The sequence below is a fragment of the Canis lupus genome, chromosome 11, assembly GCF_011100685.1.
Source record: "Canis lupus familiaris isolate Mischka breed German Shepherd chromosome 11, alternate assembly UU_Cfam_GSD_1.0, whole genome shotgun sequence".
Taxonomy (NCBI): domain Eukaryota; kingdom Metazoa; phylum Chordata; class Mammalia; order Carnivora; family Canidae; genus Canis; species Canis lupus.
Window position 1 is genome coordinate 34,996,544 of NC_049232.1, and position 72,089 is coordinate 35,068,632.

At 41.1% G+C, this 72,089-nt stretch overlaps 1 long non-coding RNA gene across 1 annotated transcript; it reads left to right on the forward strand.

Annotated features, from left to right (window-relative positions):
* The first annotated feature begins 7,761 nt into the window (after positions 1–7,761).
* On the forward strand, positions 7,762–29,314 carry LOC119873912. Its single transcript, XR_005366773.1, has 4 exons — positions 7,762–7,884; positions 25,555–25,661; positions 25,887–26,001; positions 28,143–29,314. It is a non-coding gene; the product is annotated as an uncharacterized LOC119873912 (long non-coding RNA).
* The last annotated feature ends 42,775 nt before the right edge of the window (positions 29,315–72,089 follow it).

The following is a 72,089-nucleotide window of genomic DNA, read 5'->3' on the forward strand; positions in this document are numbered from 1 at the left end:
ACGATGTGGTATGTGTAAACACACACACACACACACACACACACACACACAGTGGAATATTACTTAGCCATAAAAAGGAATGAAACCTTGCCATTTGCAATAATGTGGTTGGAGCTAGAGAGTATTATGCTAAGTGAAATAAGTCAGAAAAGACAAATGCCATTTGATCTCACTCATGTGGAATTTAAGAAACAAAACAAACATAGGGTAAAAAAGAGGGTGAGAGGCATTCCAAGGAACAGATTATTAACTCTAAAGAACAAACTTGTGGTTCACAGAGGAAAGGTAGGTGGGGGTGGGTGAGTGAAATAGGGCATGGGAATTAAGGAAGGAACTTGTCATGATGAGCACCAGGTGATGTATGGAAGTGTTGAATGATTAAATTCTATACCTGAAACAAATATCACACTGGATATTTAACTATATCTGGAATTTAAATAAAAACTAACTGGAATTTAAATAAAAACTTTAAAGAAATGAGTGGGAAAAGATGGCTTTAGTTGAGGTGATATCTGCAAAAACATTAAGTTGGACTTGACCTCATATCTTGTACCAGAATACAAGTGAATCAGAGAATTAAATGTATGAGATTGAACCATATGGCCATTTCTGTAAAGGTCAAAATTGTTAAATATTGGTAATTTCATATGGGTTGTTAATAAAAACTGAAGTCATGGAAGGACTCAAAGAAATCATAGTTTTTGTGTAGTCTTGAGATGGGAAATACTTTTAAACTGTTACACAGAATTCAAAGGCCTATAAAATAATAGATGACTAAATTCAACTACTTAACAATAAACTTTTTCTGCATTGCAAAAATCACCATAAACACTGTCAAAGACAAATGACAAACATGGAAAAATATTTCCAACTCATATCACAGGTATAGGACTAATGTCTCTTTATCTTTATAAAGAACTTCTATAAATAAATATGCAAAAGATCAACAAGCCATTAGCAAAACAAGATGAGGATATGGATAGATACTTCAAAGGACAACAAAATCAATTGGCTCTTATTCATAGGAAAGGAGGCTCAGTCTCATTATATGCAAATGCAAATTAAAATTAAAGAAAGATGGGGCACCTGGGTAGCTCAGTCGGTAAATTTCAGGGTCAGTTGATCTTAGGGTCATGAGTTCAAGCCCTATGTTGGGCTCCACACTGAGTGTGGGGCCTACTTAAAAAGAAAATGAAAATAAGGTAGTATTTTTTTTCATGTATCAGATTCCAGAGACCTAGGAATTTGATAACATACCTGATTGGCAAACTCAAGCCTTTCTGGTGGGAATCTAAACTGGTACTACTTCTATGGAGGGAAATTTGGTCCTAGCAAAGAATGAAGCACATACTTTGATCCAGCCATCCCATTTTTAGGAATTCATACCACAGATGCACCTTCACATGTGTGAAATGAAAACAACAGCATCACTAATTGCAGCATTGCCTGCAAAATCAGAAGACTGGAAACGATCTCTACGTTCATGACTAAAGATGGCTAACTAAGCTATAGGACAGGCTCACAACCACCCACTAAGCAGCTATAATGATGAGAAAGTAAATACTGACATAAGATGTCCAAATCAGATTGTGTGAGGAATGAAGACAAAGGGTAATGTGTATTTAAACTACCATGGTATTAAAAGGTAAATAAAGAAGATACAAGCAAATATATCTTATGAAGAATATATAAACATATATAGTTTTTATAAGTACAAAGTTTCTATAGAAGAACATACAAGAGCTAATAACATTTGTTGCTGTAGGAAGGGGAGCTGGATAGTGACAGATCAGGATGGTGTTATACTTTTCACATCCTTTGAGCTTTCTGAATTTTGAATCATTTTCATAGATAATCTATTCACAAAATTAAATTAAAATGCTATTTAAGGTAAAACTAATTGACATCAACATCCTTTGCAAGAGCTATTTCTACTGCAGATAAAGTTATATCTGATTTGTGAAAAGCAAAACCCAAACCCCATGTAAAATGATCATAATAGTCTATGTGTGGATCTGTATGCAATTATAGTAGTTAAATTTTAAGCAAATGATTACATAGAAATTTTAAGCAAATGATTACACAAAAAATCTATTTCCCACACTACAGTTAGAGTGAACTTTTTAAAACACAAATTTGATAATGTCTAAAGTCCTCCTATGGTTCCCCATTGACTGAGGGATATAAAATCCGAATTTCTTAATATGACATACAGGTTTTCTATTGATCTGGCCTCTATATCATTATTCCAGCTTTACTTCTCACTCCTGCCCCTACTTTGTTCCATTAATCCTGAATTTGCTGTTGTCTTTAGGAACAAACCTTCACACTAGATCTTTACATATATCTACTCATCTGCTCATCTGCCACTTTCCCTTTTCCATTTTTTTTTTTTTTGGCTTTATTAGATTCCCACCTCCCTTTTCCATACTTACCCCATCTCCTTGTTTTTTGGTAATTAGACATCAAATCTCCTTGATCCCCAAAACTGGATAAGCCCAATCTTTTCCATGGTGCCATCACATCCTGCATTGGTCTCTCTGGTTGTCCTTACCCCACTATTTGGTGATCAGTACATTTGACTCCTTCAGTAGATTGTGAGTTCCTTGAGGGAACCCTATGCTTGGCCCCACAATTAGCACAGAGTTGACTCACAGTAAATGTTTATTGAATGAGAATACGATGAACCATCTGTTGAAGAAATCCAACTACGAAGTGGCAATGAGGATTGAGGGACACAGGTGATAGCAAGAAATAATCCGAAAGGGAGGCAAACAGGACTTGGTGACGGACATGCCATAGCCAACTGATTGAGTGTCTCAAGTTTGCCAGAGTTGATACTCTCTGCCAGGCTTAATCTTTTTTTTTTTTTAATTTTTATTTATTTATGATAGTCACACAGAGAGAGAGAGAGAGGCAGAGACATAGGCAGAGGGAGAAGCAGGCTCCATGCACCGGGAGCCCGATGTGGGATTCCATCCCGGGTCTCCAGGATTGCGCCCTGGGCCAAAGGCAGGCGCTAAACCTGCTGCGCCACCCAGGGATCCCTGCCAGGCTTAATCTTACAGATCAGCAGCAAGAAGTTTTTTTTTTTTTTTTTCCTAGCTCAACTGTCTCTCTTCTACCATAGAAGTACCTGCAAAAATGTATTTCTTTTTCTCCACATGTCCTCAGACAGTGTACCCTGACCTGTATATGGTACTAATGCATCACACAGAAGTCCAAACATCACACTGTGCAATCCACTGTCTGACCTTCACTCCCCATCAGTCATGGAAACTTGGCTGTGGCAGGTACTCTTTTGGGTCTTAAGTGAGTGCTCTGGGGTCACTGGATCAAATGGTACAAAATGTACTAAAAGCATCACAGAATCTTTCAGGAGAGCGCAATAAGCAACCATTACATAGCAAAAGTGAAGAGAGGACTGTATTCAAGTGTCATGTGTATGCATCCTCCCTGACACTTCACTCCAGGGGCATGTCAGTCTTTCCTCCTGAAGAATGCCAAAGGCAGAGAGGACTACCTGGGAACCTGGTAGAGAACCCTGCTGAGAAACCTGGGCAGTGAGCCTGGTACTTTAAAAAATATATAGGCATACCTCACTTTCTCATGCTTCACTTTATTTGTACTTTGCAGATACTGGATTTTCTACAAATTGAAGCTGTGTAGCAACCCTGTGTCTAGCAAGCCCATCGGTGTCATTTTTTCCTATATCATTTGCTTACATTATGTAAGCAACGTAATGTCACATTTTGGTATTTCTTACAATATTTCACATTTTGGTATTTCTTGCAATATTTCAACTTTTAAATAATATTTGTTATGGTGGTCTCTGATCTTTGATGTCACTATTAACAATTGTCTTGGGGCACCACATAAATATTGTATGTCTTTTAACTATGCCACTGACCAGCTGTTCCCTTGTCTCTCTCCTCCCTCTCCTCAGGCCTCCCTACTACCTGAGACACAACAATATTAAAATTAGGCCAATTAAATACCCTAAAGTGGCCTTTAAGTGGTCAAGTAAATAGAGGAGTCACATATCTCTCACTTCATTTTTATTTTTATTTATTTGTTTATTTTAAAGATTTTATTATTTATTCATGAGAATACACAGAGAGGAGAGAGAGAGAGGGGGGCAGGGACATAGTCAGAGGGAGAAGCAGACTCCATGCAGGGAGCCCGACGTGGGACTCCATCCCAGGTCTCCAGATCACGCCCTGGGCTGAAGGCAGCATTAAACCACTGAGCCACCCGGGCTGCCCTCTCACTTCATTTTTTTTTTAAAGATTTATTTATTTATTTTTTAATTATTTCAGAAGAAGAGAGAGAGAGAGAGAACACCAGTGGGAAGGGCAGAGGGAGGAGAGGGAATCTTAAGCAGGCTCCATACCTAGTGGGGAGCCCAACACAGGGCTCAATCTCACGACCCTGAGATCAAGACCTAAGCCAAAACCAAGAGTCAAGAGTCAAATGCTTAATCAGAAATGATTATGCTTAGTGAGGAAGGCATGTTAAAAGCTGAGACAGACCAAGAGCTAGGCCTCTTGCACTAAACATCTAGCCATATTGTGAATGCAAAGAAAATGTTATTGAAGGAAATTAAAAGTACTATTTCAGTGAACACACAAATGATAAGAAAATGAAACATCCTTATTGCTGAGATGGAGAGAGTCACAACATTTCCTCATGCTAAAACCTAATTTAGAGGAAAGCCCTCACTCCCTGCAGCTCTGTGAAGATGAAGAGAGGTGAGAGAACTGCAGGAGAAAAGTTGGAGGCTGGCAGAGGCTGGTTCATGAGGCTTAAGGAAAGAATTCCTCTCCATGACCTACAGGTGCAAGGTGAAGCAGCAAGTGCTGTAGAAGCTGCAGCAGGTTATCCAGAAGATCTGGCTAAGATTATTAAGGAAGGTGGCTCCACTACACAATATGTTTCCAATGTAGACAAAACAGCCTTCTACTGGAAGAAGATGCCATCTAGGACTGAAGAGAAGTCACTGACTGGCTTCAAAGTTTCAAAAGAGAGGCTGACTCTCTTATTAGGGTTAATGCAGCTGATGACTTTAAGTTGAAGCCAATGCTCATTTACCCTTCTGGAAATCCCTTAAGAATTATGCTAAATCTGTTCTGTGCTCTGTAAATGGAATAATTATCCTTTGAATCCAATAATCCAATAATAATCCTTGAGAAAAACATTTTGGGAAGCTATAGGTGCCATAGATAATGATTCCTCAGATGCATCTGGGCAAAGTAAGTTGAAAAGCTTCTGGAAAGGAGTCATCATTCTAGATGCCATTAAGAACAGTCGTAATTCACAGAAAGGGGTCCAAGTACCAACATTACCAGGAGCTTGGAAGACGGTGATTCTAGCCCTCATGGATGACTTTGAGGGGCTCAAGTCCACAGTGGAGAAAGTCACTGTGGATGCAGTAGAAATAGCAAGAGGACTAAAATTAGAAGTTATGTCTGGAGATGGAATTGAACTGTTGCAGTCTCATAATAAAATGTTAATGGCTGAAGCGTGGTTTCTTATGGATTAGCAAAGAAAGCAGTTTATTGAATTGGAATCTACTCCTGGTGGAGATGCTTTAAAAATTGTTGAAAAGACAGCAAAGGATTAAGAATATTGCATAAAGTTAGTTTATAAAGCAGCAACAGGTGTTGAGAGGACTGACTCCACTTTGAAAGAAGTTCTATTCTGGGTAAAATATTACCAAACAGCATCACATGCTACAGAGAAATAGCTCATGAAAGGAAGAGTCAATCTATGGGGCCAACTCCACTATTGTCTTATTTGAAGAAATTGCAACAGTAAACTCAGCCTTTAGCAGCCACCACCTTGATCAGCATCAAGCCATCAACATCAAGGCAAGACCCTCCACTAGAAAAAGATTACAACTTGCTGAAAGCTCAGTTGATGGTTAGCATTTTTAGCAACCAAGTATTTTTATTTAAGGCATATGCATTGTGTTTTAGACATAATGCTATTGCACCCTTAATAGACCACAGTATAGTATAAACATAACTTTGATATATAGTGTGAAACCAAAAATTTCATTTGACTTGCTTTAGTGCCATATTTACTTTATTGTGGTTGTCTGGAACCAAACCCACAATATTGCTGGAGTTTGCCCATGTACCTGCAAATTTTACATTATAGCTCAGAATTTATATGTGGTTATCTTAATATAAATAGGTTTTAAATTACTCACAAGTTAAATTACTCCAAAAACTTCAAGTGCATTCAGAGCATTAGGTTGATACACAAAACATAATCTTCAGTTTCTGCTTACCAGTCCAGTATACTGTGTGGCATGTCATTGAATTTTCCCAGAGTGGGGGGAACCACTAAGAAGAGTGAAGCACATGCTTAATGGATTCTTATCTTAGGCTTTTAGATATCTTTTTTTTTTATTTTTGAGGGGGAGAAGGGGCAGAGGGAAGTGAGAGAATCTTAAGCAGGTTCCAATGTCCAGCGCTGAGCCTGATGCGGGGCTGTCTCACAACCCTGAGATCATGACCTTAGCCAAAACCAAGAATCAGACACTTAACTGACTGAGCCATCTAAGTAGCCCCCTGGCTTTTAGACTTCTTAAAGTGACTCTCAATTGGGAGAATTTTCCCTTCCTGAAAGTGAGACTTTCATGACTAACAAGGACTCATATAATAGAACAATGTTCCCAGATATTATTATGTCCTGGAGACCTGAGCACAGAGTCACAGCCCATCAGCTTATTGTATTAATTTTTCATTTAGCTATAATCATTAAAAGTCTGCCCAAAGGCAGAGAGCACATTGCATTCATTTGTTGCCAAAGCTGACCGCAAGTGGTTTCTGTGCTGGCATATGTGTTCAACAAGTGTTACAATGGTAACATTCATACAATGGTACCATTTTTACCAGACACAAGAATATGAAACCTCTGATACCTTAAATAAAATATATCCTATGAAAAACTGATACTACCTAGGAATAAACTTAACAAAAAAAAGCAAAGTCTTTATGGGCATAAGCACCAAAGGACTTGAATATATAGAGACCTACCCCATATACTTGGATGGAGAGATTCGATATGTACAGATACTGATTCTTCTGAATTAATCCATGCAATTCCAAAGTAAATCCCAACAGGAATTTTTCCTTATGTATTTAATACATAGCCTGGAAAAAGCAGTCACTTTCCTTACCTATCAATGTCAGGATGGTGATGCTATTAATGGCAAAGAAATCTATAATCCACCTCTACATGGGGAGTAGTATAATTAAGTGGACTTTCCTCTTATTTAATTTAATTTACATTTATTAAAATCTTCATTTTCTGAGACATAAGAGACTATTCAGATATTTTACATGACTGATGTCATTCGGTTTTCTCCCTTCTTTCTAAAAATACAACCTGCAGTGGGGTCTGGGCCGCTGGCCACGTGTTGCATTTCTGTAGCTGAAAATCCTGGAAAGGCAGGAAAAAAAGCCCACTTTCTCTCCAACTCATTACTAGTGACCTACTTTCTGTATGATCGAACCAAATTGCTGGAAATAAGTGGACAAGAAAAGAAAAAAAGAAAAGTAATCAAAATTGAAAAAGGAAGCCCGGGCAGATAATCTAACAGTGCCTTATATTTACAAAGAGTTTTCACTTTCAAGATCTCCTTTATTTATTACAGCAATCCCAGGAAGCGGGTTAGGCATTTTAATTCAGTCTATTCAGTTTAGTTTGTGGATAAGGAAAGAGGCACAGAAACTTTGCTTTGGAAACCCAGTGAAGGGCAGAGATAGGTTATTTTCTCTCTTAGGCAACGCGTTCTGTGGAAAGAGCCAGAGCTTCAGATTCGGGCGGGCTTGCATCCAAACCGAGATAGTGAGTGTTCTCAAAATGGAAAAGGTAAGAGAAAGCTTTGTGGTGGTGGTGGTGGGAATGGGGTTTTGAAGCAAAACCGGTTTGAAGTGTTGGGAGGACAAGGAAAGGCCCTCCTGATGAGGACAAGGAACATACAGAGCTGGAGTTGAGAAAGACTGAGGGCTTTCCAGGGAATGGTCTCAGAAGGGAGGCCTCACGAAGAAAGCATCGCAAGAATAAAGGATATGTAGGAGAGGTTGAATGCCTGTCGGAGACCTTGAGAGTGGCTTGGAGAGCCGTTCTTATTGGACAGAGCCCTGAAAATTTCAGTGGGGTGGTCAGTATGCTTTGGGATCTGATTCTTGCCCCAATTGCTTACTTGCTGGCCCTGTGACCTTGGGAAGTTACTTATCCTTTTATGTCTCCAGTTCTTTAACTGTAACTTGCAGTAAGAGAACCTCATTGTTTGGAGGATTGTTGAGTCAATGAATGGGCCACAGTACATGTCATGTAGAATTTATTCAATAAATATGATAATGATCATGATAAAGAACATGGAAGTCACATGATGAGAGGCTACTAGATAAAAGAGAAATATCAGGTAACCTTTCAATAATCCATTGATTGGGAAACCAATCTGTCATAGACAAGAAATGTGCAAATTTTTCACTGTAAATGCATTGAGTGGACGGTGTAAGATTTGCACTAATATTTAGGGTTAATATGATTAGGATCGGAATCTTAAAATTGCCTTCCACCCTCTATCCTCACCCCTTCCAAAATGCACATGGAAGTATTCTCTACAAGCTATCAATTCTGACTGCTTCTAACATTCTCTTTCCAACGACGAGACTAGGAAATGTGTCGAAAACTTGGAGTTTTCAGAGGCACTGCTGTTCTGTTTTGAAGGTTCCGCTTAGGAAGGAAACAAAAAGAAAGCACATGATTTCACACTCAAGTGCTCCTCAAAATGAGAAGAACACTCCAAAAAATAAATACTCTGTCTGACTAATCAGAAGGAAATCTGCTCTGGGGTGGGGGAAGGTGCTTGGATAGCTCAGTTGGGTAAGCATCTGACTCTTGATTTCGGCTGGGGTCCTGATCTCACAGTCCTGAGATTGAGCCCCTCATTGGGCCTCCATGCTCAGCATGGAGTCTGCTGGAGATTCTTGCTCTCCCTCTGCCCCTCCTCTCCTCAAATAAATAAATAAATAAGTAAAATCTTAAAAAAAAAAAAAAAAAAGGAAATCTGCTCTCATCACAAAGACCTCTGCATAGATATTAACAACATGGAGAGAAGAAGAGGGCTCATTAATGATTCATGAGAATGGCTGTCACCATCAACCGAAGCATGTTTTGTGATGGGTAAAGTGTCTTATTTCACACACACACACACACACACACACACACACACACACACACACACTCTACTGCTATCGGAACCTCCTGCAGCTGTGGGCCTTTCTTGGCTGTCATAGTGTGAGTCACCACTCGAGGGAGCCCAAGTTTCTTTGGTCCTGGGCTCACTGGGGCACAGGACACACTGCGACCCGATGGCTCTGTGACCCTACTGCAGGGTGGACACCGTGGATGAGCGAGCGCCCTGGGCTGCGGGGTGCGGGGGGCTGTTCTGCACCTTGCAGGATGTACGGCAGCATCCCTGCCTTCCGCTGCCTGGATGCCAGGAGCAACAACCAGCCCTCTCCCCTGGTGACAATCGAAACAGGCAACACCAAGTGTCCCGTGGGGTGGGGGCTGCCGGCCAGTTGTCCTCCCACCCACAGCTGAGCCATTGCTTTAGTGGAGCTCACGGAGCTCAGGCGTCCCCCCAAACTTTGGTCTCTGATGGGAAAGCGTGGCCCAACTGAGAGGGGGAGATGCCGGCCTTGGTAGCCTCCCTTTCTGCCAGCAGCCCGGGGAGAAGCAGGTTGGGGTCCCCTCCCGGCCTCAAGGGTGCTCGCAGAGCCCGGCGTCCTGGCCAGCCTGTGCTAACAGAGGGGAGGCTGGCAAGGGTGTGTGGGGTGGCGGGAGCCCAGGCACTGCTGTTCTCCTCGGGCTTCTGGGAGCCGCTCAGATGATTTGTTAATTATTCATTACTATTTGTCATAAAATCCTGAAGGGCTGCCAAGTGGTAGCATGCGGGCGATAGGAAAGCAGGGGACGTGTCTTCTCTTATTTTCCAGTGAACAGCAGACGTGGGGGGACCAGGCTGCTTTGAAGCCCCCCCGCCCCCTCCCCCGGGACCCAGGCGCCCACCCTGCGAGGTGCAGCTGGAAGCGCTGGGAGCGAGCTCTGGGGGCGCCGTCAGGCTGCTCTGCATCCTCCCTCCGACGCCCCGCCCCGTGTGGTGTGCGGCAGAGATCCCCCAGATCCCAAGGCCACAGGAGAGGCCCCGGAGGCGGCGGCTTCCAGAATGAAAACCCAAGCCGAGGCACCATCAGCGCTGAGGTTCTCCCGCGTTGAGCCTTGCGTCCTCCGGCCCGCGGGGGTGACCACAGTCGGGCCGGCGAGGGGCCTTCCTTGGCCTCTTCCCTCCACTCCCCTCCCCTCCCCTGCCCCGCAAAGGCCCCTTTTGTGATATCGCCCCCCTCTTTATCCCCCTGAATGGTGCCTTGATGTTCTTTTTTTCTTCTTCTTCTTTTTTTTTTTTTTTTTTTTTTTTAAGATTTTGTTTATTTATTCATGAGAGAGAGAGAGAGGCAGAGACTCAGGCAGAGGGAGAAGCAGGCTCCATGCAGGGAGCCCGACGCGGGACTCGATCCCTGGTCTCCAGGATCACGCCCTGGGCTGAAGGCGGCGCTAAACCGCTGGGCCATCCAGGGATCCCCTTGATGATCATTTTAACCAGATAAAGATACGTGGGTTAGGGCCCTGTTGCTGGGGCCCAAGGGCCGGGAAACGCAGCGTAATTTGCCCCAGATCATGAAAAAACCCGGGGTGGGGGATGGGAGTGGGGAAGACGGCTTTGCTTTCGCCCCGTGGACAGAAGCCCCCCGAGGCTTCACTCCACCCCGCCGGAAAAGGAGCCAAGGCCCTGCAGTGCAGTGAATTTCCGCGGGGCTCCAGAGTTAAATTCGAGTCCCGTAGCGTCCCCACGCCGGGAGCTGGAACCGAGGCCTTGCTGCTCTGAGGCGCTGGAGGGAAGGGAAGGTGGGATCCCCGTGCCCCAGGGCCCCGGGGCAGGAGAAACTGCGAAAGTCCTTCCTAGCTCTTCCTAGCTCTCTAGGGATCCCCCTGAAGGAGTGATGGGGAGGGAGTGGCTGTTTTCTTGACAAGCGTTTAGTATCCAGAGCTCATCACTTGGCAAGTTCCCCCCACCTCCTCCCAGCACAGCAAGGGTGGGCTACGAGGCCACAGGCTGTCCTGCCGGGAGCCAAGGGCTGTTCTGTACCAGAGGGAGCAGCCTCGCTGTTCTGTGACCTTGCACCCCACCTGGCGCCATGGGACGCGTCCTCGTTGCCAGCACAGCCAGCTCACCGTAGCCCACAGTTCACAGATGGTTCCACACACATCATCAAGGTATAAAGAAGCCTATAAAATTCAGGGATGCATGAGGAGAAACACCACACAGAGAATCCAGGGAGGCTGGAAATAGCCTCAGGGCTGTCATATGAGCAAGTGACAACTGGTTCACCTTAACAGCACTTATTGAGTGGCCAGGGGAGGTGTCTCAGTTCTGGTGCAGTAATTTTTATAAGCTATTTATTCATTCAGTATTTATCATTGATTTATGCATTCAATAACCATTCATTAAACACATACTTATTCAATAATATTTATTCATTCAATGGCATTTATTCATTCAATACGTATTTATTGATTCGATATCCATTCAATAAATGCTTATTGAGCACCTACTTTGGGCCAGTCACTATTTGGGGCTCTGGGGATCTATCAGTGAAGAAAACAGAGACCCAAGTCTGGAGGGTGCCAGGCACCTCACATTTGAATCAATCCTTACAATAAACATACATGAGACGCATTCTTGTCTCCGTTTTACAAATGGAGAAACCAAAGTTTAGTGAGATCCAGTAACAATGTAGATATTAAATTGTAGCCCAGGTTTGTGGGACTACTAGTCGGTGTTCTTTTCAACATGATGGTCATCCTGTGGAGATGTCACCTTACCCAAAGAATCTATGCACAAAATTTGTTCTTGGAGAGGAACAGACCAACTTACACACAAAGTGCCAAATGCAGAAAAACAACCACTTCAGCCAACCCACTCAAACTGAGTGTCCAAGGATGCATGTTCACTGTGAAGCATGATATTATCAGATCTTAGTTGCATGACACAGTAACTAGAAGACTCTCTGAATGAATAAGGAGCTTTCGAGAAGGACTTGAAAGAAATTTAATATAAAGGTAACCAATGCAGATAAAATGCTCATACTTGTACTTCCTTGGGGGACGGAGAGGGAAAAATAGATCTAATAAAAAGAACCCCTTTGCCAGTAAGAAGATACGGTCTAGGGCTCTCAGGTCCTGGGAAGGCAACTATTTTCAAACATGTGGTGTAACATAGACACAAGAAATACGTACTTATATGTGAGAGATGCCTTGTGGACAAGGACCCTGACAGAGTAGAGTGGTGGAAGTGGGTATTCCTTTTTTTTTTTTTTTAATTTATTTATGCATGAGAGGCACAGGCAGAGACAGAAGCAGGCTCCCTGCGGGAAGTCCAATGTGGGACGCGATCCTGGGACTCCAGGATCACACCCTGAGCTGAAGGCAGACGCTTAATCACTGAGCCACCCAGGTGTCCCAGAAGTGGGTATTCCATTTGGTTGGGAAGCTTTAAGTGTGTTGTACTGTTTCTAAGTGTGTGAAAATCACTGCCCATAGCAACTCTTACGTTGTTCCTTTCTTTGCACTTCTCTCAGGAAGGACTTGGAACATGAGATACAATCCACCTTGGTAAGATGTGGCAGGGATTATTGGGAGTTGAGATAGAGATGGAGAGGGTATATATGAGGAAGGAGCTAACATTTGTGAGGGCTTTTTGTATGCTAGGTTTTTATATGCATATTTCATTAAATTTTAAGACAACTTCAAGAGGTAGATATGATCACACTCATTGACAGACGAGAGAATTTAGACTTTAACAAGCAAATTGCCCAAGATCTCCCAGCTAGAAAGATACAGAGCCAAACCTTCCACCTTTATTGTTTCCCCAAAGAGATCACAGCCCTTTTCCTTTTAAGGATTGTATTGCTAATCATAGTGCTGGACTAGCCAGGAAGTAACACCTAAAATCTCTCTTTGAAACCAGAGGTGAGGGAAAAGTTACTATTTGGAATGAAATTAATTCCAGAGATACTGGTAGCTTCTCGCCAACCTCCCTCCCCCACCAGCCTCTGCCCCTCAGCCTCTGCCCCTTATGCCTCTGCCCCCTGTGGCTCCTTCGTCCCTCACCATAACTGTGACCACACCCCATGCCTATATCTTCCACACTCAGCCACCAGGTAGTATAAGTGGGACAAGGACAGACAAACAGACACAACAATGCCCAATGATTGCATCTTGCACACTTCACGTTGAATGCTTGCTGGCCTGTATCTACTTTCTTTGGGCTACCTCTTTCCCCTTCCAGGGAACTATTTTCTTGATGTCCATCTTTTTTCAATGTTAGCAAGAATGTGAAGGGATAAAATGAACGTGGCTGGGACCTGAATTCCTTGAGCAATCGTTTGACAACAGAATCCTCCTCTCAGAGGGCCCCAGTTTGAGTTTTCCTACTGGCCAGGCAATACACAGGTTTGGCAAAACCCAGTTTCAGCCACAGAGTACAGTGGTCAATTAAAATCGAGGCCTAGAGAGTCATCTGAACTCCATCCCCTCCCAACCTGTGTAGTCTAAGGTGAACTTGCAGGACCCAGTGTCATCATCTGGCAAGGGTTTAGAACATACTCTCAACCTGAAAGAGTTGGTGGGAAGATGACAGGAGATTAGAGACCGACTGGTCTGGTGCTTCACAAACTTCTGTGATGATGAGAATCATGCAGATGCTTGTTGATGTACAGACTTCTGGAGCTCTTCCCTGGGAGTGTAGATTCAGTGGGATTAGGTTGGGGCCTATGGGTTAGTTTTCTTAATTTATTGATTAATTAATCAATTAATTAACTAATATATTTAAAGATTTATTTATTTAAGAGAGAGAGAGAACATGAGTGAGAGGAGTGGGAGAGAATCCTTAAGCAGACTCTGCACTGAGCATGAGGCCCCATATGAGGCTTGATCCAAGGACACTGAGATCATGACCTGAGCTGAAGCCAAGAGTCTGACACTCAACCAACTGAGCCACTCATGCACCCCTACTTATTTATGATATTAAGCTCCAAAGCATATTCTAATATATGGTGCAATGAAGGTTTGGGAAACTTTGTTTTCAGTGACTGATAAATATTAGTTTATTGCTGTTGTCATTCTCTCCCCTGTTGACCTCTTCACCAACTGTCGAAATCTCAGTTATTTAAAATTCGGTAGCCCCTTCAGTTTGTTATATTTGATGACTCTTTGAAAGAATCAGGATCACATCTTTGGTTTTGGCCCCTTTGAGATTCCTCTATTCCTCTCATTGATACGATTCAGGCATTGAATCAGCGAGTTTGCCTTTGCCCACAGTCATGTCCTAAAATGACTTTTGGATTCCAAGTTTGGGTGTGACTTAATCTTGTGCATTTCACAAGATGGTTTCTTGCCATGGAGCACAGGCTCCTAAATATTCAGGAGGTGCCTAAAACTCATTGGTTGGAAGCTGAGCATGCGGACTCTTTTGTGTTTAATGAGCTATGTTTCTAGTTAACCTCTTGTTTCTACCCCTGACTTATATTCCCTTTCAGACGTTAGGTTGCAAGAACCCCATTTGCAGCCTACACTCCTTAGGAAGGCCTCCCCCATAGCTTGGTTGCCATCTTGGTTCTGCCTGGAGAGATTTCAAATTGGAACTCAAATGATTGAGAGATGAAGACTTTTAGCACTGAAATGTATAAATGATTATGCTTTTTCTGGGTGAGTTTGTATCATATGCTTGAATTTTTCAAATCAAAATTTTCCCAAACATCACATTTTTGTTGTGGCCAAATAATGACATTTTTTGATTGTTAAAAAAAAGTTATATTGGGGATTACCACAATATAGGTGATAATATAGGCAGATCAGCAAGGGCTATAGTATGAAGGTGAGCTGTATGACCTTCAGCAAATTCATTCTCTCTCCATACCTTAGTTTACCTGAAAATAAAAATAATATGAATATCCAGCTTATGGGTTGCTGTTAGGGTTAAAATGAGTTCATACAGGCAAGATGTTGAGAAGAGTGCCAGGCACAGTTAGTAGTGGCTGCTTCTGCCATTGCGGCAGGCCACATGGTGCAGTCTGTGCATAACTCTGTGTGTCTGTCCCATTTTCTTCTCTCTCTACTCACTGTATTCCCCTGCTTGCCCTTGGTTTCTGCTCTCTCAAAACTCTGAATTACATATGGTTTTGTTTGCCGTAGTTGTTACCTTTCAACTTATTTCTGTTTTCACTTCATGATCCCACTTCCAAAAGATGACTTTCTTTCTTCCTTGGTTTACCCTCCTAGAAGAGAGAATCTTATTTACTCCTTCTATGGATAAACTTCCCAGGGCCAGATGATCATTTCCAGACTAATTAACAATAGCAGAATTAGAGGAATTGCATGGTTCAAAATCTGGCTGCTTAGACAGTGGGGTTTGGGGTGGAGCAATTTCCATTAGAGAGGGTATGGGCAGGCAGGCAACGATTAGCATCTTGTAGTATAAATTCAAGGCTGCATGTCCACAGCAATTATATTTAGAGTTTCTTTCATGAACTCTGATTCCTGCAAAAACCAGGAGGTAATGCCTAAAAGAAGAATGGACAAGGAGCCAGGGGAATAGAACCTAGATTCTACCCATAATTGGTTGTAAGACCTTTGGTAATTCATTTCATCCCTCCATGGGCCTCAGCTTCCTTCTCTGTAAAGAGAATGGAATGGGGTTGATGAACTCTTAATTTCTTTTCACCTCCAAGATGAAAAAAAGAATGGAAACGGAGGGGCATGGTGCCTGTAATCTGACCTTGGACCAGGAATGGTTAGATAATTGAGCTTGATGCATAGTTTAAAGCATTAATGATCTGAAAAATTCCATATGTATTGATATTCTTGGGGACAATTATCTATACAGTAAGCATATGCTGAATTAGCATAAGGTTGCTATTAAAAATACTGTGGAAATGAAATATAAATTTCTATAATCAGAGGAAGCAACAAACTCAAAACCAGTGATCCAGTATTTCGCTTAAATAGGTTTGATGACTAAAGCTCCAACTTCCTTCCTCACAGCACTGACATCGCACATTTAGGATGAGAAGTCTAGATGAAAGTTGAATGCTTCTAAGTAGATTTGCCTCCTCCCTGAGGTCAGGTGTCAGCTAGTCTTTAATCACTGTTGTCCTGTGGCTGGGCTTATTTATAAACAAGTTGGATAGTAAAATGTAAACCACATGTGGAATGCAACCCAGAAGTGTTCCCAAGGCTTGGGCCAAATATTGATTTTTTAGGAATAGAAATGTGCATTAAGTGACATGGGGAAAATGAAACATTTTCCCCCCAGTAATCCACAAGACTGCAAAGCTACTAAATGATAGCCATTATTTAGGAAGGACACTAAATTTATCCATCTTTGGACGTTGGATACTTTAGCCAGACTTTATCTATATAGTTCTTTTTCCCAGTTGGGAGTAGAATTTAAAGTTTGTCTGGTTTCACTTTTGCTGCTCTAAAGGTAGCAAATACTAACTCTTTTCCCTGTTTTGTCTGCCAGAGGGTCCTGGAACTTACCCAGGTAATTTAGCCTGCCACTTTACCAAACCAATTAGTGATGTTCAGTGTCAGAGTGGCCAGACAGATACCATGGTTATGTCCAGTTTGAGCTGCCTCCCAGCTGGGAATATAGGCTTCTTGCCCAAGGCTCCTGAAGAGATTGGTCCACCCACATTGCTCAGACCCAGAGTTCTCAGGTCTTATTTTCCTTATTCTCTGCTTCATCCCAGACCCAGAAATTTCATTTTTTTCCTTCAGTGAGTTCCCCTGCTCTTTGGATGACCCTCACAACTCCTATAATGGGCATTTTCACATGATAAAAATAGTAATGATGGATGTCATGAACAAGAATTTGTCTTGATCAGTAGAATACTTATGGATCATTGAATTGACTGAAATTTTGAGGTAGATTTTGTGTCCCTTGCCGCAGAATACTTTCCAACATGGTACTTTCTAATGATATACTCAGTTAGGTGAGCACTATCAATGTACGTGTCGCTGTGTGTTCCAAAACGAGGCCAGGCTCGGTCCAAGTGACCGATACAAATCTATTGTTCTCAACACTCTCTAGCCTGGTGCAACTCAAAGTAGTGACCCATGGACTTGTGCTCATCTGCAAAACTTGTTCGAAGTCAACAGTGAGATAAGTACAGAAATGGAAAGCAAGGGTTTACGAATGTTACAGGAATTTTACAGAGTAACTTTTATATCCACTGAACCCATTAATTAAAATTTGGACCTTGCATTTGTATGACTTTTAAAGTTTAATTTGTCTAGCTGTTCATTTGATCATAATTTATAGAAGTGTTCATCTGCAACAGATTGAAAACAGCAACAGCAAACCCAAACTAGTTCTTCCCCACAGATAGTTTGACAAGCACTGCTCTAAAATTATTTCAGCCTTTTTTCTCCCCTAGCTTTTATGAACCATAAGAAGTGAAATATCTTAATATCCAAGCTTTAAAGAGAGAACTCAGTGAGGTGTAGATTTTCCCTGCACCCTCCACACCACCCAAGAAGAAGGGATTTTCACAGTTCTGGAGGTATTGGAGTGAATACCTCTTAGGTCTCAGAGGCCTAGGGTACTTCAGAATCCTCCTCAATACTGCAGGGGAAACACTGAAGGACAGATTATGTCTTGGTAGGAATCCCTGGGAAAGTCAAGCTATATAATAAGCATTATAAGTACATTCTGTCACCAAGGGATTTAATTTTTGACCTAGTGGTAGTAGAAAATCACTGGTCATCTGACACATGTCCAAGATTCTAAGACTAGAATTAAAGGTCATTTCATAACTTTTAGAGAAGAAAGTTTTGAAGAGGTTTCTAGTTGAGTAGAAGTCATCCAATCTTATTGAAAATGGGCTACTTGCAAATCTTGGTATGATTCATTAACAAGCTCATCAGGCCAAAAGGAGTTTTTCATGAATAGACTCCCCTCACCTCCCTTTTTTTTTTTTTTTAAGAGAGAGAGAGAGAGTGTGTGGGGGGGGGTTTGGAGGCAGAGGGAGAGAGATGATCTTAAGCAGGCACCACACCCAGTGCAGAGCCTGATGCAAGGCTTGATCTCACAACCCTGTGATCATGACCTGAGCTGAAGTCAGGAGTCAGACTATTAATGACTGAGCCACCTAGGCGCCCAATGAATGGATCTGTCAAGCCTCATTTCCATGCTAGGTTTTCATAGTTTTCTCTGCCAGTGTCTCAGTCCTGCAATAGTGGCTCCATATTTGGCTCCCATTTCCCCTGTGCTGTACAGCCTGCCGTCCAATCCCTGAATCAGGCACTGGGTGCCATATATACTGCATGACACTTGCCACATCTGCTCTCAAAGAGTATTCCATAAAAAAGAATCCATGTACTTTTCACTCTTTTTTCATTTTATCTAGGCCCATACTGACTTTTTTCTTGTCTCCACTTTTACTGAAAAATTAGTATAGTATTAGTTTCCAGTTAGGAGAAGGAAAGAGTTCCAACATGCAATTAATTCATAGCTTTTCTTTAGTAATTGTCACCTCATAAACCCTGGCCCTGGTGTTGGCCCCACTCTACACAGGGGTCACTGAATAGTCTTCAGGAGGCTGCTGGACTCAGTGTGAAGAGGGAATGAGGCTACACAACCCTGATGTAAAAGCTACAGTACAGGATTAGAAGATGAACACTAGGTACATGTGTTATGCTTTCAGAGAGAATTTTTTTCCCCTAACATTTACTGGTACTTAATATGTGCTCAATAACTAATTTAATCTTCCTAAAAGCTCATGAAGGAGGTACTATTATTATTATTCAGATTTTGTAAGTCAGGAAACAAAGCATGGAATGGTTGAGTGATTCACCCAAGGTCATGCAGTAGGAAATTGTAGAGCTGAATCTTGAACCAGGGAGCCTGATTCCAGAGCCTAGCCTCTCAGGTTCCCCAGAAAACACAAACTCAAAACAAAGAGAATGGCTTTTTGGCCATTAAAGTGACAAAACAGAGATCGTGGAGCCTGTATTCTTAGCCTCAAAAAGTGAGGAGAAAAACCTTCTATCCTAAGTGGTTCAGTCCAGAAGCCGAAACAGAAAAAAGGCCCATAAGCCTTGGCTGCCCACTCTTTCCTTTCCTTCATTGCTCTCCACCCCGGAGCTCTGAAGCTGCTTACTGGAAGCCCCTAATTCCCCACCCCACATAAGTTTCCGCTTTTCTCCACTCTTCCACTCAATGACAAGTCCCATCTCCCTGACTCCACTCAACTTCTCACAAGGGCATATGTTTCAGTGTCTACCAACCCACCTACCAAACTGCCACAAAGGAGTGTGAATCTGAGACTTCCAAAGCCCCCCTCCTGTGCTGTTTTGGAAAAGGATAAAATTTCTCAGAAAATTTTGTGATTTTTTTTTTTTTTTTACCTCACTCTCAGTTCTACCATCTTCTTGTCTAGATAATGGAATTAGCCTGTCCCTTTGCTTCAACTACAGTGCCTCTGGAGAAAGGAATTCAAATCAATAGATCTGTCACACATTACTCAAATTAACTCCCTTGGTTCCAAATGATCTGGGTCAACATTCCACACTGCTATTGGGATTATCAATAATGAAAAATGACTTAATGAATCCAAAAGCAGAAAACACATTCTTGACTTCTCAGCACAATCCAGGGTCAGAGCTAAGTGTCAATAGAAAGCAAATTTGAAACAAAATGAAATCATTCTGACCCTCATCCCTAAACCAAATATAAAGAGTTCAGAAAGAAGGTGATGGTTAATTTGCAAGTGACAAGAATAAGGTCAATTGCCTGGAGTTTTTCTAAGAGTTTTTCCTTTTTCACCACGGAAGATCAATTGGGCAAAACCCCTTAATGTTAGTTTGTAAAGAAAAATAATACATACATTTAATCAAGAAGGTAAAAGACCCATATATTGAAAACTACAAGACATTAATGAAAGAAACTGAAGAAGATACAAATAAACGGAAAGATATTCCAGGCTCATGGATTTGAATTAATTTTGTTAGAATGTCCATACTACCTAAAGCAGTTTACAGATTCAGTGCAATTCCTACCAAAATTCCAATGGCATTTTTCACAGGAATAGAACAAATTATTCTAAAAATTGTATGGAACTACAAAGAAAAATGCAAATAGACACAACAATCCTGAGAAAGAAGAACCAAGCTGGAGGTATCATACTTCCTGATTTCAAATTATATTACAAAATCCGAGTAATTAAAACAATATGGTATTGGGGAAAAAACAGACACTTAGATCATGGAACAGAATAAAGAGCCCAGAAATAAGCCCATACATATATGATCAGCTAATTTGCAACAAAGAATCCAAGCAAAGACAACAGAGAGAGGACAGTCTCTTTAATAAATGGTGTTTGGAAAATTAGACAGCCACATGCAGAAAAATAAAACTTGATCACTGTTTTATACCACACACAAAAATTAACTCAAAATGTTAATTAAAGACTTGAATGTAAGACTTGAAACCACAAAACTCATAGAAGAAAACATGGGCAGTAAATTCCTTGACACAGGTCTTGGCGACACCAACAGCAAAAGCAACAAAGACAAAATCAGCAAGTGGGACTACATCAAATGAAAAACTTCTGCATAGCAACAAAAACTATCAACAAATAAAAAGACAAGCTGAGTGGGAGAATATATTTGCAAATCATATATCTGGTAAGCATCCAATGTCCAAAATACATAAAAAACTCATACAACTCGGGGCACTTGGGTGGCTCAGTGGTTGAGCATCTGCCTTTGGCTCAGATTGTGATCCCGGGGTCCTAGGATTGAGTCCCACATCAGACTCCCCCTGGGGAACCTGCTTCTCCTTCTGCCTATGTCTTTGCCTCTCTTTTTGTGTCTCTCATGAATAAGTAAATAAAATCTTTAAAAAATAAAATAAATAATTTAAAAAACTCATACAATTCAATAGCAAAACAAACAACCAAAGCCAAATAATTTGATTAAAAATAGGCAGAAGATCTGAATAGACATTTTTCCAAAGAAAAATACAAATATATACAAATATATTTTCCAAAGAAAAATATATACAGATGGCCAACAAGTACATAAAAAGATGCTCAATAGCATTAATCATCAGGAAAATGCAAATCAAAACCTCAATGAGACATCACCTCACACCTGTTAGAATGGTTGTTATCAAAGGACAAGAAATAACAAGTGTCGGGGAGGATAGGGAGAAAAAGGAAGCTTGTGCACTGTTGGTAGGAATGTAAATTGGTGCACCTACTATGGAAAACAGTATAGAAGTTCCTCAAAAAATTAAAAATGGAAGTACCATATGATCCAGCAATTCCATTTCTGGATTTTATCCAAAGAAAATGAAAACACTAACTCAAAAAGATACATGCTCCACTGTTCATTTTGGCATTATTTACAACAGCCAGGTATGAAAAAACCTAAGTAACCTAAGTGTCTATTGATGGATGAATGGATAAAGGAATTGTGGTGTGTATGTATATACACAGATCTATAAAAGAATGAAATCTTGTCAGTTGCAACAACATGGATGGACATTGAGGGCGTTATGCTAAGTGAAGTACTTCAGACAGAGAAAGACAAATACCATATAATCTCACTCATATGTGAAATCTAAAAAAAACCCAGCTCATAGATACAGACAACAGATTGGTGGTTGTTAGAGGCGGGGTGTGGGGAGTGGGAGAAGTGGCTGGACTGGTTGGTTGCTTGTTTTAATTTAGTTTTTTAGTTTAAATAAATTATAGGAAAGGAAAAGAGAAAATAAAGTAGGAGAAAAGGGTAAAGATGGTCAAAGGGTACAAACTTCCAGTTATAAGATGAATAAGTTCTGAGGATATACAGGGTGTACAGCAGGGTGACTATAGTTAACAGTATTATATTGTATACTTGAAAGTTGCTAAGAATAGGTCTTAAAAGTTCTCACTACACACAAAAAAAAGTGTTAAGTATGTGAAATGATGGATATGTTAATTAACCTTATTGTGGTAATCATTTCACAGTATATATGTATATAAAATCATCATTTTGTATGCCCTAAACTTACACAACATTACATGCCAATTACATCTCAGTAAAGCTGGGGAAAAAAGAAAAAAGAAAAATGAAAAAAATAGAAAATGGAAAAATACTAACAGTTTAATATTTTATTTTTTTTTGTATCCATGAGCTAACAGGGAACATTGATGGCACCCACCCCAGGCATCTTGACTCATCCCCTCAGATGTGCATAGATGTAAGCCAGACCCATTTTCATGGTCAGATACTGGCTTGTTGGCCTCTCATGATTTCCATGAATAAGCTGAATTTCTGGGTTATGTGATAGAATTCAAAATTCCCATATGCTATTATGTATAGTCTTCTGGCTAATTTCTGGAGGCTTTTCATTGCTTCAGGATTTTTTGTCCTTCTAAACACATCATATAAACCTCTAGATTATTTTCTTAATGTTAACATCACAATGAATTTAGATACCAGTACAAACACTGGGAACTCAAGCTTTTGAATAAAAACCCAAGAACCAACCAAAAGACAACAGAAAAACTCAACGATCCCCAAGAACAGAACATGGAGGTGACATGCCACCCTTGATCATTTCAATTGTTAAAGACTGTAGCCATTTTTCAGGTTAAAACTCTGGGAATAAATGACAATGTTTCAGATGCAAAATGATAGGAAAAATTGTCATGATAAAAACAATCCAATTTGTAGATTCTGGCTCATAATATTTCAGTTAATAAAGATTAAGTTAGGAATTGGAGTTTCTCAGTGCTTTAAATAAATATCAGAATATGTACATTTCTCTTTCTTTGCTTTTAGGGATATTTGCCATTGTTAGGAGGAATGCTCATTCTAACAGTCCGTTGAAAATTTGGACCAAGTTAAAAAATTCCTAAAACAAGTAGCATGTAGCTGTAGTAGATTCCCCACATGGCATTCCATTCTTTCTTGAGATAGTGTGGACAGGACAGCATTCCATAAGGATGTGACATCAGGAGGAGTGACTGCCTACCAAGTATGGAATACATTAGCTGAGCTGGAGAGCAAAAGGCACATTTTTTTCTTTAACTATTTTAATTATAAAATAAAATATGCTTAAAAAGTTGTATATAAGGTAAAATTAAAAATCCCCCTCTAAAGTGGTGGTAGGTATTATTTCAATTTTTATTTTTATTTTTATTTTTATTTTTTTTTATTTTTTTTATTTATTTATGATAGTCACACAGAGAGAGAGAGAGAGAGAGAGAGAGGCAGAGACATAGGCAGAAGGAGAAGCAGGCTCCATGCACCGGGAGCCCGACGTGGGATTCGATCCCGGGTCTCCAGGATCGCGCCCTGGGCCAAAGGCAGGCGCCAAACCGCTGCGCCACCCAGGGATCCCAATTTTTATTTTTCTAGACATATATATGTGAATGTATATCTAAATAATAGAATATTAGCTATTCAGCACCATCCACATAATGAAATTGGTCTAAAAGAATTTTTTTTAAAGATTTTATTTATTTATTCATGAGAGACACACAGAGAGAGGCAAAGACATAGGCAGAGGGAGAAGCAGGCTCCCATGGATCAATGTGGGACTCAATCCCAGGACCCCAGGATTACACCCTGCACCTGAGGCAGATGCTCAACCACTGAGCCACCCGGCATCATTGGTTGGTTGCATTGGTTGGTTGGCACGGAGATTCACTAGATCGAATATAGTGCAGAGATGTTGGTGGTCATGTCGTGATTCATGAGTTGCGCTGCTTTAGAGTTATCTATCTGCTATAGCAATAATAATATTTAAGACATGGATTTGGAATTATGCAAATATATTCCACATCCCACTCTTAATCCATAATCCATATAATAGGGAAACTAAGAAGACACATTAGGTTCTTTTGTACTTAGATTAGTAGATCTAGATTAATTAATCTGGTCATACTGCTGATATTCTGATGTTGACTGATGTCTTCCTGCCCCATGATATCTAGATCAAAGGCTTATAACCCCTGATTTCATGCTGTGAAGAAGTCTAACGTCTTCTTCAGGATTTCTGCAGGTTTTCACAATGGAGTGGTGGGGTGGAACGTGACCAAAGCCAAGCAGGGTCTCTGCTTTAGTACTTGCTGTTTCAGTCTCTGTTCTTCATATTTGACCATATTTGGTAGGCAACTGGCCTCTTCTTGGATTTATACCTACGTCTGCACACCTCCTCACACACTCAACACACACCATCATTCTCTACTCAGCCACAGACATGTCCACACAAGGAAATAATGACTATATTAGTAGTTTGAACATTATGAGGCAGTTCCTAACATGATGCACACAGCAAACAATCTAAAATCACTCGCTAACCATTTCTCTTCTTAAAAATACTTTCCCTCATCTTGCCCCAACTAGCTGCTCACTCCCTTTTGCTTTAGAAGCTGCCAGCCTCCCCCCACTTCTATCCTTCTTTCTCTTCCCTATGCTAATCTTTTCTGGTCTCCCCTCCCTTCTTCAAATACACAGAACAAGTTAGACTTTCTCACCTCTTTCTGTAAAATCTGCATCTCCAAACCCAGTAATGTACTGAGTAGAATTATCTAACAGGGCCCATCCTAAAGAGACTTTATGACTGTAAAAAGGGAAAAAGGTCATAAATATAAATAGGTCATTTTGGCATTATTACATTTTACAAGATGGGATCATATGATACATATTGTGATTGGCTTTTTTATCTCTCATCACAAAAAAACATTACGAATAATATTCTATGTCATTTACAGCAAGTTCATGGGTAGTATTTCATAATACATTATATTTAGAAATCCCCTCTATCAATATATATATTTAGCTTTTTCCCTCCAATTTTTCACAATTATAATGATATTTTCACATACGTATGAGTGAATGGCTGTAGGAAAAACCCTAGAAGTAGAATTTCAGGTTAAGAGATAAGCACACTTAAAAATCTGATAGACTCTTTCAAATTGTTCATAAAATAGCATGTGTATTCATTCCCATCAACAGGGTACACATTCACAAGGGATATTTTTAAAGCCTCTTATAACAATTTTAAACAGCCACGTGCACATTACATCATCCTTGCAGATGCTAAATGGTTAGGATTAGACCAAAAAGTGATTTCTAAATATTGCCACCTTAAACCCTCTGCAATCCTACCTAACAGGAAATAATGATAGGAAATAAAACTGAATAAGGATCCAAATCTTTGGCCTAATGAATGAAATGAGAATCTAGGTTTGGTTAGAGTTTGAGTAGATTGCTAATTTTAAAGACATTGACCTTGAATCGTGGAGGAAAGGTGAAAGCCAGAGCCCCATGCCAAGATGACAGGAGACCCAAGACTGAGTGGGTCGTGCTCCAGCAAGTATGAGTGGACTCACTCTCTTCTCCTTTTTATAGGCAATGCCCTCATGGAACTAAGACCCGTGCTAGCAGATTTCAGACATGAAGCCCCTACTGAGAAAGAGCTGTGGGAGTAACAGAGGGCTGCCCATAAATCTGCAGGTGTGAGTAGGCTGGGCCTTTGGCCACATTCCTTCTGACAACCTGTCTATACTGCTGAGACTTAACCCTGGGATTTACAACCTGCTTCATCCACAGGACAGTGCTTTGCACGTGTTGGCAAAGTTTCTGGGGTAAAATGTTACCACTGAGTACTATTTTGGGACGAGAAACAGGAGATGGGATAATCTGGCTCAGACATGGCTATTCACTGCCTGTTTTGTCCTTAGGTCACCTCTTTGTTCATCTGGGAAACGGCCCTGTAATGCCTCCTGTATCTTCCAGGCAAAGACCACAGGAGATCCTACCATGAATGCAGTCTGTAGCACAAATTGCATTTCAAATGTAAGTTTTTGTTAGTAGTGTTCTCCTACAGTTCTTTGTAAACACCAACACAAACAAACACAAAACAAAGCCCATTGTCAACAAGTCAAAAGAAATAGAAATGTGGAATTAGATAGTGGTGATGGTTACACAATCTTGTGAATATACTGGAAACCACTGACTGTAAAGAAAATGTGAAAGAGGAAAGAAGAAAGAAAGAAAGAAAGAAAGAAAGAAAGAAAGAAAGAAAGAAAGAAAGAAAGAAAGAAAGAAAAAGAAAGAAGAAAAGAGAAAAAGAGAGACATCTTTCTAAGCTGGAAAGACAACAAAAGATGAAGGGAAATCACTTTTGTTTTAAAGACCTTATTTATTTATTCATGAAAGACAAGGAGAAGCAGAGACATAAGCAAAAAGAGAAGCAGGCTCCCTACAGAGAGCTTGTTGTGGGACTGGATCCCGGGACTCCAGGATCAAGGCCCTGAACCAAAGGCAGACAGACGCTCAACCACTGAGCCACCCAGGCATCCCGGGAAATCACTTTGAATTCATTTTGCACATCAGTCCCTCTTCAGTTCTTTAGAAACGGTGCCTTAATTTTGCCCTCCTTCTGACCTGAGATACAGAAATTATTAACCAGATTTTCTTTAGGAAAATGAGAGAGTTTGAATGCCTTGCCCAAAGTCACAAGGCAATTAATTACCTTGTCCCGGATTTGAATTTAACTCTCCTTGACTCCTCAGCCTGAGCCCTTGCAACTGTACTAGGCCAATTCTAGACCTACTCTGAAGTTCAAAGCAAGTATAAGAATCATCAATGACACCAGACCCTTGTATTCAGTCTCCACTCAAGAGATCCTACATGGAGGAACTTGAGGGTTCTCCCAGATGTTGACCCTCAAAAGTTCAATGAAGTGTCCCTGTCTGAGAAGGACAGTCCATTACATGTATAGTGTTTACATACTCATTGAGACCTTCCTGGGTCTATTTGCATTTTCAGTCCAGAACACTGTTTTGGGTTAATGAGCCCCAAGAGCTCCCCAGCCAAACGTTTATTGGCTTCTAGCTTAACATAAGCTTGTATCTAATCAGTGTAGACGTTGAAACAAGTTCCATGCTGGCAAATTCCCAAAGCAAAAGGAGGTAAATGAGAACAACATGAATGAGACAAACAAGGGACCCACCATGGGGAAACAGTTTAATCAACACTTACAGAAACATGGCTGTCTCCTGCTGAGATGGAAATACATCTGTTCCATAGATGTCTTGGTGCCTTAACCATACTCTCTTCCTCAAGTACAAAGCCTTTCTGCCTTTCACACCACTCCTGCTGAAGATCAGTTTGTAACAAGAAGAGTTGAGAAATCTCAGATCCACGTTTTTAAGTTAATTTTTGAAATACAGGATAGTAGTAGACACTGTTGGTGCCTTATCCATGACCCCTTGAAAGCTCACTATGAGTCCTGTGTCAGCAAAATCCCTGAGAATTTTGTCAGACTGGGGAGTATGCTAGGCCTAGGTGCAAGGGAAGTAGAAAGTGCTAGAGAGCTAATTCCATGACTGCTTTTATCTGGAAGCTGCTCTCACCTAATGGGCCAGTTGATGGATAGCTAACTTGATGGACAAATAGCCAAAGACTGGGCTGGTATATATCAATAAGTAGCTCAGCCTCCTAACCCCAAGGCTGGGATAACTCAGAGGCATGCTCTACGCTGTCCCTTAGTTCTCCAACTCTAGGCAACTGGCATGATAAGTCTTTATCGGCATCCTGTTCTTCTCTTTCTCATTTCCCCATTCCCCTCTTGCTTGTTCCTGGGATTATCTCCCAAAAGTCTACTTACATTAGAGTCTTTGTCTCAGAGCCTCCTTCAGGAAAAAGAAATGGGACAAGAATGACTCACATGCTCTGGATGAAAAAGGGAATGGTCATTAAGAAAATAAGCTTTCAATCCTTGTTGTTATTCCCCCTGTTGACTTTGGATTCCTTTCATCCCTTCAGAAACTTTCTTCCCTCAATTAATCTAAAGTCCCAAGGTTTTCCCAGCCATCTGTAAAGAAAGTGTTCCCTTCCTCCATGGCCACTCTTACAGATAGATAGATGGTCGTAGCCATTAAGTCTCTCTTTCCTTGAAAACTTAAACATTTTCACCTGTGGTTCTCTTCCAGGTACCAGTCCTTCTAGATTACTCCGAAACCCCTTCACACCTTTCTATCCTCTATGACCTACCCCCATCTTCTGACTAAGAGTTGGAATACTGGGACAACCCCAAAAGGAAATGACCATGAGACTCTTCCTGAAATGCCATGTTCTGGGAGATCACTCCTTTCTCCTACAAACAAGACTTTTCATCACTGAGCTGAATAAATTCTTCTTAATTTATGTATCTCACTTCTGTTACATTTCTTTGCCTGTATCAGAAACAGCTCCTCTGTTTCTCTTCTTTCAAACAAATCCCTGCCAAATAGAATACCATAACCAAGGGCATAGTTAGCCATGAAATCACCATACTTCTGCCCCAACCACATTCTGATGGCACTGGGGCAGGAGGAGATATAATGCTCCTCCCCAACTCTGTGTCCTCCCTCTGGGGTACTGCCAGCTTCCTTTACTAATTCACTGTTGAAGGAACTGACTTACAGGGAATTCACCATCCTTAGGAAGATGGATCGGGAGTAGAAAATTTGGATGTTCGTTAGGTTCTCCTTTGATTATATAGAAGAACACAAAGCAAAGAATGTTGGGAAGAGTGACACAATGCATTACTCAAGCATGTCAATCTGGGCAAGGCCTGTAAGGGGCTGCATTGTTTACCTAAACTGCTAGGGCCCCCTCCTAGTTATTATAGGGAATGCTGTTTATATCAATATTTAAATATGCTATTTCCCCCAAATGAACCACAACAGCTTCATTTAAAGTTATTTTATTATGCTGAACAGATATTTGGACAATTTAAAATTCCACTTGCTATACAAACAACTCCAATAATGCCTCAGTTTAGCATGTAAATACATATTTAAACAATTTAAAAACACATTGACTGCATAATTTGTATTTGTTACTGCTCAAAAGAAAGGACTTTTTATTTAGTGTGCCAAATAATGTGAATTTGGATGCCTTCTGAAAGGATGCATTATTCATGTGCAAGAGAAACAAAATCAATAAATGAAAATTCGAATAAAAAGAAAACCCATTATGATACTGCACTCAGACAATGATCATCTTGTGCATTATTTGCTCAAGGAAAAGACACAGGAAAATGGCCCTTTTGGAACCAAGTTATGGACTGAATCATAAACTCCTGCTTAGGCTGTTTGAAAATAAACAGAATTATACGTCTCTAAAATTCGATTCAGTTTCCTTCTGTGCGTGACTATAAAAATATATAAAAGTTCAACAGCAGAATACGTTTGGAAAATTAAGATATTATTATTATTATTAATTATTTTATTTTATATTGTTATTATATCACTTGTTTCATGGCAACAAGGTATCTAGAGTACAGTAATGCCCTAAACAGGCTTCTGAGGAAAATCGTATCTCTGTTTATAGAGAGTACTAGGCAAGCGTGTTGTGGGAGAAGAGAGGGGTGTTGATCCTGGTACATCTTGGGAAGCTCCCTTCATTTTCAGATAAGCATTGATAGTGGTCAGAAGGTCATAAGAACTGTCTCACATGTTGCGTCTAACGCTGCTACTAGTTCTGCAGTTTCAATAATTAGCCTCTCTAAGTCTTGGTTTGTTACCTGTAAAATAGAGGGTTGATGATAGTACCTGCCTCAAGATCTGGGAGAGGATTAAAGGAAACTGCTAGCCAGCATCTGGTCCAGGGAGATTACCCAACCAATGTTAGCAGTAAGAAAATCCAAGAGTCACCCTGTCTTTCCTTATAGGCAGCTGACTGGCAAAGCATATGGCGATCCTTCATCAGCAACCATGAGTGTGTGTGTTTTGGTTTCTTGCTGAAGAATATGATTCCAGACACTGTGCTGCTCATTTCTTACCAAATGTTATGAGAAATATCCTTCATGGAACATTGCCTGAAAATAGTCTGCATTTTATCCTTAGGTCAAGACAGATCATCAAAGAGTGATAACTGATAGAACTTCCAAGAACAGATATTACCGAATTCATGTGGGTCACGTTTTATGCCACCAGTTTATACTGAGGTGTGAAAAATAAACAGCTCTGGGGAATCAAAGATTTCTTTATCACGGGGATGTCTTGAGGATTATGTACTTTATTACAGGATTTCTTCTTTTTTGAAGATCCTTTTGTGCCTCAGACTAGGAAAATACTTAATAATTCAATCAAAAATTGTATCTTGCTCACTCAGTTTTTGGTGGGCACTGTTATGGGTACTAAAAATATAATACTGAACAAAAGAGACAAAAATCCCTGCCCTGAGTACAGAGTTTACATTCTAACTCCTTAGCAACTGGTTTATTTTTATCCTATGGATACTGCAAATCATATAACCGACTTGGTCCAATTCTTTGTTTTGGCTTCTGATGAGTTTAGAGCCAAACGATGTGAGTCCTTATAGCATGCAACCTTGAATGCTAACTTTCCTTCAATTTCTCATCCACTTATTATTCTGCAAAATTCATGTTTTCATAAGCAACCTCAACATCTTTTTGGGAGAAACAAAGTTACAAATTTATAAATTCATCAAAAAATGAATAAATGAACAAACATAACAATGCAAATATAAGTCTACGTTGATTCAAATAACTGCAAATTAAATGTACCTAAATCTTCAATGGCCATCTAGCTTTACTTCCCATTACCTCTCACCACCAGCCTCAAGGAGGAATGCAGTGAACTTCATTCATTAATTTAACAAGTAATCATTGACCATCTGCAATATGCCAGACTCCATTCAAAGGGGAGGGATTCATAGTTAACAATGAATCATGCCAATGCTCTCTGGGAACCTATCTATATGGAGGCCTCACAAACACTTGCCCAATGTCAGAGACCTCCAGGGAAGGGATGTTACAAGTTCATTCCATGGCTGCTTCCTGGGTTATAAATGTCTTACTATTTAGTACGTATATTTGCTATAAACCCTCAGGTTGCCAGTAAATGGCAATTTTCCTTATTTTATCCTCAGAAGAGATTCAATTTTTTAAAAATCATACGTCTATCATATTGCTATGGACTGAGTCATTTTGTCCCATCCTCTCACTCCAAATTCACATGTTGAAATCCTTAATATGATGGTATATGGCAGTGCAGCCTTTGGGAGGTAATGAGGATTACAAGGTGATGATGGTAAGGTCTTCATGATGGAATTAATGCCCTTATAATAATAATAAGAGATACAAGATTAATCCATTGACTCTCTCTCTATTAACCCATTTAGGCCATGTGAGGACATAACCAGGAAGAGGGCCCTCACCCAGTCTTCATTGATTAAACTACACAGTACCCCACAGAGAGTGGTGGTAATAGTTGTGTTGACATCTCTTTATTCAATAAATATCGTGAGACTGCTGAATTCCAGACACTGCCAGGAGTTGGGGATGTGATGATTAATAAACATGATCTCTAGTCTTAGAGTTTTATAGGACATACAGATATATAAATAGGTAAAGACAAAGTAGTGCTGTAAGTGCTGGCGGTGGAACAGGACAGAGTATTATGGACACAAATAAGAAGCATCCTGTCTTGGAATGTCAGCCAAGACTTTCCAGATAGAGGAATATCTAAACTGAAATCTTAAATATAAGTAAGAGTCATCCAGGTCCAGTGTGTATATTATGGGGAAAGAGGGGAATGCCTTCCAGGAGTAGGGGAGAACCAATGACAAGGAAATTTGGAGGTTGGCAAGGGCATAGCTTCTCAAGGAAACCAACAGTAGCACGATATGGATGGAGAGTGGGGAGGAGTAGATCTAGGAAACTCAGGAGCAGCAACTTTTAACAAATAGGGGAGAAGAGTCATTGCCATCACCAATGAGTGGGGCAGAGGTTCATTGTCATGGAAGTCAAGGCAAGAGACTGTTCCAAAAGGGGAGAGTGGAGGCCTGGGTAAAAAGCTGAAAGTAGGAAGGGAAAAGTGCTCAGGGATTAAGTAAAAAGGAGTGCAATTCTAAAGAAGTGATGGGAAGAGATGGCATTACTCCTGTTCCCATCTACCCTGTTGGCTGCTATGAGGGGAATTGATTAGAATCGGGCCTTCCCTTGGTGAGACCTCTCATCAGGCAGTCACATGTATGCATATAAGTACACATACACACACGAGTATGTGCAGGGGAGACTAAAAAATATTAACAATCATTTTTCCCTGTGTGGAGGGCGTGTACATATGGGTGGTGGGGTAATCTGCAATTTTTATTTACCTCTTTATCTTTTTCTCTATTTTATATGCTTTCTACATTGAACATCTATGATTTTCTTAATCATAAAAACAATGAAATTAATTTCAAAATTGATTTACACAGGAGATTTATGGCAGGTATCAAAGCTGCAAAGCTGGGTTGCATTATCCGTAAACTAAAACATAAGTGCATCTTTATGCTTATACCAATTTATCTGAATGCTTTTTTCTTTCTTTTTCCTCCCTCCCTAACCAGTTATGTTTCAATACCAGGGAAGTTTTTGTCTGAATAAGACAAGTTGGTTTTATGAGGCTGAAAGGTATCTTCCAATTTGGGGTAATTGTTGTATTGAAAATTTGTTCTGCATTCAGACGAGCTTTGGGCGCATATGAAAACTGCTTTTTTTCCCTTTATGCACAGCAGGAATTTAAAAAAAAATTGTTAAGGTAACATTTGTCTTGCTAAGTTTCAGCCAAAATTGGAAAAAGCGCAGAAAACTCAAAATGATCAGTTTGCATGATAGTTACCCTTTTCAATTAGAATATTTAAAGAAAGTAAATACCTGGCAGAGAAAAGCACTTTTTAGATCTAATGGAAAGAAATATCCTGTCAAAATTTAAAATCTTTTGGGAAATAGACTGGTAATTGACTCACATTGTAGAAGCCAGGCAGGAGGACCCTGCTGAATTAAGTAGCCTCAAAGCCTGATTCGCAGTACCTACCCTTTCTCTCCTGGTCCCTCAGCTCCTTAGCAAACTCTCAGGGGGGTGAAAACTGGGTGATTCCAACTGGAAAACAGGAAATCAAAGAATTGCTGGAACCCACCAGACATGTGATTAAAAAGGAAACCAGAATTCTTCCTTCCTTCCTCCTACACCGCACACACCTCCCACGGCTAACTCAGCAGCCACTACCATGGCTTTCCAAGCTAATCATTAGTTCCTGCAAAACTTTTACTAAGCAAGTACTCTGAGACTGGGTTTAGAACACTAGGCAACTTCTTGATTTGCTTATTTTCTGTGTCCTTCATCCACAGTATAAAAAATGATGTTTATGAAGATTTTTAAAATAACCCAAAGAAAAGCAATTACCTATTTATCTATGTCTTGTCATCACGATATTTATATAAACTATGGATGCCCCATAGGAGCATCTAACTGGGGTTGTATCAGTGGAACAATAGGCAGAAGCCAAAAAAAAAAAAAAAAAAAAAAAAGAACAATTGCCGTTTTATAGGTGTTTCATAAAGAATGTTAGAGAGCATGGGCACAGACGCTGTGTCTGTCCCCTAGACTCTCCCCTCCCAGCCGGAGACAGTCCTCCAAGTGGCAGAAACATTGCCCTTGACAAGAGGGAGCTGCCCAGCCACAGGTCAATGCCCATTTAGGGAAAAATCCTCTTCCAATGGCTGGTCCCTGCTGCCAACACACGTCCAAGCTCCTTGCTTCAATTCAGAACAGCTCCGAAGGGCATTCCAGCCCCCAAGACCCCCTCGGGATCATCCAAGCCCTTTGTTGAAAAGATATCATAGTTCATCTTTTCTCTCTGCCTGATCCTGTTTCCCAAAGTTGTTCACAGATGCTGTTCCAACAACACCCCCGACAAAATTCCTATAAGCAAATCTCTGTTGAAGAAGGAGGAGGATTCAACTTACTATACAGCATGGAAGATTATTATTATTTGCAAATATGTAACTTGCCCTCTCCGTGGGAGTACTACATCTCCACACCTGTTGACATCAGGCTGGACCATGTCACTCGCGTTAGCACAGACATGTGAGCACAAGTGCTAAATGCTTATAACCAGAAACTTTAAGAGCCATCCAATGGGGGACACCTGGGTGGCTGAGTGGTTGAGTGTCTGTCTATGGCTCAGGTCCTGATCCTGGGATCCTGGGATCAAGTCCCCCATCGGGCTCTCCGCGGGGAGCGTGTTCCTCCCTCTGCCCATGTCTCTGCCTCTCTCTGTGTGTCTCTTATGAATAAATAAATAAAGTCATTAAAAAAAAATAGGAGCCATCAGGTGGTTCTACCATCTTTATTTTCCTTCTGTGTGTCCTGATAGGAGCATGTAGGACTGGTCCTTCAGCCTGGGCTCAGCAATCAAGAGTCCCTAGAACTGAGTTAGAGGCAGCCCTCAACTGACACCCAATATGAGTGAAAATCGATGTTGCTGTAAGCGGCTGAGATTTGGCAATTAGATGACCCTCCAGCATAGCTGTCTAAGCAGGGTGATACGAGGGGATTCAAAGTATAGCCTCAAATGATACTTAAAAAAAAAAAAAATTCCCCTTCCTCATTCTTTTCACTCTCAATATCTCTAGCATTTAGCACCTGTCTGTGAAACCTCTTTCCACAGCTGAATTTCAACTGCCTACCGAAATGTAACTCCATCTCTCCTGATCCCCTGCCCCAGAACACAAGGTTAAGAAATAAGGGAAAGAACTCTGAATCTCCTTAGAGGTGAGGGCAGAAGAGGGAATGGAGGGACAAGGAAAGAAAGAGACCCAGTACCAAAGGATATAATTCCCTTAGCAGGTTGTGGAGGAAGGGGAGGAGGGATGGAAAAGAGCGCAAATACTTCAAATTTAATACCTTTCGCTTCGTCCTTGTTACCTACATAAGAGCACGGGGGAAACTGTGCCAAGAAATATGACCAGACTGACCAAGACCCAAAGGTTAGCAGTATCGAGTAGAGGAATTATGGGAAGATTCTTTCTGCTGTTGAGTTTTCTATAATTGCCAAACTATTTCCTTTTTTAAAAAAAGAATTTATTTATTTATTCATGAGAGATACAGAGAGAGAGGCAGAGACATAGACAGAAGGAGAAGCAGGCTCCCTGCAGGGAGCCCAATGCAGACTGGATCCCAGGACCCCAGGGTTAGTACCTGAGCCAAAGGCAGATGCTCAACCACTCAGCCACCCAGGCAGCCCCAATATAATTCCCAAGATATTTCTAATGAACACATATCCTTCTGTGCTTGGAAAAAGTCAAGTACTTTAAGAAGAGAAAAACATCCCTGAGCCAGGCAGCTGCTAACTGTCATCATCCGTCTCCCCACACCACCTGATGGAGGTCTGGAGGTCTGGAAGCAGACTCAGGTGTTAGGGAACAGAGCTGGAGGGAGAGGTTCTTAACCCGGCAATAAAAACATGTCTCAACCAGGAAGAGGGACCAAAGCGTAAAGCGTCAGGCAACACGGAAGAGCCAGGTCAGTAATAACGACTGTGAGGCAGAGAATGCAGGCGAGATGAGGAATGATAACAGACACTGCTGAGAGAACGTTGAGGGATCCGGCATGAAGTACCAGTGATGGGCAGGAGGCCTTTCAGGAATCTACAGCCAGCCCATTGCATCGTGGCATCCTCAAGACACTCTCAGCTTTCTGAATTTGAAAGGGACACAGTCCTGGTGAGATAATCTAGAAGTTTCTCCTTATTTTATGGAAATGGCTCCTTATTTGGAGAGGTTTTTTCTTTTTTTCTTTTTTTTTCCTGTCTTCCAGACCCCAACCAGAGTTGAATTATTAATTTTTGGTCCACTTTTTTTTTTTTTAAAGATTTTATTTATTTATTCATGAGAGACAGAGAGAAAGAGAGAGGCAGAGACATAGGTGGAGGGAGAAGCAGGCTCCCCAGGGGGAGCCCCATGTGGGACTCGACAGCAGGACTCCAGGATCACGCCCTGAGCCAAAGGCAGACGCTCAACCACTGAGCCACCCAGGTGGCCCGGTCCTTCTTCACTATGGCAGTGCTCTCTCCCCTGTTACAACATAGATGCATCCGCGAGGATGGAGCGGTGGGACATGCAGGACCTCACTCGCTGTGTCTCCGAGAGATAGGCCTGCCTCCTGACCTGAGGGCTCAGATCTTCCTGTTTCAGGAGATAGTGATCGCACCACGTATTATCACACCGTGTTACAGGAGTGAAGAGAATTACAGATTTTGTTTTAGTTTTTGGATTACCAGGAATAAGCCCTGGTGGCTGAGGCAGAAGCATTTTTTTGCTCGCTAAATGGGATTTCAGATTTTTAGAAAGGAAAAGCCATGTTTTTAGATACCTCCATCATAAGATCTTTTAAAAGAGGAAAATCCCCGAACATATTCCATTGTTAAACTCTCCCGTAAAGGCATAACCGGAACGCTCAAGTCATCTGCTGTAAGGCTGTAATAGGCCGTTAACTAAACATCTTGGGAGGCGAGGATGTCGACTCCTTTCTCTGTTCAACAGAGAACAGCCTGCGCTTCTCCTCGCTCCGGGGAGGGATCCGTAAGTATTTCGTGGATGACTATTGAATCGTGAATGAAAATATGGCAGAAGGAGGCTTCCACGGGACTAGGATGTGCTTTAGCGTGCCTGGCACAAATTACAAAATATGAAAGACTTTCTTTTATCTCCATGTGAGGCTACTTTCCGTCTTCTTCCCTCCTTACTCTTCCCCTTGTAGGCAAAGGTTGTTTCACAATATGGGGAAGGTCTTTTGAGGCAAAAGGATCATTATTTATTTCTCATTAATTAAAGTGGCAGAATCAGAGAGGACTAGCTTCTCCTTTGAAGTACATCAGGTCTTTTAAGTTAGATCAGATTTCACACCAATTAAAGGCACCATCCCTGAGCGAACCTCCAGAAATACACCTCTTCTTTCAAACCCTTTAAGGCTTTGGCTAATACATGAGAGATTTTCTTAGGGGAGGGGGTTTGCTGGTTTTGTCTTTTATTTAAAGAGCTCCTGGTGGGATGCTGGAACAGAATTCACATCCCCAGCCTTCTGCTCAGGGGGCAAATGGTATTTTTCCATGTTTAATTTCAGCAAAAACCCAGAAACGATAAGAACAACAGCAAATCCATCCTTCACGGGAGGAGTTTATGTTCAAGATAATAATGAATAGTGTTCTCATATTTGATTCTATATGTTCGACGGTCGTATTAGGGGGATGTTGTATGTTCTTGGGCTAATTGGGTTAGATTTCTTGATGTCATTTTTGGCTCTTTTATCATATGACATGTCAAAGACAAATATCACAGTTTTTATTTTCCACCGGCGTTATGGAACCAAAAAGGGTCTTTTCATTGCGGCTGTGTGCAGATGTCCTTCGGAGCCTGCACTGGCTTCCTCGGGGCTCTTTTCTTCTGGGCAGGGCAAGGGATCAGGCTCTTTTCACATGCCGAACGTTACAAAAATGGAATGCCACAAAGCTGGCAAAGCAGCGGTTCCTACAGTATAGCTCTGTGGTTCTGGCTCCTTCCTTTATGGCTATCAAGATTTCTGCTTCCATTTTTATTTCTGAAAGAGGCACTCAATGCATCCACTCTTTCTTACCCAGTGATTGTACCTTAGGAAAAGCTAAGTGGGCCCAGAGACTGGCAGAGACTTTTTGTCTAGGCATAAACCCTAATTGCAGAAGGACAGGTTATTGCTTTCCTTCTCCTTTGTGTTTGTGCCTGAGGCCTTTCGGACTGGCCACTCCCAGCGGCCCCGTCTCTACCCTCCCCAGGAGGTGATCCCCCTGGGCCTTCCCCCCCCACTGCACCCAGTGACTCAGAACCCTCATTAAAGTCATCACCACGCAGTATTGCCGAGCTGCATTTTCTCTTTCAAACCACGCCAGTGGCTCTTATATTTTTGAAAAGCCATTTACTCTACAGATTGTGAACACATTCTTCTTAAATCTTCAATGGGGAAGAATGTTACAAGTCTTCAGATGGGGGCAGCCTGAGTGGCTCAGGAGTTTAGCGCCACCTTTGGCCCAAGGCCTGATCCTAGAGACCCCGGATCGAGTCCCGCGTCGGGTTCCCTGCATGGAGCCTGCTTCTACCTCTGCCTGTGTCTCTGCCTCTCTCTTTCTCTGTGTGTCTGCCATGAATAAATAAATAAAATCTTTAAAAAAAAAAGTCTTCAGATGGCATGGATGCAGTACTTTTTAGTGTGGTTTGTGACACAGACAGAATTACCTGCTCCCTGGGTTTTTCTCTGTCTACAATAGTCCTGTTAAGAACCATCTTCCACCTTCCTGTGAAAGAAAATCCTGGGAAGAAAGCTGTGGTTTAAGGAAGGTTGTTTTTGCAGGTGGACTGTACCCACGGCTCACGGGAAAGGAATTCCAGGGCAAATGATGCCATGCTCATGGGTTCTGGGAGATTCCAGGAGAGGCATACTGAGGTGGAGGTGAAGGAAAAATCAAGAATCTTGTACATCCCATACACAGCCACAGGGATTTCAGGATCAGCAGAGTGACCCCATGTTTCTGCCAACATCACAGCAGCAGTAGATTGAGAAGAAGAGAATTGGACTTTGTGTGTCTGAGAGAGAGACACCATTTGTAATCGCTGGACCCTTTGAATCAGTCCAATGTCCAATTTCCTAAATCCTTCGAGAAAGACTGCTCGTCTTTTGAGAGCAAAGCAAACCATTCCAAGCAGTGGCTGGGAGCAAAGATGAATCTGCGTGTTCTTTCCGGGTTCCAGGTGCAGTACAATTATAAATGAGAAGGTCTGGTTGAATCAAGGTGACCCTAATTATCTTTATTAAAAATACAGATGGGGAAACAATATAAGCTAGTGTACAAGAGAAGCCTGTTCTTCAACCAGACCGATGTTTAAAGACGGACTAAAGGGATCCATTCCCCTGTATCTAATTTTTTCAGAGTGAGCATCTTAAATCTCTCCTGCTCTAATTCAGAAATTATTATGGTGTAGCAGTTAAGGTTCCAGTACCACCTAGAGTTTATGTTCCATGTCTTCCGCTTAGTAACCATGGAATATTGGGCAAGTTATCTACACTTTCTCAACCTCAATCTCTTCACCTGTAAAATGGGCATAATAAAAAGTGTCTAGTAGAACTGCTGTGAGATTTTTCAAAAGACGATGCACCTAAATAAAGTGCTTGGCTCCAGACTTGGCAAGCAGTAAGCACTTACTGAACACCCTCCATCACATGTAATGTGGTGATTTTTATTAACTCCAGCAGAGAAGAACCCGTGTGAACTTCATTGTCTTCAGAATCTGTGAGCTCTCCTTCCCCTTCGTTTATATCATCTCAGTTTCTTTTGTAGTCGCACTGAGAATCCTTGGCACCTTGGCCTACTGGTGCCATTTCCATATTTCCTAATAAGTGAGGTACCAACACAATCCCTGTGGCATTCATTGCTCCCCAGAAAAGAAAGCGTCTAATTAGAAACACTTAAGATTTCCCCTCCCAGAGCCAGATTCCTCCCCAAGGGTTTTCCTCTTATCTCAGCCAGTGATCGCTGGCAGGGAGTTTACTGGGAAAGAAAATATGAACCATGGCATTTCGCTTTGTTTCCTATGAACATAAAATGATCCACACTCCCCATGTAGCTTATAACACACCAATAATGAGCCCCACACCTTTCCTTCTCTGTGAATTGAGGTGCTCGTCAGGTCAACAAAGCTTGGTTTGTTGTAGACCTTCAAGAGCAAGTTACACAACGCTCACACACTCAGAGGGACTATATAATAAATCTGTAAGTCACAAGGTGCCCACAAAGTCGTGAGAATCTGCACGCGGGTTGACTTTGCCTCACCTGCACCACTTGCAAAAATGCCAAATTTTATAGAAAAATACCTTGGGAAGTTACACTCCAGGTGCCAAGGTTCCTGTCCTTTGTCTTCTTATAGGAATAAGCCTTACCGAATGCTACTTTGTTTGGGATTATTTCATACTATATTCTGTCAATGTCACCCAGTTGAATTTCTGGGGAACCCCTCAGGAGCTGAACATGGGACAGGTGCCAAGGGACACCCATGCATTAATAAAGGTCCTTACGAGCACTGATATAACGTTCAAGTCACTTAGGCCAGGGCAGTCCTCGTGGCTCTGCCTACCTGCAGTTCATCAGCTTCTGGGAGACTTGCTCACTTACAACATACATTCTGGGATCTATAACCGAGATGCTATGATCTAAAAAAGGAGATGGGGGAAAAGGAGGAAACGAGCTAAAGCCTGTTGGGGTGCCTGGGTGGCTCAGAGGTTGATTGTCTGCCTTTCGCTCAGGTCGTCATCCCGGGTCCTGGGATCGAGTCCTGCATTGGGCTCCCCTCGAGGAACCTGCTTCTCCCCCTGCCTATGTCTCTGCCTCTCTCTTTGTGTCTCTCATGAATGAATAAATAATCTTAAAAAAAAATAGCTAAAGCCTATTGAACACCACTGTGTATCTGACTTTTATAATTTTAGAGACTTGAAAATTCCATCTCATAACACATGAGGCCCCTTACACAGGCCTCAAAAGAAGCCCAGTGAAGGAGTTTCGTGATGAACTTATGTTCATCTTCCAGCATCCTTCCCATGGAGCAGCCATCCGCCACGTGTGCCCTTAGCCCTGGAGAGCTGTCAAGGACTAAGCCTTAAGCCCCCTTGGACACAAAGGTGGTGATGTGGTCTGAAGCTGAACAGACTGCTATGGATTTCCTTTTTTTTCCCCCCCACCTGAATCTGGTCTGTTTATGTCATCAGTAACTGCAAGAGTCCTAGACAAATAAAAGAGATATTCACTTTATGAGTGAAAATTTTCTTGCCCCCAAAGTGGCAGCGCTGAAATTAAATCCAGATCATTCTGTCTCCAAAGTGTGTGCTCTTTCAATCCTGATGCCTCCCTAGAAGGTCAGGAGAAGCTGTGGAACTTTTCGCTGGTGTCTGAATTCTTGAAGAGTTGAATTAGGACTGAAAATCACACAAAAGATCTGCTGTGGGTTTCACATTAGGTCTGAACCAATAGTAGCCTGATCAGAAGAGCTTACTAGCAAAAGGCTCTGGAACGGAGTCAATCTGTCTACACTGAGCGACTCCAACTTCCCACCAGGCAGCTTGAGAGAGCAGGGGTATAAGGACTATCAGACCACCAAATCCCAGCTGGAAGAGAAGTTGAGAAGCTCTTGCAAGAATGAGGTGCATGGAATGCCTTAAGGATACCTCCAAGGACAACTCCGAATGACGAGAAATAGCTCAGGCCATCCCAGGAGGTGGACCAAAGATGTACAGAGAAGAGGGAGATGCATTTCAGAGAAAATCAGGTTGTCTGGTTGTTCCAATAAGACGAAGGGTGATGGGGTTCTTCTTGGGAGGAGAGATACCGGTGGTGGTGGAGTGGGGGAAATCCTAGCTACAGTCGCTAGTCTAAGAGTTTTTTCTGCAACCTTGGACAACACTGGCAACAGTCATAGTCCTACTGGTCATTTCAATCCCGGATTCATTCATTCACTTCCACAGCAAACATTTATTAGGCACCTATTGTATATCAGGTTTTGTGCTAAGCCCTGGGAATTCTGCAGTTCCCGACTTCAGGGTTTTACAGTTGTACGCCATGTAGGGCCGTCATTGGCAACTGTGTGAGTGTGTGTATGTGTGTGTCCGTGTGTCCGTGTAAGAAAGAAAGAGAAGGGGGGCAAAGAGAGACACCGAGAGATCTGGAATGTGGACACTGAGGATTTCAGAACCACGGGAGGAGGTTTATTTTCTTTTGGAGAGCCTTCTACACGGCAGATATTCCTAGAAGGAGTAAAGCCTTATTTAACCCTACCTGGCTGGAGTAGAAAGTGTGAAAGGACAGCGATGAGGGCCAGGACGGTGGGGGTGGGAGGAGGACCCAGCCCCGGGGGGGGTGACATGGGAGCTGGGAAGATTGTCAAACACAGTTATGCCCCTTCCCTTCCTGATTCCTTGCCTTGGATGAGGTGTTTGGCTTGAGCCCAGTACCGTGACTGGGTGCGGGAGGTCTTAATGGGTAACCAACGGGTCAGGGGCATTATTAGATGCTGCTTCATGGAGGCTGGAATGGTTTTCCCGTACCTGGGCTCACCCCATCTCTACAGCAACTTAGGCCGCTCTGAGCAACGCGATTTCCCGGTAGGGGACGGGGACGGGGACGGGGACGGGGACGGGGACGGGGCGCGGGGCCGGGAACCCACCCGCCTGCCAGCGCGCAGCCCGAAGCAGGGCTGGGGGCGACCTGCGGCCCGGTGCCCGCGCTCCCGGGGGCACAGCTGCTCCCTTGCAGCGCCCCCCCCCGCTACTTCTCCGCCGCCCAGGGCTGGGCCACGCAGCCGGCTGGGAAAACAGGCTCCTTAACCATCCGAGAGTTACGAGAGTTACGCAGGTGGTACGGCCCGTTTTTGAAGAAGAAACCTAGCCCGGAGGCAGGATCGCTTTTCACTCACTCAACAATTTGGTTAATGAGCATTTCTGGGGGCGGGGGGGGGGGTGACCCCCCTGGAGGAGAAGAATCCAGGCGCACAGCGGGCTGGATTCCGTGGCCCGCGGGCCTTAGCTTCCCGCGCGGGGCTTGCTACCCTGATCCGCGGAGGGGATGGGGAAACTGAGGCCTAGAGAGGTTCCGGAGCTTGCCTGGGGTCGCACAGCAGGTCAGCGGGGGAGTGAGGACTCAGGCTTCATAGGCCATCAACCCGCCCCACCGACTTCTGCAAAGAATTAAGTGGGCAAATCGGAGAGAACATTCCAGCAAGAGGCGAGAAGATGTGTTAACCTCACAGTGTTGTGGTGAGGCTGGCACGAATTTATATATAGATATAGATATAGATATAGATATAGATATAGATATAGATATAGATATAGATATATATTGCTCTGTGTGTGTGTATATATATATATACAATTATATATATAATTGCTCTGTATATATACAATTAATTATATATACAATTATATATTATATATACTATATATTATATATACAATTATACTAGATATTATATATACAATATATTATATATACAATTATATAATTGCTGTATATACAGAGTGTGCGCGCACACGCACACGCACACGCACACACACACACACACACACAGCAATTAGAACCTGGCCGGTTGCGTCAGCCGCAGCCATCCTTACTATTCATCAGAGTCACATGGAGAACTAGTGCCTTGGGGAGACTACAGCTCCCGCCCTCTGGCTCTGTTCCCCTTCTTCCCCTTCTCATAAAAAGTCCACTACCCCCGAGCGGACTCCAGGTGTTAGCACACATCCATTTGTGATTTGTTGGTTTCACGTTTCAGGTTTGCTCGGCTCCTGTTTCATTTTGTGCCCATTTTGTTTGTTGCGTGTTTCTGTTTTGTCTGTATCTCAGTGCTCAGCCAGGGCGAAAACAAACAAGCAAACAAAACACACAAAAACCCCAACTTAATAAGCATTTCTTGAATGAATGGATGAGTGAATGAAACATTCCTTGCCGCCCTAGAATCCTACATTTTTCTCCTCTTGGTGGGAGGAGAATATTCTTCTTTATTTCTCCCGGCCGGCTTGGGACTCTCACGCGTTTCCCACAGCTAATCTGCATGGTGTTTACAGGTGCCTTCTGAAAACCGCCCACTCCCCCGTTTCTAAACTCAGCTAAGCTCTGTCTCTGAAATGTCAGCCTCTCCCGTTAAGTCTCCTTCTCAAAAGCAGCGAGAAATTCAGACAAGGAAAGTTTTCAGTTCCTCTCCTCATCGTGCCAATTGTATAATGAATCTGTGGGACTGAGTTTATTTCCAAATTTAGACCCACTCTGAGCACAATGGAAGCTTCTAAACTCATCCCAGTGGATCTCAAACCCACTTTTGACTTTTAAAGATTACAGACTTTTCTGGATTTTGATGAGTGGTGAGTGGGAACAGAAAGTTCCAGACAACATAGTGGTGTCCTTTCTGCTCATCATGCCTTTTCCCCCTCTTGTTTAGATGTGGTTCTTTGGAAACTGCACTCTCTTTCTGCTCCTACAATTGTACTTTTTAGAGACAAATGTTTACCTTGCCTTTCAAAGAAGCTGTTTAATTTCTGGTGGCTCATAAAATGAAGAAGCACAAATTCCTTCAAACTCACCTCTTTGGCTTTCTTGATGTAGAGATTTTCTGAACAGCCTCGTTTCCTTGTGTTCTTTGCTCCCTTAATCTTAGCATTTTAATTTTCTTTCTTTTGAAATCACCTTACTCACCAGAGTGAAAATTGGCTTATTTACTTCAAAGGTTAATTATGAGCATTAAAAATAAGGTACTGTAGAATGGCCATCATTATCAAAAACAAAAAAACAAAACAAAATAGAAAGAACAAGAGCTAGCAAGTGTTGGAGAGGGAACCCTCTTGCACTGCTGGTGGGAATGTAAATTGGTGCAGCTACTGTGGAAAACAGTATGAAGGTTCCTCAAAAATTAAAAACAGAACTACCACCTCTAGGACTTGGTGGAGTTGGGGAGGGAGCCCTGGGAGCCACAAGGATGGTTGAAGGGGAGATGGACCAGCTCCAGCAGCCACCAAGGGGGCCCTTCCCTGGGGATCAAAGGCCTTGAATTCTTCAAGGGACCCCAGGAAGTGCTACCCAATCAAGAAACTGCAGAGGAAGTTGTAGACATATCATTACTGAAAACAAGTTGTGTCTCTATAAAATATAAATCATTTTTTCAGCAACTCTGCTAGAAGCCCGAATTATCTTTCCATTATCTCCACAAAGAAGTTGTATCTCCATACAGAAGTTTCGGTATGAAGCAGAGCTATCATACAGAAACGTAATACAAAATGTGCAGCCAGATATGAAGAAAAATGTCTTATTGAAACATGCCGGGCCAAACCAAAACATTATGTTCTTTTCCTGGATTTTATAAGGTTTATTATATACGTCAGCAAGAAGTTTGTAATTTGGTATGCTTTCTTACTTATTCAAAATAACTGTTTGTGTTCGTACTTAATTTTGTATTTGTAAAATTTTATTTTATTATTATAGAAAAAATAATAATACAATCGTATTAATATAATATTAGTAATAAATATGATAATATTATAATGATATATTTTTTACAAAAGGTCTCCAAACCATGTACAATTCAGATCCTACAAGCTGAATGCACCCGACTTCCCACTTTATATTACTGTTAACCTACGTCTTGCATTGTTATTTTGATCATTTTCTATGCTGACTGGAGGAAGAGAGAATGCCCAAAGGGGAGGTGGTTGGGGTGGAAGATTCATCCTCTAAGATGCATGGACCTGCTGCCCGTTACACCAGCCAGGACCAGCCATGTGAGGCCCTCAGGAGGATAGAAAGATTTGCTCAAGTTCAGACCTTCAGAGAGAAGCAACATGTCTCTTGGAGAAAGAGGGGAGGTGAGGAAGGGCTGCTGCATGAGATTTAATGGTCCCGTCTCCTAACTCTGTCGAGAAGAAATGGGTAAGAATTCCAGAGTGGTAAAAGTGAAGACTTCATAAGGATAACATAAGGTGAAATAAATAATTAAAAGAGTTAATTTTTTTTGTTTTATATCTACTAATTTATTTAGTCATTTTTATTTCTGCTTTATTTGTGATTTTTAAAAAGTTTTTATTTAGTTAAAATATAAGGTAATATTAGTTTCAGGTGTACAATATAGCAACTCCATACTTTCAGACATCACCTGCTGTTCATCTTGAGGGGATTATTTTTGGAAACTCTGTGAAGGTAAACAAATATGAAGAGATGCCAGAAGCACGTGTTTACTAAAATGTTGAATGTGTACATTAGGTTTATTCTAAGTGGCTTCATCCTTACCTTTGCCTCAATTCCCCTCCTCACTCTACCCCTAAAATGATACAGGGTTTGAGGAAAAACAAATTTTTCATGTGAACATTGCTCTGATTTGGGAGATTAGCCAGGGTGCCTGGCTGAAAGGGAAGAGAAATATGTTTTGGAAAGGTGGGTTTTCTGGAAAGATGGAAAAGTAGTTGCTAATAGGAGAAAAAGCTCAAACTTTTGTTTGCTTGTTTCTGAAGAGAAGGAAGAAAGAAGCTAGAGTTCACTCTTTGATTGAATGGCAGCAAGAGAAAAAGGAACCACTGAAACAGGCTCGGGCACTTCATTTCAATAGACAGATATTCCCAGGAGAGGATCTGCCGCCAGCATCCAGTTCCTGGCGCTGTCAGCCTCTGTGGCACCAGTGGCCTGCGTAAGAAATGGACAGGTGATAAAATTTTCTTCCCTTTGTGGCACAGGTTAGGCAAGGAGTCCAAACCATCTGGCATATACCTGTGATGTTTGTGTAGTAAAGCCGAGATCCTCCGCAGGGTGGGGGCAACAGCGGACACGGATGGGAGTGTCTGCCCAGAACCCCCTCTCTGGTTTCCCCTGGAAACTGCCCATTTCTCATCCATACACCTCCTTTGGGAAGTTTCATTGTCTTATGTAGCCTCAGCCTTTTGGCAATTGTTGATTGGTCTAGGGGTGAGGATCTAATCCAAGCCAACCTAATCAGAAATCTGCCCAGCACCTTAAATAAAATCTAGAACCGACATTAGTGGTGTCCCTTGGATGGGGGAGCTGTGTGACAGAGTCCAGGGAGTGCTGGCACCTGTGTGCCATCCCAGGGAGAAAGTGTCTCTGCAGCCAGTGGGAATGGAGCAAACACCCAGGGGCTGGGCTGTGAGGCCGAACAAGGGCCAGGGGTTGCAGGTTGCAGCCTGGCCCAGACCTATAACTCTCCGTTCCACACCGTGATGCTTCCACCTCTCCTTGGATTCCTTGAACCAGTAAGTCCCTCCCTTCTGCCTCTGCTAGTTCAAGCTGCTGTGGCTCACTTAGAACCCAAAGGGTCAGGGTTCCCCAGGTGGCTCAGTGGTTGAGCGCCACCTTCAGCCCAAGGCCTGATCCTGGGGTCCTGGAATCAAATCCCATGTCGGGCTCCCTGCTTGGAGCCTGCTTCTCCCTCTGCCTGTCTCTCTCTTTCTGTGTGTGTGTGTGTGTGTGTGTGTGTGTGTGTGTGTCATGAATAAACAAATAAAATCTTTTAAAAAAAGAAAAGAACCCAAAGGGTCCTGCCTACCACGCAGCTTGTTTAAAATGTTTGATTTAGTGGAGAATCGCAACTTCTTCACTTTAGCCCTGCTCACAAACTAAAACTTTGGTTTCTCGCCCTAACAAATGGAAAGCACTGACGTATAATGCCTCTTTGATTATTTAATATTTCTTGGGGATCAATATTTAGCACATCAGTTATTTGGAGGAGTGAGAATGAAGGTGTAAGAAGCAGACATACCGATGTCAGGGAAGAGAACAGGTATTGCTTACAATAAACGTTTGAAAGGAATTGTGTTCTTGAAATGAATTAATTCAAGAAGTATTTTTGAAGGGCTTACTCTGTGCTGCGCATGGTTGCTCGTGCTGGGGATGCTCCCAATCAGCAAAACCACCCCGGCCCCACACCCTTGTAGAGCTTGCGTCCTATCTCTTTCTTCTACAGAAGTAAATCAGAAACTTTCTGGATACTTGAGAGTGACAGCCAGCTAGCTGTGTGCTGATTAATTTGGAAGCCTAGGCACCTTTATCAGTGGCCAACCACACGTGTGCTGCAGAAGGCGAATGATGAAGATCCTCCTCCACCCACTTTTCCCACCCAAGATAATATGGCAAAAATTAGTTCCTTACATTCTATCAATGAAGAACATACCCTTGTACCATTTCTTGCTTCTACTAAATTGGGCTCCATTGTGGCAAACATTCAATGGTACAAAATGAATATTCCGGCCTCCTTTTTCTCTCTGGTACACCCTGCGGGATGTTTTTATGTGTCACTGACACCACTGTCATGGGCCAGGAAAATCTGCTTGGCAAATTCCATATAGAACCTGCACTGTGCAGGAAGTAAATGCATGAATGATCCCCTCCCCAACCCCTCCCGCTCCCCTTCCTTCACCATTTATTTCCTTGGGTCCAATCTGGAAGTCATTCTGTTTGTCAAAAGGCCAGGGAATGATGAAACTACCCTCCTGCCTCTGAAGCACTGGGACAAAATGGAGAAGGATGGGAGAGTCCTAACACAGACAGCCACGGGACCCAGGCCCTCTGCAAGTGGCTCTGACAGGTCAGAAACTGGCAGGTGTAGACGGTTCTCAGAGCGTTTTGTGGAAGCAGCTTCTCTTCCCCGTGGAGTGTATTATGACTTATTTTAAACCTGAAACATGACCAGTTGGAGTTTAAGACTTTGAATTACCTGTAAATAGCAATAAAAGCCCCCATAAAAACAATACTTCTGCACAGACAAAAACCACAGAGGAACAAGGGAAAAGACAGGAGGAAGGTGCCCAGTGAGAGACCGGATCCACCCCTCTCTAGAATAGACGCAATTTTCTTTGACAGTGTTGACTACAGTGGGTGCTTGGGTTCCTAACAAAAGTTGTGTTTAGGGATCCCTGGGTGGCGCAGCGGTTTGGCGCCTGCCTTTGGCCCAGGGCGCGATCCTGGAGACCCGGGATCGAATCCCACGTCGGGCTCCCGGTGCATGGAGCCTGCTTCTCCCTCTGCCTGTGTCTCTGCCTCTCTCTCTCTCTCTCTGTGTGACTATCATAAATAAATAAAAATTAAAAAAAAAAGTTGTGTTTATTTTAAATCAGAGTTTTCGGGGAGAAATGAGATATTGAGTCTTCGGGGAGAAATGAGACATTAATAGCAGAGCCCCCCGCCATGTGTAGCATTTGTAGCTTTTTTGCATATAACATGTATCATAACTGGAGAGGACACTGTTTAGATTTCATTCCCTAGAAGACATTCAATTAAACTCTCTTTTGTCTTCAGACCAATTTCAAAGTACGGCTGTTACCATTTAAAAGACAAATACATTTTCATTGTTTTCCTACTCTAAATTTGCAGAATTCAGAAAGCACTAAAAAAAAACAACAACAACAACAACAACAAAAATCACGTTTTAAGAAACCAGTGATCCTTATGCTGTTGAGAAAGAACTACTATTAGATATTTGGTGGGCATCTTGTCACCCTTTGTTTCCATGTGTTTTCCTCTATTCTTAGTGATCACACCGGCAATACTGAATTGTAGCCTTTTCTTTTCCCTTCTTGGTAGTATAGAGTGAAGATTTCCCTTACGGCATTAATATTTCAGATGCTTCTAGCTTTAACAATGCTGCTTCAGTTCCTTGTGGCTAAATTTGTATCCCACATCTGGGATAATTTCCTCAATGAATTGCTAAGTCAAAAGATGTGCCAATTTTAATGATTTTTTTTTAAAGTAAAATATTGCCTATCTGTCCTCCAAAGAGTTGTTATGCCTACATATTTATATTCCCAGCAGCAATGTTTGAAAGTGGCTCTTTCTCCTTCCAGTATTGGGAATCATCCATTTTTTACTAATTATATAGGAGAAAAAAAAGTTGCTCGCTGGTTCAGTTTGAATTTCCTTGAACACTATTAAAGATTTTCCTATACAAGTCCTTTTCCATTCCTTTTTTGTACATGGTATTGCTTCTTCATTTTTTTTTGTAATTTTTGAGTATTTTAAAATTAATGATCTCATAGTAGTCTTTATAATCTTTGTTATTCCACAAATTTTCCATTTACTTTGTAGTTTATAAATTATATATTTATATTATCAGGGATCCCTGGGTGGCGCAGCGGTTTGGCGCCTGCCTTTGGCCCGGGGCGCGATCCTGGAGATCCGGGATCGAATCCCACGTCAGGCTCTCAGTACATGGAGCCTGCTTCTCCCTCTGCCTGTGTCTCTGCCTCTCTCTCTCTCACTGTGTGCCTATCATGAATAAATAAAAAATTAAAAAATATATATATTTCTAGTTAACATTATGCAGTATTTATAACAGTTTATATATTTATTTGTAATATATTGTCATATATTTATTTCTGATTTAAGTAAATATTACACGTAATATTTTTATATAATCCAGTTTATTGGCTTTTTCCATTATGGATTCTGTCTTTATGGTACACTGAGATTCACTTTTTCCCTGGTTGTTTTATAGATTCTTTTCTTCTTTTTAAATTGAGTCTTCATTCTTCAACCATTTATGTTTGATTTTAGTGTATGGTATAAATATTTGGATGCAACTAATGATCTTTTTCCAAATATTTTGCCAGTTACCCCATTTTCTTCTATTATGTCATTTATTTTTCTCCAGTGATCTAAAAGTCTCCTTTGCCACACAATAGTAATAATTGTATAATAATAAGAATAGCAAGTACTTATTCAGTGCTTATTATGTACCAGTTTCTGTTTTTATTTTAATAAATGTTATTTCATTGATACACGTTAGTTTATGAAGTAAGTACTAGGATTATTTCTATTTTATATCATTAGAAGTAGGTTATTCCTACTTTTATACATAAGGAAACAGATGCTTGGAAAGGTCACATGACTTGCCTGAGATCACACAGCTGATATGCGGCAAGTTGAAATTAGGATTCACTACATATGACTGCTGGAACTCACCCCCTTGGCCACTATGTACACTGCTTTGAATGTATTCTGAATATTATGTGCAGTTTGATTCAAATTTAAGATTTTTATCCTATGAATTGATCTGTCTGATTTCTTACCCCAGACACATACTATTTTATATTACAAATTTATAATATATTTTGATAAGTGAGATATTTTCCCAATTTTTTCAATCTTCTTGACTTGATCTTGTTTTAACATATAAGCTTTAGAATCATTCAAATTAGAAGCAAAAGAAGCCCTCTTGGGTTGAATATATTTGATTTATTAATTGATTTTGGAGAACTGATATTTTTACAAAATTAAACTGTTCTATCTAGGAATAAAGAATGAGATTCTTTATACCCAATATCTATAGTCAAGTCTATAAAGAGTTTCTCAGTAAAAGGTGTGTTTATCTTCATATTTATTTAGTTTATTTCTAATTATTCCATATGGGTGTTACCATTGTGAATAAACTTTCTTCCATTGTGTTCTCTGACTCAGTATTTCCCAAGATGGCCTCTGAGGATCAACAGTCCTAAGCAACGATGTGGAAAAGCTTCTATGGCTTAACTGGGTGACAAACCACTTCTCAACCCCCACAAATGGATGTATATGGCTAGTCAAACTTCTACAGGAGGTCATAGAATACTTCTCAAGTTTTGTTAGTCTAGAAACTTAATTTTGAAGAGCATTTTTCCATTTCAAGGGGACTACTGTTTTAGAAAACATCCTCTAGGATATTCTACTCTACAGTGTCATTAAGTATGATTATTGCCTTTACTTTGAGACAGATATGACAGTGATGTTAATGAAGCATCTTCATATTTCTAGGTCTATCTTCATTGGCGTGTATCTGAATGATTATTTGGATTTCGCCCCTTCTTTTAAACTATGCATGCACTAGATTAAACAGTAGAAGTTATAGCATTAAACTAACCCATAGTCCCTACAGAAAAAAAATCACTATTTGATTCACCAGTTTATTATACTTTTATTATAGTGCTGGATCAATGTAGCAACATTTAACTTAGCTTCTTGCATCCTTATTTATAAATTAAATTGGAATAAATTCTCTCCTATTGTCCCTCCTGCTTTTCTTCTTTCCACCTTCCTTTACTCTTCTTCCATCCCCTCCTTCTTTCCTTCCTTTCTTCCTTTCTTCCTCTGTCATGCTTTAGAATCAGAGTTAGGCTAGCTTTATAAAAAAAAGTTGAATAGCCTTCCATATTTTTTATGCCCCAAACATGGAAATTCTCATGGAATACTTTTATTTTTTAATTTTTATTTATTTACTAAAAGATTTTATTTATTTATTCATGAGAGACATGCACAGAGAGAGAGAGAGGCAGAGACACAGGCAGAGGGAGAAGCAGGCTCCATGCAGGGAGCCCAATGCAGGATTCGATCCTGGGTCCCCAGGATAACACCCCAGGCCGAAGGCGGCACCAAACCGCTGAGCCACCCAGGCTGCCCTCTCTGATACTTTTAAAGGATTTTCCCATAAAGTCAAGTACAAACCCTTTTTTTTTTTTTTTAAATAAACAAAATTCTGTTAACTTTTAAAAGGGGTTTCATAAGTTTTATACTTCTAGACCCAATTTTTGGTAGCTTATATATACCTTAAAAAACATCTATTCTGGGGCACCTGGGTGGCTCATTCAGCTAAGCATCTGCCTTCGGCTCAGGTCACGATCCCAGGGTTCTGGGATCGAGCCCTGATATCAGGCTCCCTGTTCAGTTGGGAGTCTGCTTCTTCCTCTCCCTCTCTCTCTGTGCTCTCCCTCTCTCTCTCAAAGAAATACATAAAATCTTAAAAAAAAAAAACCACTTACTCCACCTAGACTTTCAAATATACAGAAATGTATAAAAAGTTCTTTTTATTATTAAAAATATCTCTTAATTAGCCCTGTCTTCATGCTTTTTTGTTTGTTTTCTCTCTTTTTCTCCCCAACAATTAACTTTTTATTTTTTGATTGTATTGTTTTTCTTATTCCTAAGTCATTGATATCTTCTTTAAAAAAAAAAAACAAAAAAAGCCTCTTATCCTCATTCTCCTTAGGGTGATTTTTGTTTTACCCCATCTCCCTATTTGAGGGTTTTGTTCACTTCTTTTCTTTTTTTTTTTCCATTCACTTATTTAAATAAAAATAGACACAAAAATGAACAGAAAGCTATAGTTTTACTTTGATTACGATTTTGACCAAATCTCATAAGTTTTGATATTAACTATAGCATATTGGCAAAAATGCAAACTCTGCAGATTTTTTTCCCACCAATTCAGCTCCATTACTTATTCTCTGTGTAACCCTGAAAAATTTACTTGACCTCTCTGTGCTTCAGTTCATTTAAGAGTAACACAAATAGTAATGTCCATGTCAAGATTTTTAAGCAGATTAAATGGTATAATATGTGCAAAGAAATTACAATAGCAACTGACGTAGAGTAAGTATTGCATAATGCATACTGGTACCTTTTTATTGTCTAAACAATCTGTATTTTTACTGTGACTCTTACCTCAGTTATTAGAGCTTTAATTATTTTTACTAATTGCTATTTTTATTTTTATTTTTATTACACTTCAGCTAGAGAAGCTGACCTATAAAGTTTATGGCAATGTGGCTTTCATAGTAGATGGATGAACGAGGAAAGGAATTACATTTATTGAACATTGCTACATTGTAGGGTTGATGTGTTTGTTTTCAGATCTCTAACGTGGGAATGCAGGAATCTGACACATGTTGGTCTGTTACCTAACCTTGCAATTCTGCCACTAGGGTGTTATACTTCAGTTTCTTGGTGTGTAGTTTTATCTTTGGAGTGCGCACACACGCGTGCACAGATACACACACATCCACATCTCCCTGGCTTTGCACACCTGCTTGGCTGTCTTCCAAAAGTAGTTTACTGAGAACAGGAGGAAGATGTTCTGAAATTACTTAGGTACTAAACAGATACTCCTAATGTTCCTAGATTCATCTATAGAAGAGGAAATGGCTTTCCCATAGGATTTTTTAAGTGACTTAACAAAGGGGACCTGGACTCTAAAGCTAATTCCAGGACACATTTCTCATGAGAAAGCTAAAAATGGTACGGAGGATCACTGAATGAGATGTGAGTCCACATTAGCACCCATTTCATCTGAGATGACCAAAGTGGTCTAATCGGACGCGAGAGAAAAATCTTTCTGAGCTAAAACGTCCTTTTTATTGGCCTCTTTGATTCCTCTTATTAAAGCACTAGTTCTCATACTTGGCTGCTCTTTTTTAACCACCTGGGGAACTTTTAAAAATATACAGGTCCTAGGTCTCCCCCCAGCCAAATGAATCATGAGTCAGAATCCCAGGGGAGGAGGGGACTTGGACTTTTTATTAAATGATCTTCAGATGATCCCATGTGTAGCCAGGACTGCGAGTCATCAAGCTCAGAGAGCATCTTGTAAATCCCCAACAAAAGTGGAATATTTAAGACACTGAATTCGCTTTGAGTCATCTTCCATTTTTGCTGAGAACAGAGAGATGGAAAGTATAGGCGATGGGCAGATACAGTTTGGGTGGGTTTAGAAAAAGCCTGGAGTTTGGAGACCAGCCAGAAGGACAGCATTGAAGGTGTAGGAGCCAGTTTGCTGCTGGGGTGGGAACTTTCAAGGGCCTGGGGGAGGATCTGGGGCAGGGAAACATGAAGGGGTCAGCTGGAGGGAGTGGGCTGCCAAGCACCGAAGAGGAGAGAGGGAGCTAATGTCCATGCAAGGCCTGCAATGCACAGGATGCTGTGATAAAAACAGCCCCGCGCTCACTCACTTCCCACAACCCTCTAAAACAGGATCAGTTTTCCCCTGTGAAAAAGGAGGAAATTGGACTGAAAGTCATTAACCAACCTTCCCACTAACCCAAAAGTGGATTTGAGTCCAAGTTCGTTCTGGTGTCTCTTTAGTGTGGCGCCAAGGACCCTACCTTCCATGGACCTCCTGAGACCGAATTTTTGGGCCTACCAATGTGAGTCATAACAAGTTCTGGGGTGAGAGTTATGTCCCTAAACATTCCAGGCCTAGAATCTTATACACCAGCTCTTCCCAAACTTTAATGAGTCTCCTGGGGTCTCATGTGCAAATGCTGATTCTGACTCAGTGGGTCTAGGGTGGGAACCGAGATTGAGCATTTCCAACAAGCTCCAGATACCCAGTTCACACCCTAAGCAACAAGTTTCTATACCATCCTTCCCTGAAGCCCTGGAGCTCATGGGTCCCGAGGCCGAAGACTGAATCTCCAACAGTCCGGACTCTGCAAGCAGCTAAGCTAGCCTGGACATCCAAATGCGGGGCTGCTAATGGCTGTTCAGCTGGCTTCTCACCAGGGGAGCAGGTTCAGCTCGCTCATCTGTCAGAGGGAGAAGCCAAAGCCATTGGCGAGCACCTGCTCCGAGCCCTCAGGAAGCCAGTGCTGAATTGAGCCCCACAGCAGCCGAGCCCCGCAGCAGCCGAGCTGCGGAAAGACAGGATTTATAGACAATTGCCTGCGACCACAGTCCGGCACAGGCCCCAGCACACGGCCTGCCACCAATTCCACTTCTGCCAAATGGCTGGACCTGGGAAACTGCAGGGAAAATAGCTAACTACCAGGAGTGGGGGGTATTTTATTATGATTTTTAAAATCAGTACAGCATTTGGGATCTATTACCATGACTTTTAGGTTTTCCCAGTGTGTGGGCTTTCTGGGATTTCACCTTGATTTTGGGGTATTTCAGACTTCGGAATTTAATTTTTTACCTTCGTTCTGTTCCATGATGGTAAAAACAAAGGCACTGACTGGTATGTGGTTACTCCACGAGAGAAAAAACTTGTGTTTTTCCATTATCTCAAAAAAGGCCATGGTTCTTTCTGAAAAATTAATCACCCTATATTTTACACATTTAAGCTCCTTGGCATTGCACGGGAAATTATCTCTTCCACACGTGAATCGAGCAAAAGCAAGTCCACACGCCTGGTCCTTAATCTCTCTTAGTTTTCTTCCAATTAGATGCAATCTTTTTCCAATACTCTAATTAATACTTCCACATTAAATATTAGGCCTTGGAAGAAAAAAATCATCTGTAATATAGTTGCATCAAGCCAAACAGGATTTTGAAGCTCTTGCCCTTAATCTTTCTTTCAATTTTCTGCCATTTAGAAACAATTTTTTCCCCAACACTCTAATGAATGCAAATGATATTCGTGATTAGTTAGTATTATGCTAATCTGAGCTTGGAATTTACCTAAATCTGCATGGTGTTGTCTGAGCACCAGATTGCTTTGGGTTTCTGAAGAAAATTACATTAGCCTGCCAGATGTACAAAACATGATAGAGTAGAAATCTGAGCAAATAATCAAGATTACATTAGTTTTGTTTCTTAATGAACAACTGTTGGCATTAGGGATTACAGACAAATTATGGTTTTCCTCTCTGAGCTCAAGCAGCTAAGCAGCTGTTGTGAAGGTCTCCTTTTCCTGACTACCCCTAAAGAGATTGGGAGCCGCCAGGGCAGGGGGAAAGCATCTAAAATTTCACATAATTTAATTTGTTCCATTACAAAGTAATCATCACCCCGAGGCCCACGGCTAACCTCCCAAATTCCCCCCCACCAACCTCTCTCTGGAATGCGGGAGCAATTCAAGTGAGGATCTGGGGCAGAAACTCAATGTGTTTTTCTTCTCTCTGAGCATAGAAGGATGTGGGTTACATGCCTCCGAGGGATACCTGCTTTCTGCACCCTTTGGGCCACTTTCCAAAAGGGTGCCTGCCTAATTCCTGCTACTTGGGTGACACAGATGGAATGCTGCTGATAAGGATTATGTAGGTAACACAGTACATCTGGCTACAGTCTAATAGGCTGGCTAAACCAGAAACTTGCAGAAACGGCAGCCATCTGAGCTTAGACCCTTGTCCTGTGTTATTTGATCTATGTCTGTGAAGTTTCACTATAATGAAATCCTTGTCTTCCAGGGGATATGTGGTGTGTGGCATGGTGGTGCTGGTGGTAGTGGCAGTGGTGGTGTGGAGGTAGGGTAGTTTTAATAGCCCGTGGCCCTGTTTTTGAACATTTTCCCTTTATATCAATCAGCAAAATACCAGAGATTTTGGTGTGGAATTTTCTGCTCAATTTAAGTGTCCTCACTTACAGCATGACACCTTCTCTGTGCTATTTTCAGGCCAAGAGCCATGCTCCCTGTGCCACTGGGCCTTGACACATGCTGATCCCTTGGCAGAAATTAACTTTCTCCCCTCTATTCTTTGCATAGAGTGAAACTGGCACTTCCAAGATGAGTTAGCCGCCTCTCTTATATAGTTCCATGACAGCCAATACCCGACCAACAGAGGACTTGCCACACTGCATTCTTCACTACATGTAAGTCCCATGAGGAAAGGAACTAAGTCTGCCTTGTTCATACACCATTTTTTGTAAATGATCTATGAAAATTTGTTCACAAAATAAGTAGACTTATGCAGTTGAAAATACGGTGTTCATAGGGAGGAAAACATTTGGGTCTCTATACCATTGTAAAGATGGATGTTCTAAATGATAAGACATGTATTAGCAAGGTCATCACAAAGGCATTTATGGTTTTCATAGAGGCTAAGGACTCACCGATTCACGACCCTATGTTTGGCATAAGTACCTGAAGGATAGGTGTCTATGTTCATGGACACAGGCACCTCTTGACTTGCCCTGGCTGGCTTTGCATGGCCGCTTGAGAACGCAAGTTCTTTTTTTACCTCCTGTACCCACCTCTATAATCATTCCCCACCAATTGAGAGGCCCATTGGAGGCAAGACTCTTGCTGGTCAACACCACCCATTAGTCGGCTGGATAGTCTAGATTCCCCAACTCTCATTGTGATCTGTATTCAGTGGTGGGATTAGGGATGGACGGGTGGGACAGAGGAATAGAGTAGAAGTGAGAAAGGAGGACAAGGAAAATGAAGTTAGATCCACTTTCAATCCTAACCTTTAATTCCTACTCCTTCTATCCTACAGTTTTGGGGCTGAAGAGAGCCATGGGAAGAAACCCAAGAGAGGAAGATGGGGAGAAGGGGAAACCAAGTCATAGAAGAAGGAAAGTTGCAGAACTACCCCCTCTCTTTCCTGTCAATTATAGGCAAATGACAGAGAAAGGGCCTTCCCTGACCCATTTGCACTCTCCAGGGGCCTTAGGCCATGTTGTCAGTTCTCAAACTGCACCCCCCCCCCCTTTTTCTGGATTAAAGCACTAGAGTCTATGCTCAGTCATTTGGAGATGGAGAATTCCTTTTTTTCCTGTTGAGAAAGGGGTTATTGAGAGGAGGAAGGGTCCTTCTCCAGGACTGGAAAGAGCTATGCCCCTGGCCCCAGTTCCCTGGAGTCATTACTGCACCTGGTACACTGTGGGTGAAATCATCTCAGATGGTCCTGTGAGCATCTACTGCGCATATTACAAAATTTCTTTTTTAAAAATTTTTATTTATTTATGAGAGACACAGAGAGAGAGAGAGAGGCCAAGACACAGGCAGAGGGAGAAGCAGGCTCCCCATGGGGAGCCCAATGTGAGACTCGATCCCAGGACTCCAGTATCACAACCTGAGCAGAAGGCAGACGCTCAACCACCGAACCACCCAGGTGCCCCTGATACAAAATTTCTAATGACTGACTTATAGTGAGCTTTTAGAGTACAACTCTAAACTTATAAGTTGTGTGTGTAAGAGGTGTTGGGGGTACCTCTATGAAAAGCAGGACTGGTTTTTATTTATAAATTTACATATTTATTCTTATTTAATATATTACTACTATAAGTTTGTATAATTTATAAATTATGTGCCCAAAGCATTGATAGGCTGTGAAACTAGAATTTAAGGCAAGCCCAATCTCATTCAACAAGTCTTCTAGAATGATCCCCTTCCTGTACAAGAGTATTGGAGGGTGGGAGGAGAAGCTGGGAGAGGAAATATAAGGCTAAGTAAGGTTTGATCTGTTCCCCAGAAAAACGCCATTGAGTTCAGGGAAAAAATAAAATAAGTGGCATTATTAGTACATATAATAAAATGAATGGGAGCTCAGAATCCAGGAGATAACACTTTTTTAGAACAAATGGTAAGTGAAGTCTTTCTGGAACTCCACAGAGCTAATTGCTCAGTTAACCCTAAAGTCATTGACTTGATGGCTAAGAATCATTTCCCCAACATGCAGTGTGTGTTTGTTTGTTTGTTTGGGGGTGAGGGGTTAACCATATCATCTGGTTTTCCTTATTTATAGACCTTAATTATTGTAAAATGCTTTATTGTAAAACATTGTGATTATTTTATTTGCAGTTAATACCGTTACCATGGGGTCCTGCTATATACCTGGCAGAGCACTTTTTGTATATTACCTCATTTAATCCTCACTACCACACTACAAAGCAGACACTGCTACCATCTCCATGTATAACAGTCAAGGAAAGTGAGACACAGAGAGATTAAGTCATTTGTCTAAGTTTATCCAGCTGGTCAACAGCATATTTGGGATTTGAACCAGGGTAGTCCGGTCTTAGAAGCCCGACTTGGGGCATTGGGTGGCTCAGTGGTTGAGCATCTGCCTTCAGCTCAGGTCATGATCCCAGGGTCTTGGGATCTAATTCTGCATCTAGCTCCTTGCAGGGAGCCTGCTTCTCCCTCTATGTGTCTCTCATGAATAAATAAATAAAATCCTAAGAAAAAAAAAAGAAGCCTGACTCCACCGCGATGCTATTCTGACTCTCGAGATCATCTGAAATACCCTTCAAAAGCTATTTTTATATTCTACATTCCCTTCCACTTTAATTTCACTTACTTCGGTTCTCTACCTTATCAACATTTATAAAATGCATGTTAGTAAGAATATGAAGTTCCCGTATTATAAAGAAACTATCATCTTTCACTTTCTTGCAGTCACACAATGCGCATGTAAAGTGCAGTAGGTAACCACAGTCCTAAGATGTCTTTCTACTAAAAACTTCAGGGCTTGGGGGTGGGGGGGGACTCTTTAGGAAAACACATTCTCCCATATGCTCTGATGTTTATCAAAAGGCCATTTCTTTTTTCTAGTGGTAGCTGACCAGTGAAGTCTGCACACATCATTTCTCCCCCTCGAACACTTCAATTGCCTTTTATTGCCTTATTTGTAAATTAAAGAGCTCTTCTAAAAATTGTTATTTTTCTCAAGAAGATAAGAATTCAACATGTGTTATAAACATGGACTCAGGGGCACCTGGATGGCTCAGGGTTGAGCATCTGCCTTTGACTTAAGTCATGATCCCAGGGTCCTGGGATCAAATCCCACATCAGATTCCCCACAGGGAGCCTACTTCTCCCTCTGCCTATGCCTCTGCCTTTCCCTGTGTCTCTCATGAATAAATAAAATCTTTAAAAATAAACAAACAAACATGGACCCAGCCCCATAGCTGTTATCTATGTTGCTACCTGTTCTCCTGCCAAGGGTTGACTTCGACTGACTCTGTCATCCTTAGAGTAGCTCTGAGGAGAAACGCCCCAGTGGAAAGTTCTACAACTTCAATGGGGCCAGAGTCCCACAAATAATCACATTCTTCCAAGAGTATGAAAGTCCTTTAAAAAGGGGCTCCAATAACCAAAAAAAAAAAAAAAAAAAAAGGGGGCTCCAATAGTAAAAGACCTTTAGACACAAGAATCTGAAACATTTCTGTTTAGATATTGAATTTGAGCTCACCAAACACTTGCATGTTCGCTCAGTATTTTTCAAACCTTGTGTTGTGACCCAGTAGTGGGTTAAGATATCAATTTAGCTAGATATGACACTCTTATTGAAAAAGGCAAAATAGAACAGAATGAAAACTCTTAAAAGTGTATTTTAGGCAGGAAGGGTAAAGATTGTTTTATGAATATTAATTTTCATTCTATATATTTATGTCTGTGTGTGCTAGGTTTGGATGGAAGGCCCCCAAAAGTTGGAAACCACTGCATTCATTTGCTTCTAACAGTGGCACAAAGAAGTAGGCAGGGCCTAGAAGTCGAATGGCTTGCTTATGCTTACACACCAGCTTAGGGACATCCGTCCAGCTTTTTCCATTCTTAGTGTAACTGTCATTCTACAATCCCCATTGATTTAGGACAAGAAAATGAAGCAAAACAAAAGAAAACAATAACATCCTGTTAACACAGCAGTGCATGATGCTACTGAGGTTGACAGGGACAAAGGCCATAGTGAACAGAACAAAGAAGGGTTCAGAGGTCTTCCACCCCCCCTTTTTGAAACTCTTGAAATTAGATTGCAGAAAGGTATCCAAGAACTCCCAGCTATAAGATAAATAAGTTCTAGGCTCTAATGTACAGCATGGTGACTGTAGTTAACAAAACTGCATTGTACACTTGAAATTTGCTAAGATAATGAATCTTAAATGTCCTCACCACACACACACACGCACACACACACGTGCACACACACGCAGAGGCAACTACATGAGGTATTGAGGGTGTTGCTAACCTTATTATAACCTTAATGTAATCATTTCACATTATATACATATGTCGAATCATCACATTGTACTCCTTGAACTTACATTAAGTGTCAAATACATCCCAAGAAGGCTAGAAAGTGATAAATATTAGCCAAGAACTATTTTTTAATATTTCACAAAGCCTCTCAGAAATGGTAGTTTCATCCAGAATAAGGTCTTTAACTGAAATGTCAAGTTTTTTGCTTTTGGCTAGAATTGCAACAACTCCACATATTGTTCAGGAGTGCTTTGATGTCTTTGGTTAATTGCAGTGGAGTGGAAAGTGCCAATGACCAGACTTTTAATGATGGCACTGCCTGTTGGTAGCTGGGTAAACATGGACAAACTATTTAAACACTCGAGCCTCCATTTCTTCTGTAAAAAGGGAGTTACATCTGAGACTCAATAATTCTTCGTTCTACCCACTGATAGCCTTATGGTCAAGAGTTTTGAGAATATTAATCAATAGCAATATTTCCTTCCACCCATGCTATTATTTAGAATCATGTTTTCAAGCTTAAGAAAAAGTTAATCTGGCATAAGCAAACGTTTTCAAAGCATCTGAATTAAAAAAAAAAAAAGTGTAAAGGAGATAAAATGAAGAGAAACATCCCAAACTGACAAATGTGGTTGGGCTGCTGGTTCCAAACTGATTGATTGATTTGTTAATTAATTTACGATGGTGCAACAATAATTACAAGCTACTGTTTGTCAGCCAAATCACTTGTGATGAAGTCAAAGGTTCACATCTGTGTGCATGTCCCAAGGATCAATGCATCAAATTAGCTCTGTTGGCTTTTTTCCCACTAAAAGCTAACACGTGTCATCAATATTCCAGCATTTGTGTGTGTAAACTAATTGATTGAACATTCGTGCTACGTAAACATGTGGTTTGTGTTATGTGGGGTACCATTTATAAACATCTTTGGTGCCAAAAAAATGAAAAGCCTCACATAAGATAATTAATATCTTATTGGACAAATAAAATGGCAATTTAGTGTTATTCCTTTGATTTAAGGATAAAAAAGCATTGCTGTTTCTTCTGAAGTGTTGAGCATTGTTGCATTGCATAGTATTTTACCATTCCACCTTGGAGCAAGCCTGAGGAAATTTATAGAGAAGGTGAAAGAATTGGCTGCTCATGTCTATCAATAATAGCAAACTACCTGTGATTCTAGAAAATCACCATATTATTGTCCTCACTAGTGTCTGCCTGATGGACAAGTACAGCTTATAGAGAAAGGTTGTGTCTAGCTGAGAGGACTTCAGTGCCTGTCAAGGGCCTCAAGAATGCTCCTCCACATTCACTTTAGTGACAGCATCAAGGACAAAGGGTCATGAGATTAAGGGCCGGTGACCTTCCAGATTCTGAAGATTGAGCTGCAGAGCACTGAGTGCTGGCATCAGGAAGCAGTGTCTCAGTTTTCATTCAGATGCCAGTTTATATGGTTGAAACAGGGCCTAGTCCAAATAAATGGAATTTTTCACTTTTTTGCTCACTCCAAAGAGATCATATAGAAGCAGTCACTTCTTAACCTTGCTGGGAGACCTTCTTTCTCCCTTTTCCAAAGACGTGTGTCCCTCCATATCGTACCCATCCCAATTTAGATTTCTGTTATTCTTGGCGTGTTCCCCAAGCCCTCACCCAAACACTGAATGTTGAAATGTCAGGCCACCACCAAGGCCTTTCCCAACATTGCAATCTAGGTAAGACACATGGAAAAATCACTGAAATCTTCGAGTGGAAAAACAATCAATCCTCTGAAATGAAACGGATGTCATCAAAAATAAGAAAATAGACCAAAAAGCTCACCAATTTCAAAGTCACCTTGCTTTGGTCACTTACACATTACAACTACATTAGCCTCTTCCAAATTCTCTAACTTATTAGGTGCCTGAAAGGTCTTAGTCACTGTGATAAAGGTAGAGTTGAGAAAGCAGGAGATGCTCCTTGTCGACAAAGATGCTTTATTGGTCTACTGCTTACCACTTGGTAATGACCATGAGCCTGTCTGCTCCAAGGGAAAATATGAATTTGCTGCTTCTGCCCTCAGCCTTAAAACTTTGCTACTAATCTCATGGTAATTCCTACATGCTTCTAACACATTTAAGTTTTATCTTGGAGAGGGTAGGTGCTGATTCATAACAGGTCACAGATTGGAAGCCTATCATCATTGATCAATGCACATCCTGGGTACCCACTGAGATCACTATCCCCATTAGTCACTATGGGAAAGCCATAGTCTTGGTGCAATTTGACAATTATTTATTAAGGGCCTTTTATGTGCAAAATACCATCTAGAGCCGGTAAGACACAGTCCCCATCCTCTTGGGGTTTATAATTTTAGTTGAGCAACTAAATAACATTAAACAAATCTTATATTCATAATTAATAAATGTCATATAATAAAGTGGGTTCATTTGTATTGGAACATTCATACAGCCTAATTCATACAGTATGAAAACGTATCAAAAATGCTACGGTGTTGCAATTCAAACAGTTGCAATTCTAACAATCCTGAAAATAAGAGAGAAAAATATCCCATTTATAGCATAATATGCTGTCCATTATATGATAAACTAAATCTTTCCTTAAAGTACACACTAAGTGTGGGCTATAATAATAACCTCATCAAAGAATTGTTACAACATGAGTCTTCTGTGGTCCAAGTGAAAGAGCAAACTTACATCAATTTTAAAAAAATGAAGGTTTGAACTGCATGATGGTACAAATGGCATTTGGGAAATGTTGCTTATTCCATGCCTTCCCATTAAATGTATAAAACGTGGTCACCGCTAGCATTGCTGTTGCCTGGGACGTTGGTGAACTAGTCGTGCATTGTTACGTGAAAGATTAATCCCTCTGAGTTCAGCAGTAGAATTTGCAAAGAGCATCCTACAACATTTTAGACAGCCAGCATTTTCCGTGTTGCCTGGTGGAAATTTAGCGTTATCTCATGCTCCAGAAGACTGGTAAAATTCTGGAAAGCTTTTCTTCACCTACTTATGTTTAACACCACTAGCTAATAATACGTGTACCTTCGATCAGGTTTTGCATGTTACAGATCTCAAGTCGTTTATTATGTTTTATCTCATTGGAGCCTCACAACAGCCCCATGAGGTAAACAGATATTATCAAAACCTGAAAATGGAAATGCTTTGCTTGCCAATTTCTTTCCAAAAAATTTCCCCCAGATGGCTTATGCCTATAGCGAATCTAATTGTCTCGAGGAAAGATGAATGGAATCACATTTCCAAGGAATTCCAGCCACCTCCAGTCCTAGGGCTGTACAACCTCGGGCGCAGCTTGGGAGTGAGTGAAGTAGCTCACCCAGCGAGAGCGAGCTGAGCCCCAGAAAGAGGTCAGGCTTGAATCGAGGGGGGCAGGCAGGTGCAGGGCAGGCGGCTGCAGAACCTTGACCTCGGCCACAAATCATGAGTCATTTGCCAGCACGGTTGACGGCTGGATTGTGGGGGAGAGGCGGGCACACTCAGACGCGGTGGATTTTAGTGTTCCCTGCCCCTTTCCCCCCTAGTTGGGGACCGCGCTTCCGCACAGTGGTTACCCTCAGAGTCCTGTGGCTTCATCTATATGGTGAGGCCGGTAATGGCAATTGCGTCGTCTTGTGCTGAAGACTGATTTGTGTTAAGTTGCCTCCCAAGGAACCTGGGAAGTGTCTGGCAAATTGGAGGCCCTCTACGATCACTGATTTTTTTTAACCCTTAAAATAGTAACATTTTTTAAAATCATAACATTTAATGTTTAACAGTAGCTATTGAATCTCACTACAAGGAGGCTCTGCTTTTAAGAAATCTGCTAAAAAAATTTTTAAGACTTTATTTATTTGAAAGAGAGCGCATGCACACAAACAGGGGGAAAGGCCAGAAGCAGACTCTCCACTCACCTCCAGCCCCATGCAGGACTTGATCCAGGGCCCCGGGATCATGACCTGAGCAGAAGGCAGAAGCTTAACCAACTGAGCCACCCAGGGGCCCCAAGAAATCTGCTACAATTTGAGACAGAAAATATTGAATTTTTAGGATTGCTTTAGTCTATGAAGTTCCCACAGATAAAATTTATATGAATTCAAAAAGTCAACATGAGTATGAAAGTCCCATAGAAAATGCTACAATTACATTCACTTAATCTGCCCTGTGTGTTTTTTGAGCACCTACTAAGTGCTCAGACTCGAAACTCTATAATAGTCCTGGCTTATACTGGCCCCCCTGGGTATGTGTCATGAACTTGGTATTTACACTGCATTCACCAGGTGCCTCACTGACTCCATCTCATTCATCCTCACGACAGGTTGGAATGACAAGTAATGAGTACGATTATCTGCACTTTACAGCTGGCTCTACCAGCCACGAGAGGAGCAGATTCATTTGCCAGAGGTCACCAAATCTACATTTCCCAGGATTCAGCCCTATGCTCATAAACATATCCATTATGTTATAACCTCAGAAAATGAACATAGTAGTGGGAAGTTAAAAAATAATTGTTTTCTGAATAAAGTCATTTTTCAGAGAAGTACTGGGATAAATTTACGTTAGAACAGTGAGAAATGAAAATTGCTATTAAAGCTGTCCGTTACATGATATGCTAAAGCTGCCCCATTACAAAGCATGCTAAGTTAGTTGAAATAATAATTATCATAACAAACACTGACTGATAACTTTCTAGTCTCCTGATTCTTTGCTTAAGCACTTAAAATGCAATAAGATTTTAAACACTTAAAGCTAGTGAAATACAGAGTATACCTACACATCTCCCTTAACAGAACTTTTTGTGAAAACAACTTCTCCACTGAAGGTGCCTTGCAATACAACAGAGGAATGTCATTCTTTTTCGCTGGCCTGGTACATCTTCACTAGTACATTTTCCTATATCCAAGTTCACTTTCTCAGCCCCCCAAAGTATAGATCACAAATTGTCAAATGTCACAAAATAACAATCTCAGAGAATTTTAAAATATCCAAAGGTAGTGATTGACATCATTTAGCTCCGTTCCAGAAAATACGCTATAGTTTCAATGATGTTGCAAGCATCGGATATCTCTCTTTGTTGACCAGTCCCTATACTGGAAAATGAACACCAGCTTTCCCATAGATAGAAGAGATAACTCTCCTTGAGAACATGACCCTTTGCTTCCAAAAAAGACCTGGGAAAAGAGGATGGACAGGCACTTGTGTTTCCTTACTCTCCGATTAAATTAATAACCATATAATCACTATTTATCAAGATGGGATCCGAAGGATATTTTCCTTATCCAAAGTTTGTACATTGTGTTTGTTAGGCAAGCACACAAGTGAAAATAAATCTCAGAAGATAAGATAAATATCACTCCCAGATAACAAAGTATCTTGGAAGAACATTAATATATTTAATGACATCTGCCGTACAGTTCATTTTTATTTACATACGCTAGAATGGTATTAGGAATGAAAACTCATCACTAAAGAATATAAGTATGGAAGATGCATGATGAAAAAAGACATAGACAAAAAACTTTGTCTATGACAAAGTTTGAAATATTAAAAATGTGGTAACTTTATTTACAGATGTCGAAATCATGTTTTTCACTCAGATATCATCATCGTCACTGTTGTTTTTTTACTCAGTGACTCATGTAATAATCTATTAGTTTTTGCCAATGTCATCAATTGTACAGAAACTGGCTTAGGTAATGGCAACGTTAACATACACCTGTAAGACTAAGAAAGAGTGTTAACTACCTCTCAAGATGAGCAAGGAATGAAAAGATGTATTAACTAACTCAGACAACGAGCAGCAAATCTGCAAATGTAATAGCTATGCATTTACCAACATTATAGAAAAAACAGAAATCATTTAGTTAAGCATTTTATTGTTTTTCTTAACAGAAATCATTTAGAAGCGTTTGTTAGTATGATGACGATCCCCCGCCTATAACACTGGGACTCGGGTTTGATTCCAGAACAGAGACAGCATTGGTCATCTCTGTACCAACAACACTGACTGGCTATGGTAAGTTCTTAACAAAACTTTGTTGAGTGAGGCACAAATTTTATAGCTTCTAATTCTGGAAATATATTTAATGGATAGACATAATATCTTCGGGCTACTAGTTGATATAGTTATTATCTGTATGGTGTCTATTAGTTTTGATTACATTTCCACATTCAATTATAGCTCTGAAGGAAATAAGACAAAATTTGAAATTAAATAAGTATTGAATTTTGATTTTCAGATATATCTTTGCATGGCTGGGAGATTACCACAGGGTTATAAATGTGGTCATCAGGCTACACAGGAGTTTTCTCAAATCTATTTTTAGCCTATTAATTAGGCTCTTCAGGAATTCTTTTGTTTATAGTAAAGTAAAATAACATACAGACCAGAAGATATACTAGTGCCAGCATTTGTAAGAAGATAGATTAATTTTCAGGTTTTCAGTTAAAAATAGTCCATTGTAAATCTAAGTTCACCTCAACTTCTCAAAGCCTTTTAAAGAAACATCTGCTGTGAAAACAATCTCTTCAATTTTGTCCTACCTGTACTGACATTTGTCATCAAAGTATTGAATTCAACTTTGTATTGAGAACAGAACTTTATTTTTAAAACAAGTGATGCATTTGTCCACCTTATTAATATTGTCTAAAAACAAACAATAAGGTATATTAAAGTATCATATTTTAACACATCAACTTCTCAAAAAATAAATTTCCTTTCAAGAAAAATAAAAAGTACATTGCAACCGAGTAGATTAATTAATCTTTAACCAAGAGTCATCTTTGTGCCTTTGATGATATGAGATCTTGCTTAATTTTTGTGTTTATCTGCTTGTTTATTTTAATATTTATAAGACTGAGGATTTCAAGTCTCATAGACCAGCAATTAGTTTTTCAAATAAATTTTGTGGATTCATATTTAAATAATTGCCCTTCGTGATTAGGTAAATTTACAAATGTTCTGGCCTGGTTCTGATGGGATCAAAGGATTAGACTTGGGAAATTCAGGGAAAAAAAAAATGTCTGGTGAATACCCGTTACTCTGAAGTTTCAAATAGCTAACAAAGAAGTTCTAATAAGTCCTACAGAGAGCTTTAAATAAGGAGTGCACAACAGAATGGAAAGTCCCAGAATTGCTTTTGTTGCTTTTATTTTTCAGTAGTTCAAAAGGAAACATATAGCCTCATCGATAACCAATAATGAAATAGTGCTATTTATGAGATGCGGCTTGCATACATTCCAAGCGGTATTTTTAAATATTGTGAAAGGTCATCAACAGAACTCTAAATATAGCCAACCAACTGTGACTTAAACTGCTCACATGATTTTCCTCCTTGAAGGAGTTACATGCAAAATAATCTGAAGAAGTAAAACATCTAAGATGCACCATTTAAAAAACTGCCTGTATGTAGATGATATTTAACATCTACACACATACATACAGTGAGTTTACTCTTTTTGTGCTTGTTTATTTTTAGCTGTCTCAATAAAATGTTTTTCCTCCTCTCTGTTTTACTAAAACATGCCTATCTAGGAAGGAAAACAGATGTAGAATTGGACAACTACGTCTTGTTTGGGTTTTTTCCCTGTCAAGTAGAATTTATGATCATTGTCACACAATAAGAGAATCTAAGTGAAACAGACAATAAGTCAGGAAGCAATTGCCGGGATCCTTTAGCACTGAAGCTTTCACATTCAGGATTTGGTTACTTAAAACTTCATTTGATTAAGCCAAATAAGGATACAATATCCTTTCTTACACAGAAACCCCAGAATAATTGTAAAAATAAAAGGAGCAATGTCATAGTGAGAGCAGAATCACAATAAACTAGTTTATAACCTGAAAACACCTTTCAAAAATATTCCTGAAATCCCACACAGCAGAATCGTGGTAATGTCGCCACAATACACTTTCTTCTCTCTTCCAGTATATTACTAACGAGCTGCAATAATTATTTTGATTAAACTTTCTACAAAGCATCTGTCATTCCAAGTTTTCAATGACACGCTAAGTATTAAGCTCTTAGACATTTTTCCCAAATTAACAAAGTTTATTCAAATTAAATTTTCCTTAATAAGAAACATGCATGCCACTCATGTAAACCTAATGAAGATTTAATATGAAAATAATTTACACCAAGTATTTTTTACTTAATATTTTACCTCTGAACCTGTGCTTATATATATTCTGCATCTTCTCAGGCAATAAGAGAAGATAATCTTTAAAAATGAATAATCAGCTTACACAAACCTTTAACAATAGTATTTACAACCATGCTTCTCTTGGGAAGCTATGGTCTCTCTGTACAGAGCTAGGTTGACGACATTTAATGGCGAAATATTTACAGGGATGGTCTCTTATACCCATATCAATCCCAGTTTTTAAGTAAAAAAAAATTCAGAGTGAATTTTTTTCTTTTTTTTACTTTTTTCCAACAGAAAAAAAAATCTCTCATTTTAAATATTGATTTTCAACCTTACTTCTGGGAACATCCTAAAATGATCATTAAGAGTCATAGTAAGCATCAAAACCCCACTTCCAAGTCTTGGTACAGTCGCATCAAGCACATCTTTTATATAAGCACTTTGCCATCTCTTTCTCCAAATATCCACCAGTGTTTTAGGAGGTCATTGCACCCACGTACCCGCACAGTACTCAAGTCTAATAAGAGATGGAATCAGAAACAAAACTCAGCCACTGTAGAGTTTATATCACTTATAAAATGTACTCCAACTGGAAGAAAGTGGTTGAGAGCCAGAGAGAAGGGAAGGGAGGCAGGCTTTCAGTCTGTTCTGGAGGAACTGAGCACTCAGAGCAGCAACAAGTAGCGGCAGCAAAGTTTTCCTGCAGGCTCCCACACCTCGCATTAATGAGACCGCTCACGAGGACAACTGCAGCGCTCGGTGAAGCCTCTCTGCACCTTGGGCGCCCAGGAAGAGCCTCGAAGAAACAGCATAATTTCTACCTTTCGGGAAATGCACACATTCATAAGAACTCCCTTGCCTAGCAGAGCCAGAAGCCAGGACCACTGGGCCGGCGCTCCCTTCTGTCTGGGCACCGGCGATGGGCTGACCACCAGGGCTGGCCGCACCCCTCCCCACCTAGAATAAAGTGCCCATTGTCTCACACTGTACTAATTGTGAGAAAACAGCCCTTGTAGGAAGCATAATAATTATCAAAGCCAGCGAGCAAAAGCAGTCAAGACTTCAATGAAGGGGGCAGAAAGGAAAGAAAGAAGAGAAAAGGAAAGAAAGAAAAATAAATAAATGCTCAGCTGAATTAAGCCAAGGATGAATTTAATATTCATCCTGGAATGCTTGCCTGCAGAAGGTTTACCCATTCATGTCACGACTTTTGCCTACAAGAGACCATTGTCCACACAACAGAAATCAGTAGATTGAAAATTTTCACATAGCACTTTTTCGACGTGAAAGGTTTCCTTTCCCAAAACTATGGCCTCTAATCCAGCATCCTGAGTAAAGAAAGTTACAGCCTCTCTCCCCTCGATATTATTTTGCAAGTTGAATCCTAGAACTCATCAGAGTCCTGAATTTTTATGCCTTTTTTTTTCCCTCTTCCCAAATTTGCAGCTGGACAAATATGGGGATAAAAAAAAAAAAAAAAAAAAAAACCAACTACCCAGCAACAACAAACCCACACACATTTGCCAGAGCAAAGAAAAATAATGAACTGAATATGCATATCCTCATTAACTAAATTTAATTACGCTGAGTGGCATAGTAATCAGTGGTTGCTCCAGTTACAGTATTCATTGAAAGGGAGGTGGATTCCAAATTAAGGCGAAGCGTGGGGGACAGTCGCATACTGATGAGGCAACTGCACACAACATGATACAATACACTCTCTAAATCATTATTCAGAGAAGCCCAAGAAAGAAGTACATTACTCTGTTTTAAGACTAATGCAAGAACAATTAGCCGAGAAGCCTCCAATCCCCCAGTGACTGCCCCACCTCCATACAATTCACACCAGCCAGCCTGGGGCCCGAGTGGACCATTTACATTTTTCTTTTTTTGAAAAAAAGAAAAAAGTGAACAAAACTTCACACTGCCTTTTTTTTTTTTTTCCCCTTCTTAAAGGAAAAAAAAAAAAAAAAAAGGCCTATGTCCCTGGCCACAATAGCGGGGAAATCCTATCTAGCGCGCTGGTGTGCGAAGGCACCCCAGGCTCCCACAACTGGAGCCTGAACTTTCCGCAGGCAGGGAACTTTATAACACGTGCATGAAACAATAAAGGAGGAGCTCAAATAGAAAGGAGGGGGGAGGTTTTGGGGGTGGGAGAAAAAAAATGTTAACACGCCAAACTTACCATCCACCAGGTCCTGGCTGACATGTCATAACATAGCTGCCATTTTATGGAGCTGTCCGATGCTTTCCCAGCCATCATGCTGTCAGCAATCTTCATCAGATGCAGCTCAATGGAAGATAAGACACCTAATCAAGGACACATCGGCGGTGGCTTTCTGGACTACATGTAGGCCAATCCTTATCACACTGCATCATGGGAAAAGCTTCTTTATTAGCAGGAGGAACTGCAACCTCACAGATAGAAAGACAAGGATCAGTTCTTTTGCCTTTTTTTTTTTTTTTTGGTCTAAAGGGATTGGTGAAAGTAGCTAGCGTTCTTTGTGTATCATGTGCACAAGAGTTAAGTATCTTGCAAGTGGGCGGCTAACTGCTTTGCTGGGCTATGCAGACTAAAGTTTATTTGCATTCTTCTCTGTTGTATATTGTTTGACATGGTCCATGGTCCTTGCTGAGCAGATGAAGGGAGGGGAGGGGGGCGGGAGGGAGTGAGGAAAGAGGGAGCTGTAATTGCTCAGAATTAATATCTTCCCCAACAAAGACATAACAGTTTCATTGACACGGTCAGAACATGGTTCAGATGTCAGTGCACACGGGCGTGCGGGTGTGTGTGTGTGTGTGTGTGTGTGTGTAGTGTGCGCACCCGCGCACACATTGTGGAACACACAGGTAGCAGCTGCAGCTGGATTCAGCCGAGGTTGCCAAAGGCTACAAACTCCACTCCCATGCTGGACATATGGAAGCAGTTTAACTCTTTGAAATCACTGTTCAAGAAG